We start from the raw sequence: 70,770 nt of genomic DNA on the forward strand, positions 1-70,770 counted from the left end.
ACACAAGTAAAGCCCATTAGGCCGGCAGTTTACTCAGACTTCGGGTGCTAATGGTGCTGATTCAGCCCAGACATTGGGTGGAAGACTGACTCCATGTGTGTTTTGCAGCTCAGGGCAAAGACGAAGAAAACAACTAAGAAAAGTCTTTTCTTGAGGTTAGAACAGGGCCCAGAAGTATGTGAACAGTTTGGTACACTGGGCTAGCATGAGTGACTGATGACACCCAAATAGACACCTTCTTCCCTTCCACAGAGTACAGTGGCTTCTGTCTACCAGGAGGCTGTGAATCCCCAGAAGAGACACCTGGCTGAATATCTGTGGGAGGCATTCAAGCACCAGATTCCTGATGAGTAGTGCTACCCTCTTTCAGGTATCTTCTTGCTCTGGGCAGACTAGGCTTGCCTCTGTGCAAGAACCACAGTTCTGATGATGTTAGCTATCTGATTCTGCTCGGGCTGCCATAACAAAGTACCTCATCCTGGGTGTCTTAAACAACAGAATTTTATTTCCCTGCAACTCTGAAAGCTGGAAGTCCAAGATCAAGGTGTTGACAGGTTTGGTTTCTTCTGAGGCCTTTTTTTCTCCTTGGCTTTAGACAGTTGTCTTCTCCCTGTGTCCTCACCTGGTCTTCCCTCTGTTCCTGTCTATGTCCTCATCTCCTCTTCTTATAAGGACACCAGTCATGTTGGATGAGGACCTTATTTTAATTACCTCTTTAAAGGCCCTGTCTCCAAATACAGGCACATTCCTAGGTCCTGGGAGTTAGGACTCCAACATACGAATTTGGGATGTTGAGGTACACAGAAGGGCGGATGCCACTTAAGGTTGTGACTTACTTGGCAAGATTGGAAGAAGAGAAGAGTGTACAAAGAGGGTTTTTGAAGAGAAAAGGAGGATTACAGTTATTTAGTTAGCATCTATTATGTGCGGGCCATGTCCTAGATGCTCTCACTTAAACCTCCTTGAACCTCACTCAAATAGCCACCTTATAAGGAAAGTTCCGTTCACCTTTTTGTGTACTGTGGTCTCCCTTTCCTCGTCTTTTTTTTTTTTTAAGTATTTTATTTATTTATTTGACAGAGAGAGTGCACAAGTGGGGGCCACAGCCGAGGGAGTAGGAGAAGCAGCCCCCCGCCCCCCTGAGCAGGGAGCCCGATGTGGGGCTCGATTCTAGGACCTCGGGATCATGACCTGAGCCGAAGGCAGACGCTTAACTGACTGAGCCCAGGCATCCCTCCTCTTTGATTTTGAAATCTTATTCTGGTGGTAATGGTTGAGTCTGTTAGAGAACTTAACTTCTAAATGTTCAAACTCATTTTGAAGTTTGGCTCTTCTCTTGAGTTGATTGAACCATGGTAAAAAAATGTATATAAGCCTGTCGGCTGAGTCCTAAATTATTTCCCTTCAATGCAGCAAAATACACTGCAGCTTCTCCAAATGATGGCCTGGTCCCGCCCGCACGTGATGGAACTACAGTTTGGCACAGTCCGTTGGACCAGGGGAAGCCTGGGGTTATGTGTGTGCCAGTGTTGGGGGTGGAGGGTAGGGGGAGGGCAGGAGAGACTTCTCTGCTGAGTTTTGTCTGATTTAATGAATAGATTAGGTATCTGCCTTATAAATTGAGACTCTGAGCATTTTGTTTTTGTCTTAAAGCTTAGTCCTATGTAATCACAAGTACGATATACTTGTAGGACCTGCTACGTGATTTGCGGGGCCCAGTGCAAGATGGAAATGAGGGGCCGCTTGCTCAGAAATGATTAACAAGTGCAAGAGGGTGATGGCAGACGTTAAGCCAAATGTGAGGTCCTTCTGAGCTCAGGGCCCTGAGGGACTGCCCTCCTCAGTCGCCCATGAAGCCAGCCCTTGGAATGAGGAGGACCTTTCAGTTGATTACCCCCCTCCTAGATTAGAAGATCACTTGTCTTCATTTGGAGAATCTGCATCATTCATTTCTAGTTATCATTAAACCTTTCTCAGCTGGGTTTCTCAGGAGACTTCACGCCGTCAGGATAATCTGGCCTTGGGCTCCACGGTTACTCCTGTTTGCTTGGCGCTGGGGAGGCAGGGGTGAGGTTTGGATTCCTGATCCCAGCTAATGCCTCTCTGTCTCCTGCTGCTGCCTGGCTCCTCCTCTCTGAGGCCCACAGCTCGTCTAGGAGCCAAAGTGTAACACCACTGGAATTCTCTCGTTCCTGCAGTGGGAAGGGGGAGGAGCCCTGGGCAAGACCCCTGAGGCTTGCAGGATGCCTGATGTGTGTTTTCTGGACAGAGGGCCCTTCTGTTTCTTCTCTAGCCAAGACGCCTTGGCTAAGGGGTTCTGAGTGATAGGTCAAGGTGACTCAGCGGTCAGGCAGTGCCGGGTACCAGCCCTTCCCTGTCCCTGTATGCGCTGTCTCTCTTATCCTGGCCTCACAAGGACCCTCCCAGGCTGTCAGCTCAGCTTGCATCTCCTTCCCTCCTCTTCTGATTCCCTTGTTTCTTGGTTTCTGATCAATGTGGGCAATGCACATTTGTACCAGCCCTTGGGTCACTCCCAGGGACTTGTCAATATTGGGGTGTTTCATTCCACCATACTCAGTCTCCTAAGAACTACACCAGAAGGCAGAACTATCTTCATTCCTAGATGAGGAGTCTACCCCCTAACCCTTTTCAGTGAACCATCAAGATACATCTTGATCCAAGGGGCAACCCCCGTTCCTTCTGAAGAGTTAGGTAATATGGGTGGTGGGTATGTACTACCAGGGATATATGGGGTGTGCACAATGGTAAACCACCACTTCAAGAGAAAATCCTCTGCTCTGTGTAACCCAGCTGCTGTCTCTGAGTCTCAGAGATGACCTTGACTCTGAGGAGCCCAAGAGGATGGAGGGGGCAGTGAGGACCTGAGATCAGTAGGGATTCCTGGGCCGGAAGTCAACAGACCAGAGTTCTGGTCCCATGTGGTAGGCAGAATAGTGGTCCCCCAAAGATACCAGTTCCCTAACCCTGTGAATGTTACCTTACATGGCAAAAGGGACTTTGCATATATAGTAAAGGATTGTGAGATGGGAAAAGATGCCTGGATTATCCAGGTGGGCCCAGTATAATCACAAGTGTCTTTATAAGGGGGATGTAGGAGGGTCAGAGACAGAGGAGATACGATGAAGGAAGCAGAGGTTGAAGGGTTGTGGTTGCTGGCTGGAGTCACAAGCCAAAAAAATGTAAGTGGCCTCTACAAGTTGGAAAAGGCAAGGAAATAGGTTCTCCCCTAGAGCTTCTGGAAGGAATGCAGTCTTGCCAACACCTTGATTCTAGTCCAGTGGAACTCATTTTGGACTTCTGACCTCTAGAACTGTGAGGTAATACATTTGAGTTGTTTTAAGTCACTAAGGATGTCATAACTTGTTACAGCAGAACAGGAAATGGATATATCTTACATCTGCCATTAATGAGCTACTTCATTCTTGGGAAGGTCATTCCTTGGTCTCAGATACTGTACCTTAGGGACAATGGTTTTCAAACATGTAATAGAAAATTTAAAGGAGTGGGATACTTTTAGCGATTGAAATCCTATGTGGAAGGCCAATGTAAATTAGATGTGGGTGGAGCTTCTTGGTGAAGCTGGGGACCCACTGGGTAGTGCAGGTTGGTGTGGCGCTGGGTTTGGGTGTCAGGCTGTCTAGTGCTATCAACTTTTTGTTGTGGGGAGTGTGGGCATTCTGTATACGGGACTGGCTGCCAACTTCTGACACATGCACACCAAAAAAACTCAATGGAATTGAGTAGAATTTAAACTTATTGTTGATATTAGTGAGGCTTTACACATATATTTTATTTTGGGTGTTGTACACAACTCTGAGGAATAGAGTTCATCTTCAAGGCATTTCCAATTCTTCCAAGGACCTCATTTTAAATCCCTGCCCCTCCGGGAACTTAAGCAGGGAGATGGTGGCCATCCCTCTTGTATACATAGCCATTAATGCAACAAATCTAGAAAGAAGCACACTAGTATTTCATTGTTACTGAAATGAACTTCTGCAGGAAGTGTCCTTGGGGAAGGTCCTCTTTCCCCGGCGTTTCCTTTTGACTTGCTTCTGTTGCTCTTGAAGGCTAGCCAGGGTCTCGTGCACCTCTCTGTGGCTCTTAGTTCCAGATGCCTCACGTTGGGGACATCTAGGACATCGTGCTCAAGCAGTGGAAGAGATAAGCAAGGAGAAAAGCAGAGACGTTTTCTTATCATTACTAAAATTCTCTGGGAGGGCACCAAGGGCCATATAAACACAGCCTGACTGTGAAATCAAAGCATCATTTAAACAACAAACAAATGCGAGCTCGATGGGCTAGGATTACTACTCCCTTATTAAAAATCAACTTTAGGACTTGAGAAAACAAACACAAAACTGGAGGAGGGTAACTGAATGTGAGAACTTGATTGTGCTCTACAGGAAAATTTTCTACTTGGTCACTTTTGAAGAAATACATAGAGCAAGATGAAAGGGGATATATATATATATAATATATATATATATTTTCTTAGTGTTGATATAATGCCTATTAATCAGCAGAAGAACTTGTTAAAATTGGAAATGCCTGCTCTCCTCCAAACACAGAGATTCTGCATCAGTAGGGTCTGGTGTGACACATTCCTGCTGAATCTAAATGGATGATCCAGGAGGAGATTTTGACAATCACCAACGACTGTAGCTGAGCTACCAATGTACAGACAGGAGGTGGTCCACAGATTTAAGTCCACTCTTGCAAACTCATTAACAAGGACCCCCACGCATACTTCTTATTTCCCTGCACTGCTTTTCCTCTAAAATATTTTATTAGGTGACTGCATAGTAGTTCTCGGATAAAAGCAAAAGTACCTGTTGTTGTCAGTGCTGTGCAGTGTTATGTTTTGTGATGGTAGCTCTAAACAATATTGCAGTCCAATCCAATCATTGGATTATTTTCTCTGAAGTTAGTAAGCTTCCTGTTCTCTCTGCTCATCTAAAATTCCGTGAAAAGTCAAAGGTTTACACATCCCCTCTGACTCCAGAAGATGTGATGTTTGAGAAATTGAGGAGAACAGCTGAATTTATTCACTACTCTTTTGAATATTATGGGGCATTTCCTTTCATAGGTCAGCTCAGCCTCCCAGCCCCAGCCCTTTACCTTCTTCAGACCTCAGTGCATCAGGGCAAGCCTGCCATCTCCCAGAGCAGCCAGCTGAGACTCTCTCAGCTGCCCTGGACACCGGCAGGACTGAGGCAGGCCTCTCACATCCTGGAAAAAAGTGCGGTCACTGCAGGGAAAGCAGACCAGCTCACCCACGCTGCCTGCATCCCTCCACACTCTCCTGTCTGGTGTCTCTTTTTTCCTCTGCCCCCATCCTCACTCTGGTTCCTTGCATGATTAGTCTTAATAGGGGAGGAAAAATAATTTCCCCCTACCTTCTGTGTTTGTGGCTGAGAACTCTGTAATAAAAGAAAGATTAACAAGAGATAAACAGGTTTATTAACATGTAGACCTCAGGTATACATGGGAGACATGGGGGGAAAGATTAGTATCTCTCTGAGGTGACTTAGAACTCAGGCCCAGATACCATCTGAATGGGGAAAGGGGAGGGGGCCTCTTAGGGATGAGGAAGTGATTATTGGGAAGGATGAGGGGTCTAGAAGAACAGATGGGAGTGTAACAGTTTGTGACTAAGTCTGGGTGTGGCTTTGACTTCTAGTGCCCCTGCAGTGATGAGAGCCACTCTTCCCTATGGGTGGAACTCCCAGGGAGGGGCTCTAGGACATTGACTTCCTGTTGGGGGAGCAGGTAAGGGGAGCTCAGAGAAAGCCTCTCAAGTGCCTATGGCTTAAAATAATCAATAGAGCAAAACGGCAGACTTGGGGTGGGATGTCCTGAACTCCTGTTCATATTTTGGGTGGTGTACTCTGCTACCCTTCAGTCTCCCTCTCCAAGCCTTGTGCTGGTCCCTGCAGGGGGAGCACTGTGCACTTCTATTCCCACCAAGGCCCTGCAGTATCTGCAAAGACAGCCTGGCAATACACTGTCCCCACACACTGTCCCCTCCTGCCTCCACATCCACCCCACTTCCCACTCACACCGGGATCTTATGATCGCCTGCACCTTCTCCACCCGAGAAATTCAAACCAACCACACCCTGCTCTGTGGTCCTGTGGTTTCATCATGCTGGCTCTCAGGCCTGATGTGGTTGGTCTTTGACCTCACAGAAGATGCCAGTGTCCAGAATGTTCCGATTTCTTGAAACACGTTAGCTCCTACCTGGACTTTCTGCTTTTCATGCTCAGCCCGAACCCCTGATTGATCATTGCAGTGACTGCCTTGGCAGAGCCTCAGTGGCCTTGCGCCTGTCCTGCGGAGCACCGCCCCCCGCAAAGCCCAGCCCTGAGCTCAGCGGCAGCCCGCTTTCACTCCTAGTGGCTGAGAGTGCTGGAGAAAGATTTGTGAATTCTGTCCATACACTCTAACACTTAATTACACACCCAGTCGTGCAAGGCATGGGAATATACAGACATAATACAAATCCTTGCCACAAACAGATGCAATTATTACTGGAGGAAGTTTTTGAATTTTCGTCAAGGGGAATCCTTAGCTCCCTGTTTCTTTATTCTCTTTCTTGTGTGGTTAAGAATTCTTTCTCATTGGCCTCGATTCCTTTTGCAATCCTCTGGCCGACTGCGAAGAGCTCTCCCTGCAAAGAGAGAAGCTGCTGATAAAAAGCCTTCTTCCCCTTCCAGGGAGCTCATTCATTCCTTCTTTCTTTTGCTCATTCATTTGTTCATTCCACAAATAATCGTTGGGTGCCTACTTCGTGCCAGGCGTGTCCTCATGAGGAAGGATACAGACATGAACGAGACAGGCAAGGTCCCTGCCCTCGTGCAGCTTATATTAGAGTGTGAGAAAATGCGCAAGGAAGAGAGGGAGGGGAAAGGAAAGAAAGAAAATCTGAGTTGCAGGTGCTGAGAATCAGAGTAAGATGGTAGACGGCTGGGGGAGGGCGGTCTCACGTTAAACATCAGAGTGTCGAGAAACCGCTAAGCCGACAGCAGTAGGAGGGGCACTTAGGCACGAGGGGCTGTGTGCTCAGGGAATGTGAACTTCAGGTCGGACCGAACCAAATACAGTTAGCACAGCCATTGTGTGCACCCACTAAATACACTTTCAAAAAAACCTGAATTCTCTTAAAATGGATTATTCCGAATCAGAGTCCCCTGTGGAGCAATACAGCCTTGCAGCAAACGCCCAGACCACTGAGACGTGTTAACGGCCGAGTAATATAGTCACTTGTGGAGAATTTCTTGCCTAGGCAGGAGTCCTTCTACCTCTTCTTGTTCTCAGAGTAGGAAAGAAGAAGAAAGAAGCAAACCAAACCAATCAGACCCAAACCGAGAGGCCAAACCCAACCCCACAGCATCTCGCCCCGGCTGAAACAGAAATAACTCCCATTACTCACCCACCCCAGCAATGGGAGAAGAGATTGCCGTCAGGTATCCTGCCATTATATTCTGTGTTCATTGGAGCGAAAGGGCAGAGAAGAGGTGAGGTTTTGAAAAGAATGCCCAGAGAACTACACCTTTCCTCCTTGATTGTTGAGAACAGCCTTGCAATTAAATACTAAAAATATACCGGCTGTAAATTGTTTGACCAGCCCACCTGCTATGCCCTCAGTTGTCACCCCCAAATGGAAGCCTCTCTGCCCTCGTGTGACTATATGGGGGGTGGTTTCCAGGGTCTTTTGGGAGGGGCTGGAGGTTAAATACGTTCATAAGGGTGAAACTCTCTGATCTAGGGGAACGGGTGCCCTCCCAGGAAGAGGAAGAGAACCAGGGATCTCTGTGTCCTGACAGGGGCGTGGTGTTCCGTGACCGAAGTCGGGGCCCTGCTCCCATCACTTACCGGCTGGGAGACTTGGGGACCATCGCGTGGTACCCTCATCTGGATACTGAGATGGATGAAGGCGTCACAAGAAGGGGGGAAGTCTTTTTGGTTGGGGTACTTTGCGTCTCAGGGTGGAGTGTCCTGGAAGAGTAATGTACTGTCTGCAATCTTCACAGCACACTGAGGTCGGCCAACTCTATTATTATTTAAACAACAACAACACGTAATCTATTTATGAACTTCTTCCTCTCCACTGCCTGGCCTGATCTAACATCTAACTAAGTTTACCACATAACCTGCTAAATAAGTTACATTTATTCTCAGGACCAAGAAGCAAATACGATTTTTCCATTCACAGTAACCTAGCGAGTCAGGCCGCGAGATTTCTGTCCAGAGGTGGGCCACCATCGCCCTCTGCTGGAGAAGTTTGTAACTGCTGCTTTGCAAGGAGAACAAGAAATAATTGATACCAGTCATTCTAATTGAGCGAGCGTCTGGGGCCACTGAGCTTTTATTGAGCTTGTGATTGCCCAAAAGAGTGGGGCTTATATTGGTTTATGGGATCAATTCCTTTCTTATGTAGTACCCCCAAAATTTAGATGTTATTTGATAATGATTAAATATTCCTCATCCCTCCGTATAAGCACAGAGTTAATTCATCAAACAGTATCAGAGCTTAATGGTACAAACAACAGAAGCAGATCCTAGGGTGCTCCTTTTAAGCTTTTGATTACTTAAAAATTATAGAAAATTTGGGACGCCTGGGTGGCTCAGTCGGTTAAGCGTCTGCCTTTGGCTCAGGTCATGATCCCAGGGTCCTGGGATCGAGTCCCGCATCGGGCTCCCTGCTCCACGGGGAGCCTGCTTCTCCCTCTGCCTCTGTCTCTCTCTCTGTCTCTCATGAATAAATAAATAAAATCTTTAAAAAAAAATTATAGAAAATTTGGTAAAAGTATACAAAATGTAGAAAAGTAAAAGGAAGAAGAAAAATGTTGGCAGTCCCACTTCCAGGAAAAAAAAATTACATTTTGGAATATTTTCTTCCAGTTCTTTTTCTAGGAACATAATGACCTTTTAAAAACTTGTTTTTACTGTTTGTAGACCGGGTGGAACTCATCCCATCAGTTGAGGGCTTGAATGGACCAAAAAGCTGGAGGAAGGCAAGATTCCCACACTCCCTGCCTGACTGCCTGACCTGGGACATCAGTCTTCTCCTGCCCTTAGAGCTCCTGGGTCTTGGGCTTTCAGACGTGGTTCTCTGCCTTTGAACTACACCACTAGCTCTAGCTCTGTGGGTCTTCGGTTTGCCCACTGCGGATGGTGGGATTGCTCAGACTCCATAACTGCATGAGCCAATTCCTCATAATTAATCTCTTTCTAGAGTTCTCTGTCCAACTGGCCTATCGGTTCTGGTTCTCAAAGAACCCTAATACAGCTGCATATCATTTTATTTTTTAATAAAATTTTATCTATTTGAGAGAGAGAGAGAGAATGAGCTAGAGTGCAAGAGTAGGGGGAGGGAGAAGCAGACTCTCCACTGAGCAAGGAGCCTGACGTGGGGTTTGATCCAGGACCCTGAGATCATGACCCGTGCAGAAGGCAGACGCTTAACCAACTGAGCCACCCAGGTGCCCCTGCATATCACTTAAAAAAAACCTTTTTATTTGAAATAATTCTAGATTTACCGAAGAGTTTAAAGCATAGGGCAGAACTCCTGTATCTTCTTCCGGCATCTACTGTTACCATCTTAGACCACCGTGTTCACCACAACTGGGAAATTAACAATGGTATGTGCTATTACCCAAACTCACTGTTACCCTGGCTCACAGTTCTTCATAAAGCTTTTTCTTGGGCGCCTGGATGGCTCAGTCAGTTAAGCGTCTGCCTTTGGCTCAGGTCATGATTCCAGGGTCCTGGGATCGAGCCCCACGTCTGGCTCCCTGCTCAGCAGGGAGTCTGCTTTTCCCTCTCCCTCTGCCCTTCCACCTCACTCGTGCTCTCTCTCTCTCAAGATAAATAAATAAAATCTTAAAAAAAAAAAAGAAAGCCGAGTATGGGGTAGGGTATTACACTCTCTCTCAACTTTTCCTTGTGTTTGAAATTGTCCATAATTAAAAACCTTTTTAAAAAATGTGCCCTTCCAGGTTAGACTTGTGCATCTGGGGGCAGGGAAGGTGGAGGGGGCGTGTGTGGAGGTTGACATGGTTGCTGATCAACGATGGGAACATCAGACGCCTCTGCATGCTTTCCTGTACCATCGTCACGTCAAGACAGTGCATCTCAGGGGCGACATAAACTGTCCTGAAGGAAACGGGGCGCCCTCTTTCAACACCCGCGAGTTCCAGACTTTTCCAAGGCAGCCTTGTCCTTTGTGGTGAGAATTGGTCACCTCTCGGAAGCAAGTCCTAGTGGATTATTTCACCAACAAGTTCTCCATAATTTATTTTAAAAAGAAACAGAATCAAACCTGAAATATGTCCTTAAAGGAATGGATGGAGAAGCATGGTGCCAGAGAAGGAGGCATTCGTTAATGGCTGGCCATCTGCCTAAACTCTCTGCGCGCCCTGGGGCAGCTGTGGGCGCAGGCGAGTGTTTCGGTGGGATCCGCTGGGCTCTCCGCTGCCGCAAAGACGGATGGATGCTAAGTGGAACCTTTTCTCCTCCCAGTGACCAGGCATGATACTGAGAAAAATAATGGTCAGAAAGAACATCACTAGGCCCCTAATGAGAAGCTGTTGACAGAAAAATCGCTCTCACATTCATCAAAAAAGCCAATAAATGTCAAGGAAGGGACTGGAAATGTAGCAGCTGGTACATTCTTTCTCAAGGGGCCTCTGGAGGGGACTTTTGGGACAAGACACCTGCTCTGCCTTTTTCCTGAACTTTGCTAAATAAACCTCCAGTTCTGCTTAGGACATTTTTTTTTTTTTGGTCAACCTTTTTTATTTTTTTAAACATTTTTAAAGATTCTTATTTATTTATTTGAGAGCGAGCAAGAGATAGAGCATAAGCAGTGGGGAGGGGCAGAGGGAGAGGGAGAAGCAGGCTTCCCGACAAGCAGGGAGCCTGATGCGGGGCTCGGTCCCAGGACCTGGGATCATGACCTGAGCCGAAGGCAGACGCTTAAATGACTGAGCCACCCAGGCGCCCAAGCTTAGGACATTTATGGGGGCTCCCCCTGATAGCTTTGAGGGCATGTCCGCAGGGTGGCCACTCTGGCGTTTGGCCAGAGCATCCTGTTTGGGGTACGACCACTGGCTAGGTCGGGATCTTTTCAGCCCTTGAAACCTCGTCTGTGTGATGTCACAGTTTGTAAGCTAACTGAGAGCTGAGATCTCTTCGGGCTTTAGGTAGATGATCCTATTTGCTCAGCAGGGAGTCAAAATGGATTTTTCCTCTTGAATCCTCTAATACTGTATTGCCTCTGGTGTTCATGTAGTAGACCCCATTGCTTCATTGTAACCTGTCTTCTGGTGCTAAATCTTGTTTTCACTTTTTTGTTAGGGGAGGGGGTGCTCACTAAGAGAGGCTAATGTGAATATGTCCCTGGACTTGAGTTTGGTGTTCCCCCAGAGGCAGACCCCGAATCAAGGACTTGTGTGAAGGTTGTTTATTTGGAAAGTGATCCCAAGTGAAGGTGTGGGGCGGGAAGGCAGGGAGGGAGAAAAACTGATAAAGTTTGCATCAGTGAACGGGTCGGTGCTGTGAGGGTTGGGGCTCAACCCTTCTGGGCCCTTCTGAGAAAAGATAGCACCCCATCTCAGCATTGTTCCGTCTGACGACCAGGGGCTGGGACGTTCTTCCATGGTCTCCCATCCTGCTGCTGTTTGAGGGGTGTCCCTGGAGGCCTTAACTCCCCCCACTTCCAGATTGGCCTGTTGAAGGCTGAACAAGCTCCTGGACGTGCCAAAAATCACTCCCAGAGAGGCAGAGAGATGGAAGTGCTTGAGGGGGTGTCTTAGCCAGCTCAAGCTGCTATAACAAAATACCCCAGACTGGGGGCGCCTAAAAAGAGAAATTGATTTTTGTACAGTTCTGGAGGCTGGAAGTCCGAAGTCAGGGTGTTGGCAGGGTTGGTCTCTCCTGAGGTCTCTCTCCGTGGCTTGCGGACGGCTGCCTTCCTGCTGTGTCCCCGCGTGGTACGTCCTCTGCGTGTGCACAGTGCTGATGTCTCCCTCTCCTCCCATAAGGACACTAGTCCTATTGGATTAGGGTCCCATCCTTAGGACCGCCTTTAACCTTACTATCTCTTCAGAGGCCCTTTCTCCAAATGCAGTCACGCTGGGGAATAGGGCTTTAGCATGTGGATTTTGTGGGAACAGAATTCAGTCCATAACAGGGGGAAGCTAATTCCTATGGAAACTGCCCACCACAGCTGCGGGTGAAATGGGAGATGGGTCATCAACAATATTGCCACACATATATTAATGTAATCCTCCTAACCACTTGGCAGGTATGTGTTGTTATCACCCCTCTTTTTTTTTTTTAATTTTTAATTTTTTTTTTATTAAGATTTTTTATTTATTTGCGAGAGAGAGAATGAGAGACAGATAGCCTGAGAGGGAGGAGGGTCAGAGGGAGAAGCAGACTCCCTGCTGAGCAGGGAGCCCGATGCGGGACTCGATCCCAGGACTCCAGGATCATGACCTGAGCTGAAGGCAGTTAAGCTGAAGCTTAACCAACTGAGCCACCCAGGCGCCCTATCACCCCTCTTATAACCACAAAGAAACTCAGACTCCAAGAAGTTAAACAACTAGCCCCACATCACACACCTAGTGATAAGGGTAAGCCCAGAGGTAACTCAGCTCTCTGACTCTTGGCCCATGGTAACTATTTTTGTATTTGAATTTTAATGCGTTCATGATTTATCTCAGTTCCTAGAGGGTCAGAATTGTCTTACACTTAAAACAAAAACAAAAACAAAACAAAACGAACCATCCCATAGTGCTTAGCGTAGGACTTTGTAATTAAGTAGACACTTCATAAATACAGGCATTGAGGTTTTAAAAATCACCTCTTGGCTGTTTCTTCTGGAGATAGATCCGGAGGGGTAAAATCTATGCAACTAAAAGGAAGTTAAACGTGTTTTCATGGGAACATAGTAACTTTCGAGGGACAGGTCATCCTGGGGTCCCAACAGGAGGAGGGGTATGATGGTCCTTGTAGGGTAGGGGCTGGGGGAGGGGCACAACTAACCAGCCTGGCAACTGTCCATCCCTCCTTAGGGATGGGGAGGGCTTGCTGATCTAGGAACTAAGGGACCTTGAGGAAACTTCATTGGTAAAAAACTGGACAGACTGACTGCTGTCCTAAAGGATAATTATCGAATGATCAGAGTAATAACTTTGATGACAGTAACAAATGAGACGATTTTGGCTTAAGGTTCAAATAAGCATATTAACCATTTTGGTAGATTCCATCAAGTGCAAATCTATTAGATATCTTCACCCCTTGCCAACCAACCCTGTATTTGATACGTCTCTCTGGGTGAAGAATGTTTTTCACCAGAAATGTTAGCATTTGGAGACCAAAACATGCTTCAGCCATGCCTTTAGAGAAAGAAAATGGGCTTTACAGAACCCCTGGGACTGATTTCATCTTAGTGGAGCAACGTGACTCCTGAGTATCGACCTACATTTACAAAGAGATGCTTACCAACTTCCCTGGATCTACAAAGAAAACAGTGAATTAATTCATGTTCTGCTCAGCGATTTCACTTTCCACAACAGAAAATGTGAACTGAGAATTTTAAAAAGCCCGTCCGTATCATATAGGTTGTACCCTGGCAATGTTTAACTGGACCTAGCCAACCTTACTGAAGGCCCACTCTGTGCTGAGCAGGGTCTAGTCTCCAAGGATTGAAAAGCTGAGGAAGGACTGACCGATCCTGCAGGAACGCACAACTTTGTTGGGGGCAGGGAGGGCAAGACACTAGACTATGCATGAAAAGGAAATAATTGAAGGTGCTCCCTGCACAATAGAAGTATATACAACGTGAGGCAACGTAGCAGTCACCTAATAGCGAGAAAGGGAAGAGGATCGCGGGGCGCAAGGATCACAAACCCATGCCCCCAGAACTAGAGCCGCTGGGTTCCCCTGGGGCACCTGGGTGGCTCAGTCAGTTAAGTGTCCGACTCTTGATTTTGGCTCAGGTCGTGTCTCAGGGACGTGAGACCGAGCCCTGAGACGGGCTTCGTGCTCAGCAGGGAGTCTGCTTGGGATTCTCTCTCTCCCTCTGCCCCTCGCCCAGCCCCGCTTGCATGCTTGCTCGCTCTCTCAAATAAATAAATAAATGTAAAAACAAAAAACAAAAAACCCCAAACCACTTCCCCTCCACAGGACACATGATACAGAGAGGTCTTTGAAATTCTCGACCACATTTCCTTTATCAGTTTTAGAAAGTGAAATCACTAACCAAAGCCTGCCCCTTCCTAGCTGTGTGATACTGAGCAAGTCACTTAATAACTCTGTATTTTGGTTTCTCGTCTGTATAATGGCATTGGCCTACTTCATAGAGATTTTGTGAGGATTAGTGTATTAATATCTACAAAACGCTTAAAACAGTGCCTGGTGCAGAGTGATCACTACATAAATGTGAGTGGGGTTGGGCTCTAAATCACATTCCCCTCTGACTGATGCATTCTTTTTTCTTTTCCTTAATTCCTAGAAATTTCTAAAACTGGTAATTATCACCTCTTTTGGTAAGGTAAATATTGAAAATATACGACATAAAAAAAAGAAAGATTTCTTAAATGTGTAAAAAAAGATATATATATGTGCAAGTTGGTTTTAGATAACGTCTGTGCTTAAACAGTCCTGGTCAGGACAGGAAGATCCAAGGGAAGTATTGTTCTGAAATCACTAAGGATGTCAGAAGACTGCCACACCGGGCGAATAAACCTCATAAGGCTGGATGTGCCAACTCACCCCTGCCCCTGCCCCTCCCCTCCCCCCCCACCCCCCTGCTCCCTGTGGAACCGGTTCCTCCCCTACACCCAGGAGCCTGAGGGGGCCAGGCCATCTCATCCAAGAGACCCTGCCTGCCAGCTTTCATGGGCCTCTCTCTGGGACCTGAAAAAATAAACTTTGGGCTCCACAATATAAAAGAAAAACCCTTGCAAGACTGAAATTTAGTATTTTATTAACTGTAACATGTCAAGTTCAAGGATGTTGAATTTAACTCCCGAATACCCGCTGATTGCCAAGAAATCGTAATCGTTAATCAAATGTTTAAAAATAATTCAGAAAGCAAATCATGGGGCTCCTTTCCCTAAATAGAAGAAAGACATTCAGTGTGGAATACAGGTGTATTCTGATGTTTAGTGTGATATGGGGTGGGGCTTGCAGAGACACGAGCACCTGGGGCCTTTAAAGCCCCTAAAATCTGCCCGAGTGGAGGTTTCCAGAGGCTCCTGGAAGAGCTCAAGCCTCTTCACGTTCCTCTCCGAGCCAGTGGTGACTGCCCACAACTTCATCGTAAAAGCCGCAGGGCTCAACTGTTAAAATACGGACGCAGCTGAAGAGAGATGGGTCGCTTCCAGCGGAATGCAGCAGTTCACACATTTTCGTGCTCAGCAGAATTACTGGGAGACCTTTTTTTTTTAATGCATATTTTTAGGCCTTGGAAGTCTGAATTTGTGATTCAGTAGGTCTGGTGAGGAGCCCAGGAATCTGCCTGTGAAGATCCAGGTCACCCAGGGGCCACACTTTGGAAACGCTACTCTTAGTGCAGTGGGTTTTCAGAGGGAGAGGAAAGGTGGTGGCGGGGGTGGGGAAGGGGGGTGGTTTGCTGGCTGAATAATGGACGTGGACAAAATGAAGGGTAACTGCCAGTTTGGAGAGAGATGTGCCCCAGTGGAGGACATCTTCAAAAGGTGCAGGTGTGGGCCCGAGGCTCTGAGCACCTGTGATGGATTTCTCGTTCTCGAATGCGCTCAGGTGTTGCCAATGTTTACTGCTTCTGGGGGTAAAGCGCCCTTCTCTGTTTGTAGAAGAGCATTTCCTTGAGCAAAAGCTACCTGTTTCAAGTTCCGTGGCAAGTTCCCAAATCCCAGTATTGTAGAGCCCAGAACGTCACAACGAGGAGGACGAGAGTCCAATGGCGTCACGCTTATGGACAGGACAACTGCACTCATGACCTGCTCGCGGCCATGCTGCAGACCTGGGACCGGAACGCCGCGTTCTCCATGCTCAAGTCCTGCTTTTCCCGAATCTCCTTCGGTAAGCAAAACTGTGTGGCCTTGGCTGTGGCATTTCTGATTGGTTTCCTTTGAGCACATCCATAGTCTCTGTGGGGTTGGAACAGCGATCTTTTCAGCATGTTGGCGGGAACATGGCGCGGTGGTCAGGACCCTGCAGATCCGAACCCACATCCTGGCTTGACCGCGGCAAATGCCGTCACTTCTCTGAGTCTCCTACACACCAGGGGGGTAGTAAGAGCCACTTCAGGAACTCGGCTCCTTAAATCAGCCCTGGTTCCTGAATGGCAACTACCCCCAAATTCACTGGTGTGAAGTTAGTCGGGGAGCTGGTACCCCTCCATTTGCTGGTATTCTGCAGGGCTCAAGCCAGGCTTGGGGAACTCTCTCTCATAGGGCGTGGGGACCTGGTTCCCTGACTTCCTGGCGCCTGCCGGGCTGAGCTCAGCAGAGCTCCCTGAGAAGTAAATGGTACAGATGGAAAGACGAGAATATACCAGGCTTTCCAAAAGCAATCATCATGTGTGGTTATCAGAAAAATTTCATTCCATGTCCCAGCGGAGGGAAGCACAGATACAAATTAATCCCAAATTTATATTTGCCTGGGGATGAATCCTATGACATCAGAGGATGGGTAGCAGATTTTCCTTCTGGATTATTTGCTCCACAGGCGAGGATCAAGATTTACAGCTAGTCCCTGAGTGTGCATCCCCAGCTCACGGGCTGGAAAGCCAGCCCAGGGCCCCGAGGACTTCATGGTTTCAGGGGATAGTGCATGCTCATACAGAAACTGGAAAGTTGCCTTTTGATTTTCCTTTGCCAAATGTGTGTGTGAGAGGGCTTTGTCACTTTCTCCAAAACCCAAGGGCCTTTGTGACATCCTCTCCTCACTATCAAGGCCACCTGGGCAGGAAGGTACAGCAGGGGTCCCACGGTCAGCACTGTTTCTGAGCGGATGATGACAGCCCCCATTCCCATCTAGCCCCCTCGTCCTCCCCAATCTAGTCTAGGTCTGCAGCCAGCTCATTATTGGCTTTGTAGTAAAAACTCCGACCGTGCTCTGCCGGCAATCAAATCCGATGTCCCCTGTGCACTGGCAGAGTTCTGCAGCAAGGAGTATGGGGTCCGTTCCTTCATTCTGGAAAGCTGCATGGAGCAGGGGATTCATGTCTTCGGAGCTGGCCTCACGCCAGCCCTGGCTCTCGCCATGAGGCTGCGTGGCCAGGGGAAGGCGCACCCATGGCTTTTTCAGGCAGGGTTTGGAACTCTCACTCTACCCAGGGGCAGCTGTTGGACCTAGCACAGAGTGGGTCTCAACGACTCACCTGTAGGATGCAGATTACCCTAGCACCTGCTCCACGGGGTCTGCGGAGGATGAAACGAGAATATACAGAGGGTACCTGCCACGTCCCAGGTGTCCAGCAAACGGCAGCCCTGATGACCTCTGGGCACGAGGAGCATCTTAGTAACAAGTTCCTCCTTTCCAAGAAAACACTTTTTTTTTTTAACCTTTCTAAACTCAGGCAAAGCAAAAAATTGTCAATCTCAATAGAAACCTGTGGAAACACTGGGGACATCCATTGCAATGCGTGCGAGCCCCAGGGTAGAGCCCCATGCTTCTCCATCTCAGCCTTGGTACTGACCACATTTATGGCCACATTCTACTCCAAGGGAAGAAAAACTGACTTAAAAGAAAATAATAAGCCCTATGTGAAAGCTTGAGGACAAGAGATTTGGGACATGTCGGGCCAGGTTGGATCCGGAGCCAGAGAGGAACAGGTTCAGGTCCTGATGCATGTGCTCGCTCAGCTGGGGAGCTCAGATGCCTGGTGCTGGTTTGTACCGCCCCCCTGAGGCTGAGCAGAACAGGTGGTGTGTAGTGGGTAGAACATGTGTCCTGTGTCCCTCCCACCTCTCTCCCTGATGTTTTCATTCTCGGGTTTAGCCCAGGGTCCTGGTGTCGGGATCTTGGATGGCCAGGACATTCATTACAGAACCATCAGGCACCTGGTGTGCACCCCTGAGTACGGGCTTACAGAGAAAAGAGGTCATTGGTTTTCTTTTCTTTTCTTGGACAGCTTGCAGCCTGGCTGGGGAAAGATAAAATTACTAGTCCCTCTCAATATTTAATCTTTCTAAATCATAGAAGATTAGTCCAAAAGCCATTTCTGTTGAGAAGCAGAATCGAGGAGATTTTCAGTGTGGAGAAACACCTCGTGGAGATTCGAAATGTGTGGCCGCTCGTGGGCAGCCAGAACTACCTCCACCTCAGGGCACATTTCTGGAGGCAGAGCTTGGTTGGCATCCTCCTGTATCCTCACCTTCTCCCATGTCAGGCGGTCCCCCACTTATGGTCCTTGAAGGAGCATCTCAAGGACCAGGCTCCCCCCGCCCCCGCACTCCCCAGCCAGCGCCACAGGCTGGCTGGCCTTCCACTTGGACTCCCCACCTGCCTTCCCCAGGGGGTCATGGCCTTTCCTACAGACCACGCACACTGAAGCCATGGCTACTGCCACACGGAAGGCTGCCTTCGCAGAGTCATGAGGCAGCAGTGGTGTTGGGGCGTCAGAAGGGGGGTGGGGGCCCCCTCTTCCTGCACGCCTCTGGTGAGACCACTCACTGCGACCAGATGGGTTTTCGCTTCTGGATGAAGGCCTTGATTCCCTCCTGCCCGTCCTTCAGGGCCACGTTGTCCACCATGGTCTGGGAGGTGAGGTGGTAGGCCGTTCGAAGGTCCTGGGGCAGCTGCCTGTAGAAGGTGGCCTTGCCCAGAGCCACCACGGGACGGCTCAAGGAGGCAATCTTGCCTGCGATCCTCATGGTCTCCTCCTCCAGTCGCTCCGCTGGCACGACTTTGCTGAGCAGCCCGTGCCGCAAGGCCTCCTGGGCGGATATGGGCTCCCCGGTGAAAAGCATTTGTAAGGCAACCTGCGGGAGGAAACCTGGGTCACTAAGGCCCGCTCCCCATGACCCCCTGCTAGCCAAGCCCCACCCTCTCCCCTCCAGTCCGCTGACTTCCCGACAATCTCAGCCCAGTCACCTGCTTCCTCAAATAACCTGTCATCCGTCAGGCCCGACGTCTGCGACACCCAGACTCCTGCCAGGCACAGGGTTGGAGCTCTCCGAGAGCAAGGAGCATGCAAGTGCCCGGGGAAGGGTCCCTTGCTCCTTCCCCAGGGCTGATCTCCCGGCACCCCCCGCCCCCAAGGCCAGGAGCTCCCCTCTGCCTCTTACGAGGGCCGGGCACGGGGCGTGGCCACATCTGATGGGAGGGAACCGACGCCGAACCCCCCCCCCCCCCCCCCCCCCCGCAAACCCGAGGAGGAAGGATTGAAAGGAAATGCCCTCCAGGGACCAGTCGCAGCATCAGGGCACGATGTAACTTACACAAGGGGCCGCCTCCGTGCGTGGACCCCTCTCCCCCCACACTTCTCAGGCCTGCGGAAGAGGGGTACGGGCTCCCTGCTCTCCGCGGTTGGCTCCGTTCCATAGCCTGCCGCGTCCTGCGCCTCGCTTCCCTAATTCTACAAAGCCTGGCCTCTTGAGATTCAAAGCCACGATTTCAAAGAGGGCTTCCTGCTGCACACGGAGCACACAGGTGGGGAGGCGCCTTTCTGCCCCCCCACCCCACCCCTGCCCTGCCGCCCCGCTGTTCCTTGAGCTGAGCACACCGGGCATGCTGTCACCTTGGGGTGCTTGTACTTGGTGTTCCCTCGGCCTGCGATGCTCCATCCTCAGGCGTCCTCACGACTGGTGCCCTCGTCCCCATCAGGTCTCGGCTTCGGCGTCCTCCTGTCCACACGGTCCTCCCTGACCACGCTAGTCAATCTGCAGATCACACCCCGGCGCTCGGCCCCTTCCCGGCTGTATCTGCATCCTTTGCGCTTCTGCCATTTAACACACTCTATAATGACGTGCTGATTTTCTGTATTGTATTATCTCCTTTGCTAGCAGGTAAACACCACCAGGTCAGGGATTTTTTTTTTTTTTTTTCAAACTGTTCTGTTGATTTCTGGGCCGCCAGCAGCAGAAGGGCACCTTGCAGCTTACTAGTTATTTATCGATGAGCGATTTGTGGGATGGATGGATGAAAGCAGGTGGTACAGCAGAGGGGAGGCTTCCGTTCTTTGGGGGCTTGGTCAGAGTGGTGGCTCAGCTTCCACCTGGCTCGTTTGCTTGGGCCGCCTGGTTGTGGAACCTGGTGCCATGGTGTGTGGGGAAGCCAAGACACAGGAGAGGCCGTGTGAAGTGTTCCAGTGACCGGCGCAGGTGGGGTCCCTGCCGAGAGGCTGCCCAGCAGCCGGACACGGGGGTCAGCAAGCGCTCAGATGACGCTCACCCCCCCCCCATCTTCAGTTCCTCCCAGCTGAGGCCACACACTGCAGAGCAGAGAGGACCTTCCTCAGGGAGCCCCGTCCAGATTGCAGATTCATGAGCTCAACAAATTACTGTTGCTGCTTTCAGCCACTGAGTTATGGGTGGTTCACTCTGCAGTAATAGATAACGGGACTAGCTTGAGATACAAATTTGGGGGGCATTAGCATTTAGATCACGCTACTGACTAGGTTTCTCAACCTTGGTGCCGTTGTCTATTTTGGGCCAGGTGATATCTTGCTGTGTGGGACGGTCGTGTCTTTGCAGAGTCTTTATCAGCATCCCTGGTCTCTATCTGCCAGGTGCCAGGAGTTACATGTCCCAGCGCAATAGCTGTGACCATCACAGAGCTCTCCAGCCACTGTCAGACGTCCCCTGGAACCAGTATTGCTCCCAGTGTAGAACCACCGATTTAGATGGTTTTTAAAATCATGACACTAGATTGTCACAGCTAGGGAGGGAGCTTTGGTAAAGAAGGAGGGGTCAGAAGGCTGGGCTCAAGGACTCCTGCCCTGGTGGGGACAAGTGGAATACACACTGGACTGGCAGTTGGGGCAAGTGATGCTGGCCAGCTTCTCCTCTGCAAAGTTAGGGGATGGACGAAGTCCCAGCTTTGTCCAGTTCGGGGGAATGTAGTGACTGCATGTTGGAGGGAGCAGGTACGGGATGCCCGTGGGTCGCTCCAGAGGCCATGTGTTAGCTGACCAGGAAAGTATCATCACGCCAAAGCAGGTTGGAAGCCCCTGGTTGAACGTGGAGCTAAAAGCCAGGTCCTGCTGATTTAAGGGCTTATGCTAAGACCCCGCTGAAGACACCCCCAGTGAGTCACATGAAGGGGCCGGGACAATGTGTACTCTGTCACTGCCTGAGAAGCATGTGTCAGCGGGGACGTGGGTCAGAAGCCAGGGGAAAGCAGGGCCACTGCACCTTCCAGCCTTTCTTTTCCTCTGTTCATGCAGGCAGCTCTCAAGAAATTCATGGGGACCACAGAGCACACAGTGGCCAGCCCTGAAAATAACACTGAAAATCAAATCCAGCGAAGACAAGTCATCAATCCCTTTAAAACAATGGCCAAGACCTCAAATAGCCTTCCAAGAGTAGTTAGTTACAGGGGGCGCCGGGGTGGCTCAGTCAGTTGAGCATCCAGCTCCTGGTTTCGGCTCAGGTCATGATCTCAGGGTTGTGAGATCAAGCCCCACGTCGGGCTCCATGGTGGGCGTGGAGCCTGCTTGGGATTCTCTCCCTTACTTTCCCTCTCTCTCTGCTCCTCTCCTCACATGCTCTCTCTCAGATAAATAAAAATCTTTCTAAAAAGAGTAGCTATGAATGGTAGCAGAGTCGGAAGGAGGAAATCATTAAAATCAAAGTAGTATGTGCTCCTTTGGCTGGCTCAGCGGAGAAGTCCATACTTGCTGGCTGGGCTCATGATCTGTCCATGGGACAATCCCCTTGTCAACGCCTTCCTCCAATAGATGCTTTCTTCAGCGTCTCTGTTTTTCCTATGTCTCTCTTTCTCTTCCTGAGTCTCCTCGGTTCCGTTCTCCTTCCCCTGCTTCCATGACCCACCTACAGAGCACCTGTCTGGCTCAGAGACTGCAGCCACCCAGGGTCCAAGTGCTCCAAGTTTTCAGGGTGAGTCCTTTGGGGTCCAAGCTTCTGCAGGCCCAGGCACAGGCCAGAGTGCGGGCGGGGGCCTTGTCCCGCCTGCGGAGTGTGACTCCTCCAAAGGACCCCGGAGCACGTTGCTTCTCGTCTCCCCCTTCCCCAGCTGGAACGCATGCGTACAAATGAGTCTCTCAGAGATGCGGTAAAGAACAGCTAACGAAGGACCGCAGGCCTCCTGGTCACATCGAGTGCAACAGAAATGCTAGGGAAAACGGTCCATCTGAGCAAGACATGAACCGGGGGAAAGAACTGTGATGGTTCTGCTTGCTCACGTGGCCTGGCACGAGTCTGTGTTTGAGGCTGGGGGCCAGGTTCCGTGAGCAGGAACTCCAAGCAGAGCATAACTTTCTCTTGGACATTCATTCACCCAACAAAGATTGACATAGGAGAGCTACAAGTATGAAGAGCAGTGCTACACACTGAACTGTGTCTCCCCAAAATGCATGTGTGGAAGTCCTAAGGCCCAGTGCAACTGTTTTTGGAGATGAGGCCTTTAGGGTAGTAATTAAGGTTAACTGAGGTCATTGGGTAGAGCCCTGATTCAATAGGATTGGTGGCATTCTGAGCAGAGTTAGAGGTCTCTGTCTCCGTCTGTGTCTCTCTCTGGCCGCCATATGAGGACAGAGTAGGACATAGTAGGAAGGTGGCCAGCTCTAAGCTGGGAAGAGAGCTCTTACCAGGCCTCACATCTGCTGGCATGGTGAGCTGAGACTCGCAGCCTCTGGAACTACGAGGAAGTAAATTTCTGTTGTTTCTGCCACCCAGTCCCTGGTATGTATTATGGCAGCCCAAGGTGACTAATACACACACAGGAAGACTATGGGTTTTTGAATGTCTTAATTCCGAAGCAACTCCAAAAACTCATTTAAAAAAAAGAAAGAAAGAAAGAAAAGAAAGCATCCAAGTCCCTGAACTGAACCAGTCTGGGAGAATGTGGAGTCCTCACCCCTGGAGAGGTATGAATAGGGGCATCCCCTGTGTGTCAGGCCAGGGGGGCTCTGCCCACAGGAACATACATGACCTCTTAAACTCCCTTCCAGACAAACGGTCCCTAATGTTATTTCAGGATCTCTAATATCCACAAAAAGGAAGTGACCTTGAGGTATAGCATGAGGGATTGTCATTGGACAGAAGATATTTTCCCTTTCAGTCAGTGAGTCAGTCAGTCAAGCGGAGAAAGACAGAGACAGACAGATGGTCAGAACGCGGCAGACGGTCAGAAATCAGTCAGACAGCTATCTGAAGGGTCCCCACCAAGTTCTGGGCTCTGTGCTCAGCATGCACCATCCCGGCCTCTCCTACTACCTGCTATCTAGTGGGTATGAGAACTGCTAATTTCAGAAATCACCTCACAGGGAAATATTTTCAAAGACACAAGACACTCATCCTTCTGGAATACTCTAAATGCAGCCTTGCCTGCAGGTAGGTGAAGGGACCCTATCATCTGGACCAGTCCCTTCGACTCCTGGATCACTTCTTTCGGGCACAAACTTCCTTTATTCACAGATTCACTTACAGTAAAAAATCCGAATTGTTCAATGGTAGTAGGTTCACTTATGTCCCCATCCTCTTTCCCACTTCATGGAAAGTGACAGACACTCCTGTGGAGAGCGATCATGAGGAGGGCCCAGTGCACCAGGTCTCGTCGGGCTTTAGAACCAGATCTGGGTGGCCTCGGCTTGGTCATGGGGCTTCGAGTCAGGCACATGGGCTCCGCTTCTCAATTTCTGCTCAAATCCAGGCAGCACCACAAACATGTCACCTCCCAGGAGGCGTCCCAGGAAAGCCAGTTTTCAAAAGCAAAGAAAAGAACAGGTGAAGAACCAGGACGAGGGAGAGGTGGTTGGCTGACGAATGACGGATGTGTCTGACTCGATGGGAATGGGGAGAAAGGGGCCCCCGTGGCTCTTACTGATGGAGGTGCAGCCCGGAGACGGGCCAGGCGGGGCACGCTCTCCCGCGTGCTTCCACTGCTGGGCTTCTCTTTCATTCCAGAAGACCGGGAAGGTCTTTGGGGGATTCATGCCACGCCTGAAGGAAGTCTTGATGGGAGTAAGGTCAAGAGCCCCGCCTGGCTCAGCCCCTTCTTTGGGCCTCGGTTTCCTTACCTGCCTACTGGGGTCCTAGTGTTAGCACATAATGACTTTGGGGATTTTACCCAGGCGGGCTAGATAACAGCGTGGTATTCTCTAAGGAAAAGAAAGCCTGCTTATTTTCTAGCTAATCAGCACAATCTTTGCTTATGATTGAAGCTTCTATGTCAAGTGTCCCCCGGAACTTCAGATGAGAGAGAAGGCACCTTCTCTCATCCTTCTCCTTCATCACTTCAAGCTGCCTTTTATGACGGCACTTCTTGGGTCCCCCTACCAACCTGGGGTTTTAATGCTTCCTCTTTCTGGGGCACTTGAGGCCAAGGCAAACCCCGGAAGCAGCAGGATTTGGGTCTAGAGTTGGTCCCCCGAGTTCCAACCGCAGATGGGCCACTTACTAACCACAAGACCTTATGGATGCAACTTAAGCCCTCTGAGTCTGTTTCCTCATCTGAAAATGGGAATAAGCCTTCCATCCTCCTGCGGGATTGTGGAGATGAGAGACAGTAAGTGCAAAGCTGACGCTACCCTGCTGGGCACTCAGTCGGCATCTAATAAATGCCCTGATGATTATCAACATGCCTATTCCAACTGTACATTTGTATGAATCTCTGATTGGCTTTTAGGCACCGCAGCCCTGAAAGGCGGTGAGTCTTTAAAGCAGAGAGGTCTTTGGGGCCCCTCGAGTCACATCTATGGTAAGAACTGGCTGGCCATGCAGTTAGGGCTCAGGGAGGAAGGAAGCCGACGGGAGGGCCGCGGGGCCAGATTACTTGCTGGGAGACATTGGGTAAGGCCCTGAATCGCCCCCAGGCCCTCTTGTAAATTGGGGGGTTGAACTACATGTTCTCGACGGCGCCGTGGCCATTGCAAATCTCAAAGTGCAGATTCTGACGTGGCCGGTCTGGGGGGGCTGTGACCCTGCATTTCTCAGGCGCTCTGGCGGTCTCCATAGCAGGCCCAGGAGCAAGACTTTCTAACACTAACACTCTTTCCAGCTTGGAAGTTGTACTCTGTTCTAACTAGGCTCTGAGGAAATCGGAGTCCACAGATACACAGCGTTACCACGGCAGAGAGGAGGAAGCCAGCGTTCCCACCACAGAGAAATGAGGCGCCGGGGAGGCGGGGCTTTGGCTCTTTCACACGCTCTCCGCTCTCCCGCGATGCCAACTGCCTGCGGCACTGGCGCCACGTTGCTGGGCGAGGCCCGCCCCGGCTGGGGAGGACAGCACCGCACCAGGCAGGCTGTTTATAGGGCGCAGTGAAGATGCACTATTTAACTCACGCCAGAGGAGAGAAACGCTTTACAAATGTGGAAAATTATTCAGGCGCAGGCTCAGTCTGGCTTGAACGCAAGGGCTGCTCCCGGCGCACGGACGGCGGCCCTGCTGAGCCGGTTCCCATGGTGACCAGCAGAGGGCGCCGGTGGCCCACACCTGTGGCTCCAGCCGCGGCGGAAAGGGCGGAGCTCCCAGGCCAGGTGAGCCGCAAAAGCACCTGCTTGCTTCCCTGTGGCTATGCGCCGAGGGGACAGGGGCCCACCACCCACCGAAGCCCAAGGGCCTGTGCATGGATGTGCTCATAGGGGCGCAACCAAGCAATGACCGCAGGGAGGGGTGTTTCTGGTTAGGTTTAGATTTTTATGAATCCCTACTTGCCTCCTCCAGGGGGTTGCACAGGTGAGACCTGCAGATCCAGCAACCCGGCAAAGGCCCTACGTTCTGACAGACTTTCCTTCCCACTGAATTCCCTTTATTGGTATTGTGATTTCAGATCATGAGTGCTGACCCCAAACTGTGTATCCGCTTCACGCCTCTGGGTAGTCATGAACCCAGAGGGCAACTCTGAACCACTTTCAGACTGCTCGCTGGGAAGAAACCCAGGGGATCAGATCACAAAGAGTTCAGATCAGGGAGCTGAGTGGGACAATACCGGAAACTCTGCCCTCATCTTCTCGGCAGGCCTGGCCCTTGCCAAAACTGCCCGAGGGAGATAGAAGCCGCTTTGGGTCTTGCCACGTCCTGTCCCTTCATCCGTCATGCTGGGCAGTTATGCAAGGCGGTTCTGAGCGCTGGGCTTCCTGAAAACTTAAGGCCTGTATGTGTCACATTTGTTTTTTTCTCTTCTCAAAAACTAATTTAAAACTTGACAAAATGTGATAACAATGTTTACATTTCTAGGACTCCCTTATAAGCCTCGATTTGAAAAGTTTGTGTTAAGAAAGAAATGGATTCTTATCCTGACAGCAGGGCTGTTACAAAGGTTTAAATGCCCTACTGTGGACCCTTCCAGAACATCAGGTGTTCAAGATGAACAGCGACAGATGGGGTAACCAGTCCAACTGCCTTTGACTATGCAAGATTTGATTTGCAACTTGATTTGCACAATTGTAAGTTAGTTTGTTAACGAGCTCTGACAATATATTTGAGATGTACTTCAATTTAATATACTTGGCACAGAGTAGGGACTTAAGAAGTATTTACTGAATTACCATATATGCATTTAAGGTGAACGTGTCTCCTGACAGGATGAAACCCCCTTAGGTGTGCAAACCTTTTAGCAAGCTGTTGTGTTTGACAGCTCACACTTTGCCCACTTTCAGCCGGCGTTCCTGCGTGTGTGTGCTCGCAGGATCTGTCTTCTGACCTTTGTCACGAATACACGGTTCTGTGAAAACTAGTGAGGAGGCACCATACAAGAAAGGAATGCATCCCGAAACTTCTTGGTCCTACAGCCTGATTTCCCTTGGGTCTTATCTCTTTGGTGCCTCAGGCATATGGGCAACTGCTAGTTTTTGTAGTTGGTGGTAAAATGGATAATATATTCTAGAAAGCAGTTTAGGTTCCCCAACGTTACACGACTTTGCCAAACTTTCCCTTTTTGAAAACACATTTCCAGTTGAGAATGAGGATGTATTTTTTTCTGGAGCGAGGAAACCCCTGGTTTACATGTAAGAGATGATTAGTAAATATTATTTTATGATGTGATAAGAAGGAAGAGAGTTTTGTGAAGAAAATGGACTTCCCTTTGGTCAGCCAACGACAAAACACCTTTTGTAATGTGGCTCCTTCTGGGGCAGAGCCAATCTACCAAGCACGGACTGTTCTTGCTCCTGACACGTCACCACTGTGAACCTGACACACTCAGGGAATCAGCTCTTTTCAGTCCCTTCTGGAACAAGACAGGTTGTGGGCAAACAATAAGCCAGTGACTCTAGCGTCCTAGCTCCAGATACTGACCTACCTCCCCAGGTGGCCCAACAAAACTGGGCTTCAAAGGCGGGGCCAGTAAGATGACAAGAACGTGTGCCTTTATGCAAACCAACAAATGGAGTAAGGAACCTAAGGAGCTGCCCCGAGGGGCAGGCAGCTGGCTGTGCAGGAGAAGGGACGCCGCGGCACACGGCGCCAACCACACTCCGGGCGAGTGCTGGAACCGACCACCCCGTGCCCTGAAGGATCATGTCTGCAGGGCCCAGCGAGTTCAGTTACCTTTCTCGGCACCGCTCTCCCCAAGGCCACCCCGGGCGTGGAGCAGAAGAGCCCGAGGTTCACCCCCGGAGTGGCGAAAGAGGACGTGTCGCTGGCCACGGCGATGTCGCAGCTGGCGACCAGCTGGCAGCCGGCCGCGGTGGCCAAGCCGTTCACCATGGCGATGACGGGGACTGGGTGGTTCTGGATCAGCATCATGACCTGGAGGAGCAAACACACCACTTCGTTTCCACCCGGGAGCGAAATGCAATGTTCACATGTATCAGTGTATGTGACGTCACCCTTTGCAGAGCATTTTCCGTATGCATTAGCTCAGAGTCTCGGGGGGAAAGGGGGAAAGGAGGCATGAAGAGAACCAAGCGAGCACTAAATACCGACCGTGTGGTCTTCCTGAGACCCAGGGGAGGAGCGGACCCTCCATGACAACCGGGCCGTGAAGGCTCAGAGGGGAAGGCACTCGCCCAGGCGGCGGGATGCAGGGGCTGACGGCACAGCCCTGGTCTTCCCACGCCTGGCAGGACGTCGCTGTGAGGTCACGGTCCCCTCTGACTGGTCCCCAGCAGCCCCCCTGAAGCACAGAGCTGATTTTGATCTCTGGGGAACGCGGTGGCAAGTCCGAAACTGGTATTTGATACTTTCTTGAAAAATTAAGGCGGAAAAGGAACTGGAAGGCAATTTCCGTAGTAATTACTTCTCAAATTACCGCAGGGAACATTCTCTCAATTCTATTACAATGGTGCAGGGACGCCCTGCTGTCATCAAAATAAACAAAACTCCCCAAACAGGGCCCCTGCACAGAGGAGCCAGAAAACTTGCTCATGTGATGCTTCCCCTCTCCCCACCGCATAAATCACCAGAGCTTTTAACTTATTTTTGCAGCTTACCAAATAACTTGGTTTATTTCTCCATTTTTTTTCATGCCACTCTAAACAGATTGCGTTGCTATGGTAACTTGGATGTATAAATAGTTGCACCTTGAACCCTGGCAGGGAAGGAGGGCAGGTGGGAAGGAGCCACTACATCTGGGCTTGTTTCCCACAGTGGCAACTCCAAAAAAATGACCTTTCATTGATGGGAAGATTTTGCCCAAGGAACTCAGCCTTTTGCATTCACAAACGTGTTATATTTGTTCAGCTTTATTATAAAATAATCCTTATATATTTAGGGATATGATATCATATTCTATAGTAGTGGTTTGGACTTTTTTTAGGGGGTCACCTTTTGAGAATCTGACAAATGCTAATGACCCTCTCCTCGGAAGAAGGCACACATATATATCTGCACCCCAAACTGTTCATGGATTTAGGGGGCTTGAGAACTCTAGGTGAGGATGAGGATGGTCAGTGATAGAGCTCATTCTCAGTGAACTGCAATAGCAAGGAGAAGAACGCTTAAGAACTTCTAATGTCTTGCTGCAAAGAAAGATTTTTTTTTTTTGCTGAGTGTCGTCTGTCACCTAATGAACTGGTTACTTATGAAAAGTCACTTGGCCGTGATTAGCGTTGAAGGTCTGTGTCTCCTGTGTGCCCTCTAGGAAGCACTAGGATTCTATACAACCTGGTGGGAAAATACTTAGAGTAGATTCCAACAATATTAAAAATATTCCTACCTTTCATCTAGGGAACACTTCTAAGGAAAAATCCTAAAATAGGTAAAAAGCTGTTTGGCCAAAGATGTTCAAAAAATTATTTTGTATTAGTGAAAAATTAATAAGTAACATAAATATATAAAAATAGAAGGGGCACCTGGGTGGCTCAGTTGGTTAAGCATCTGCCTTTGGCTCAGGTCATGATTCCAGGGTCCTGGGATTGAGCCCCGAGTTGGGCTCCCTGCTCAGCAGGGAGTCTGCTTCTCCCTCTGCCTCCTGCTAGGGCTCTCTCTCTCTTTCAAATAAATAATTAAAAATAAATAAATAAATAAGAAAATGGCTATGTAAACTAATTGTCCCTTTAATGGAATGCTGTGTTCTCATTATGAGATTTTCCACCAGACACAGCAGCATGGTGGTGGTCTGGGTCTTGCATAGTAGGCTGGAGCCAGACTCCTGGGGTTTGATGCCCAGTCTGCCACTTACCCACTGGCTATCGCTTGGTCTTCACACCCGGGTATAATAATGGGCATAAGAATAGTACAAACCTTCTAGAACATGAGAATTATATATATATCTAAAGTATTCAAAACCTTATGTGGCACATGGTAAGCATTCAATGTTATAATCACATTTTACAATTATACAGTATAATTGCTCTTATGTATGATTATTCAGACAAATAGCTTCACATGAGAAAAGGTTTGAAAGAAATATATTAAATATTAGCATTCTATCTGGGTGGTATGATCGTGGTCCAGTATCAGCAGTTTATTTTCCTTCCTTCTATTTTTCTGGATTTTCAAAATTTTCCACGATGTTAATTATTTGTATAATTAAAACATATTTTAAGTAACTTTTTTTTTTAAGTAGGCTCCACGCCCAATATGGGGCTTGAACCCATGACCCTGAGATCAAGAGTCACATGCTCTACTGACTGAGCCAGCCAGGCACCCCCCAAAATATTTTATTTTAAAATTTTTTTTATTTTTTAAAGATTTATTTATTTGAGAGCGAGCGAGAGCACGCACGCATGTGCACACGCATGGGGGGGAGAGGGGCAGAAGAGAGAGAGAATCTCCAGCACTGAGTGAGGAGCCCTACTGGGATCACGACCCCAGCAGAAATCAAGAGTTAGACACCCAACCGACTGAGCCACCCAGGTGCCCCCCAGAGTGTATTTTAAATAAAGTTAGAGAGCAATTCAGGAAAGACAAAGACAAGCTAGATAATAAATCAGCTGGGGCAATCAATACCTTGGTAGTCACTAAATGATTATCCCTCCTAGTTTACCTTCCTGAACTAAATATTTTTCCTGGTCTCTGCCTGCTCCAAAATGTGACATAAACCTAAGTATAGCTTAGCCTCACTCAGTAGCGTTACTGAGGGCTCCGTCAGAGGCCTTGCGCTGTTGCCATTTCACTGGTGGGGGTGAGGGGAAAGAGAAGAATCTCTTCCTGGATGAGGGATTCCACCCTCGAACTTCAACAGGACAAAAGAAGACACACGAGGGGGGGCGCCGGGGTGGCTCAGTCGGTTGAGCGTCTGCCTTCGGCTCGGGTCATGATCCTGGGGTCCTGGGATCGAGCCCCGCATCAGGCTCCCTGCTCAGTGGGGAATCTGCTTCTCCTTCTGCCCCTCCTCCCTGCTCATGCTCGCTCTCTCTCTCTTTCAAATAAATAAATAAATAAAAATTAAAAAAAAAAAAAAAAGAGACACGAGGGGTAGGTCTCCAGGGAAATCTGTCACATCAGCTCCACAGAGGGTTACTTTTGCTCTCCCACGGCCACGTGTTTCTTCTCCTTCTCAATTTACCCTATTCGTGCTTTGTAAATAATTAATGATCAGGAGGCACTTGTGGTCTGCAAGGAATCTGCTACAGTTTAAATGCTGAGCCAAGCCAGGAAGCTCCGTCTTCCTCTCTAAATTCAACTTTTCTCATGCATGAACGGAACAGTGAAATATCTAGCTCGTTCTGTCCCAATCTGTCTGTTGATTACATTTTGAAATTGAAATCTTGCACAAGTTCATGATGCCCATATTTATCCAGGACAATGTGATTTTCTTAGAAAAAGTATTCAAGAAATCAATGCACTTTCACTCCTATTTCCCTGTGTTAGGACAAGGTCCTGTTCCTGCACTGTGTCTTTTTCAGTGAGCCTGAAAAAGGCTCACTGGGGGTTGCCAGCTTCCACGAAACCCGGCCTTTCTCCTCTGAAGCAGCTCCAGGCTCCCCTGTGGCCCTCTTGCTGACCCGTTTAGACCTCAGGTCCTGAAGACACAGCAGAGTGGTAAAAGCAGGCCCTTTAGGGAGGATGTGGTTCTCCCTTTAGGGCTCTAGTGGTTCTCTCTGATGCTTTTCTGTTTTAGCCAAATACACTGGATATTAGCAGAGAAATAACTTCTAGAGCGCTGTGCCTTGGCAAACCCAAGAGCAGAATGTTACATAAACACCATTAATGTGAAACAGAAGACCGAAGCCTTAGCTCCAGGTTGCTTCTGCCTTTCCCTGAAGCGTCAAGTCAGTTGGTTTTCTGGCTGGTCCTGCCATGAAATGAGAACACTCTAACTGGCTCTCCTTGCTGCATTCTGGAAGGGCGAGGAAAAGAAATGGTGGTCGAGACGGCATCTTAATCACCTTCCTGTCAGCCTCCCTGCTGCTCACCTCTGTCTCGTCTATCTAGAATTATCATGAAATATTTGTTGAGTCATTAACGACCAAATAAATGAGCAAGTCAATGAACGAAGGAAAAATTAGGTGAAGTAATCTTCGGATCAGGTTATGAAACTGTTTTAGGTCTTTTTTTTTTTTTAAGATTTATTAATTTGAGAGAGTTTTTAAATATTTATTTATAAAATAAATAGAGCACGAATGGGAGAGGGAGGGGGAGAGAAAATATCTCAAGCAGGCTCCATGCTCGGCGTGGAGCCCAACACGGGGCTTGATCTCATGACCCTGAGATCATGACCTGAGCCGAGACCAAGAGTCAGTTGCTAAATGGACTGCGCCACCCAGGCGCTCCTGAAACTGTTTTATGTCTTGCTTCTCACCTACATATCCAGTTTCAGTTTGGCAGGAACCTTGTTTTTTCCTTCTTTTTCCTTCAGAGCCTTGCAAGTATTGTGCATACAGTACTGCTCAATGAGTAGTTATGAAATGAGCAATGCATTACCTAAAGTTGTATTCTACATTCAGGTTTTTATTATCCAGGGGTTGACTTAATATATTTATAATCATCTCAAACCTTTGTTCCTCTTCCTCTCTGCGGGCAATTTCTCTCCTTCGTATGGTTAAAGAGATAGACAGGAGAAGTAAACGTGAAGAGGTTAATTTTCCCACTTGGAGGTGGTGATTACAAAGGTTGGTTGGAAGAAGGGTTTGAAAATAATCTTTAAGGGGCGCCTGGGTGGCTCAGTTGTTAAGCGTCTGCCTTCAGCTCAGGTCACAATACCAGGGTCCTGGGATAGAGCCCCGCATCGGGCTCCTTGCTTGGTGGGGAGCCTGCTTCTCCCTCTCCCACTCCCCCTGCTTGTGTTCCCTCTCACTGTCTCTCTCTCTCTCTGTCAAATAAATAAAATCTTAAAAAAAAAAAGGAAACAATCTTTAAAATCATTATTATTCCATTCACAAATATTCTCTCTCCCATTAACAGAGATGTTTTAGTTTAAAATTAAAAAAAAAATTATACTAATCTTAGGTTCTTCCCCTCTAAAGATGTACACCCCCTCCCTTCACCTCTTCCTTAAGACACATCTACCAAGACACACCCCCATGATCCTGGAGGCAGCAACTATCAGCACTAGCCTATAGTTTACTTTCTTTGGCTTGTAACAAGATCAATCACAAACCATGGTCACTTCTTAAAAATCGAAACCAAATAGTGGCCTGAAGGATGCACCAGTGACCAGTCTGCAGTGACTAGGTCTCATAGATAAAGCCTTATCTGTAAAGTGGAAGCCTAATTCAGTATTTCATGTAACTATCATTTTCGGGTGTTCGATGTCGACCCTCATCCTGGCTTACCTCAGAACAGGTCTGAAATACTTCGGCATGATAATCTGGGCTTCGCTCATCTGTCAGTTCCTTTAAATCATGCCCAGAAGAAAATACGGGCCCCTCAGCTGCAAATGTTTCCAGTGGAGAAAAGAAAAGAATAGAAAGAGATGTGAACAGCCAAGCTTAAATGTTCACTTACTTACCTACAGGATAACTAGCAATCGCGTTGAGGCCATGGACACTTAGAGAAAGTTAATGGCTCGATTTTGATAAGAATAATTCCATTTCGCTTGAAAAGTGACAGCCAGTATTTTGTGGTGACAACGTAAGGTGAGGCATCGGTTCTCAAAGGTCTGCGGTGGAACCAGCGAAAACATGTTATGCCAACAAGGAGAAAGCTCAGTAACCACGGCAAATGTATTCTCTCCAGAATTATCCCTCCAGTTTCACACTTTTGTTTCTGGACTTGGTCTGGCCCGAGTGTATTGACTCATTTGGGCCCATCAAGCCCACCCTGCCTCCCGCAGTGTCCCTGTCCTCTGGACCACAGATAACGGCCACCCACACAGGTTGGAATCAGGAAGGTCGGAGTGTGAAGAGAGCCCCTTTATTTTTACGAGGGATCTGAGGATGTGGTTTTACTGTTACTGTTGCCGTTAGCAACGATGACGCAATGTAATTCCATCAATCAACTGGTAACACTTTCTCCTATTTCCCTTTCCCTATGGCTGCTGGGACAGACAATACTGTTCCCTGCACACAGGTGAGAAAACTGTACCGTTCAGAGTTGGCTGCCTCACTGCATCTGGGTTACACCCCCACGGTGGCTGGACAGTTTTTGCTCTATCTCTTTTCCCTTCGCCATGTAAAAAGTTGAAAATTTGGGGGCGCCTGGGTGGCTCAGTTGGTTAAGCGTCTGACTCTTGATTTCAGCTCAGGTCATGATCTCAGGGTCACGAGATCAAGCCCTGTGTCAGGCTCCATGATGGGTGTGGAGTCTGCTTGAGATTCTGTCTGCCCCTCTCTCCCCAGCCCCCGCACTCGCGCATGCTCTCTCTCTCACACACACAAAAATAAATTTAAAATTTTTTTTTAAAAGTTGAAAATTCATATCCAACCACAGACAAAAAGGTAACATTCTGAGTACCTGCCTCCAGAAACACCAATTCTTAATTTTTAAAAAATAGTGCATTATAGGGCAGCATCTGTTTTATTTTTCTGCAGTTGCTTTAAAATGCTGGCACTGCTATTATTTATACCCCTGTCATCAGCACCAGATGATTTGGTAAAAAGTCTTACTGGAAAAAGAGCACGGGAAGAAATGAGCAAAATCTAGCATGCTTTCTGGCACCATTGAAGACCACAGATCTCGGTGGAAAGCTTAGTTAAGAGCAGAAAAGACAAACCAATCAATTGCCCAGCAGCCTGTCCTAGCCAACTAGGTAGTCTACCAAAAGCATTAGTGATTATAAACCCATCTTATCAGATCCACGAAGAAATCAGTTCTCTGATTTTGATGGGAAGACCAGCATGGCCAAGGGTGGCAATGTTTCGTATCTGACACATCTGACAAAAAGGAAAAGACATATTTTCACCACGCAGTAATCCTTCCTATCATTTCCCCAGTTAACTACACAGGAGTTTTTTCATAATGTTCTTGTAAAGGAGCTTCAAAAACAATTCTCCCGTAAGCGAAGGAATGCCCCAGTTGACCAAAGAATTTTGAGAAACCGCTTCCAGGTCCTGCAAGAACACGGAGGATGGGTATCAGATAAATACCTGAAATGATGATGACTTTCAGATCTTTGCTTTCCGCTTCGTGAAGAATGTCACTTTGCAGAGATTTCAGCATGGCTAATGACAGCGCATTCCTCTTCTTCGGATCACTCAGGACAATGTTCCTGGGAAGAACGTTTTATAATTACTGGGTCGTGCACGAAATCAAAACAAGTGAGGACCCCCGCAATTCCTTTCTCTCCCCGGGGGCTATTTTTTAAAACACCAGAAAAGAGAGCCATGGGTGCTTAGAGGCAACTGAGAGGGTCTGCCAACTATCTGGAATTATAGCTAAGGCAAAACGAGGAGACTACCTGAAAAGTGGGCTGGGTTTCCTCCCTCGTTCCCTGGGTTTGTTTCTCTTTGTCTCCATGATTGCTGTCAGAAACAGGACTGCCACCTCCACCCAAAGGGCAGGTTACAGCAGTTCCAAAAATCACCACTGCCCGTTCCGGGAGGCGCTGAGGCTTATAAGTCCACAGCGGGAGCTAGAGAAAGCTGTCACACCGTGGCTACCTTCAGCTCCGTTCTCTCTGCTGTTCAAGAGAGTAAGGTTAGGGAAGGAGCCGAGAATGAAAAGACGCCCCCCGAGTCTTCCCCATGCACCCCACCGAGGAGGCAGCGCAGTTGCAGTGGCCGATGTGCATGGATGACAGCATCTTTCTGGGTTTTTATAGCGGCATCCTGAAATTCTGCCAAATAACTCATGTTGAGGACGGCCAATGTGGGAAGAACAGAAGGACAGGGGCGAAGAGCAAGAGGGCTCTTCTGGACACGTCCTCCAACAAGGAGCTGGCATGCCAAGGTCTCGCTGTTTTAAGGTATCCCACGTGCTAATTAAAAGAACCGGTATTGTCATCTGTCTGCCTGTACACAGAAGGGTCTGATTTGTGCGGTGAAACGGAATGGGCAGGGAGCCAGACTCCAGGCTATTGTTCTATATGTTGCATCTGTTTCCCCTTGGCCCCCTGCTACATGTTTTCTGCCTTTCTCTTTCTTTGGCTCTGCTATTCCTCCTGCTATTCCTCCTCCTCCTGTGTCAGCCTGGCTCCTCCTTAAATAGCCCTCTGGGCCACTGGCTTCTGGAAAACCACTTCGGTGACTGACTTTATTTCAGTGCTCCACGAATACCCATTTTCTTTGGAACACCGTTCCGGCTTTGCTGTCATCTTCAGATGACTGTGACAGTCATCGTTTTGTTTCTCGTCAACACCTTTCCTCCTGAGTGCCAAGAATGACTTGCAGCTGATAGGCCGATAGGCGATGAAACCCGCATTTTGGGGTGTGGTAAGAGAAGTGCCGACGGAACCTTCCAGTAAGATAGAGTGTGCTTTTCTGTAGCAAACCTAGGAGCTGCCATCCCATCAGTGACATATGCTTAAATTAAATTCTAAGGCCTTGGGCAAAAGACGCCGGTGCCCGGATGGCCTTGCTGCACGTTGGCGTCTGTTTGTATGTGGCCCATTAACCCTTTGGCTGCTGCATTCCACACCCTGTCCAAGTGCTCTGAATTGCTGAGTTCACTTCTCAACCCATCACAGCCAGGCTTCTCTTCCTGCCACTCTACTCAGTCTGCCCTCGCCGAGAATCTCCTCATTGCCAGAACCAAATCCAATGGCCATTTGGATCATGCTCTCCTTCTGTCTCCTGTTTTTTGGTGCTTCTCTAGCTTGTCCTCCTCTACTTCTTCAAAGGGCTCCTTGCCTTCTGCTCGCCCCTAAATGATCCTGATTTCTTCCCTCTTCAACTGGCCATCAGAGCTGGCTGGTAATACCTCCTAAAAATCTTAGCAGTCTGAATTCTCCTGAATTTCTTCTGAAATCTTGGGTCAAAATGTGTGATGCCTTGCACCTATAGCTTCACCACCACCACCGCTGGAAAGAGGTTATCACCAAGAATGAGGTCACCGCCAGAGCATGTGATAAAAAGTGTAATATTTCTGTCTGCAGGGCAGGAGATGGGCCCTGGGGAGGCCCCGATGAGCTGTCCGGAGCCCATCACATCATTGTAAACCCCCAGAAGGTCCGTGAGATGAGGCACCTGTCATGTTCACACACAGGGGAGACACTCGGCAGACACCTGCTGACTGAATTAATGACCCCAAATAGCATTTTGATTTCTCACATCCAACTCCACTAATTCCTGCAAATTCTCATCTCACCTAGTGTTTTGCCACCTCTTTTAAACCTCAGTGGTGAGGACACTGAGCTATACAGCGGAGTGGAAACAGCTTTGGAGGCAGATGGACCTTTTCCTGCCTCCTGGCTCTCTTTCCTCCCAGCTGTGTGGCCTTGAGGAGGCTGCCACCTCTCTGAACTTGTTTACTCACTGTAGGATAGGGATGACATAACCTAGCTCGCAGACCGCCAGAAGGATTAGGGGTGGCGACTGTACGGTGCCTAGCACGGTACCCCAATTTCCGGCCGCCTTTCACTCCATGACAGTATCTATCACTGCTGAGAGGAACAGCTTTGAAAAGGGATGCTTGAAGTGTGACTGAGTTGTTCAAGCTCACCAACTTGGTGCCTAACATACTACTGCTTTAGTGATGGATTTGGAGGTTCCTGCTTACTGATTCTGAGCACTTACATTAGCTTGATGCTTCCCATCGCCTCTCTTTCTGACTCATGTTTAGCTCTGGAGAACTCAACCAGACCTTCTTTGGTCACCTGGCTGCCATGCCAGATGTCAGGGTTCTGACCAGGTGGAACCAGATTTGCAGAAGCAGAACCACTCTTGAAAATGAGCAAGGAGGACCCCTGCCTGGGTGCTGCACTTTCGAGTACCCCGCTCTGGGCACCCTGCTCCAGCTATGCCCTGTCAGGGGAGCCAGGGGTCCACCTGAAGAGTATGACGTGTCCACCTGGAAATCACCACCCTCTTCCAAACCCTGCCATGGTTACTGCGACTCTGACATTCTCTGGCTTTGCGGGGGGGCATCCTCAAGCCCATGGGGTGGCCAAGAGCAATTATTTCTAGGAGGGGAGGGGAGAGAGAGTATGGAGGCATGCTGGATGGGCTGTCTGCAGACCTGTGTGCCAAGCTCCTGGCAGAGCAGCAGGAAGGATGGGTGGAAAGGTGACAGGGGGTGAGCATAGGGTGGGAAGAAAAGAAAAAAGTTGCAGGCCAGCAGCAGGGCCTTCACTGCTTTTGGGGAACTCCTAGGAGCCTCAGGATTATAAATTCATACATGGTCTTCCAGGTCTTATGAAGATACACTTGTCAGGGTAGGCGAAGAAAACATATTCAGCTGTTAGTTTGATGTGTAACTTTCAAATACTTAGCACGCTGGGTAGGCCTCTCTTTGTACCCTTGCCCTGGCCAGGCAAACAACAGGGTGAGGCCTGCGTGGGGCTAGGAGTCCTTCAACCTTTACTACTCCAATTCCAGTTTGTGCACCGGTTTGTTTGTTTTGTTTTGTTTTGTTTTTTTAAGGGTTTTAGGCTTGTTGAGCCAAAGGGCAGAACTCAGTACAGTGTGCCCTTCGTCCTACATATTGACCTGCTCCCCCCCCCCCCCACCCGTACTTCTGGGGTAAGGCCAAGGAGCAGCTCGGCTAAGCCTAACCGGGCCTTGGAACCAGGTCAAGGTTGTGAGAAGCACAGAACCCTCTTTCTCAAAGGCCACATCAGCGGTGGGGCCACCTGCCGAGCTCTCCGCACCCGCCCGAGCCTAAAGTCCGATGAAGACTCGGCTCGGTTGCCCTGGGGGTTTAGGGGCAGTGCGGGGCCTTCTGAGGCTGTCCCATTTGAAATTCTCCTGTGTGTCCTGCAGGATCCGAAATGTTACAGTGCCCAGGCAAGGGACTTCAGGAAACACCGTGTCCGCGGGTTGCCTTCGCGGCCTCCGGCCGGATTCGCACAAATTGGGGTTCCCAGCGGATGGAGCTGACCCCTGGCCGAGTCCTCGTCGGCCTCCGCGTGGGGTGACTGTCCATCTCTCTGCCCGGGTCCCTGCCGCCCACCCCGACCTGGGAGCTGCCCCGCTAGGCCCGCGGGCCGCCGGTCCGGGAGGGCCAGGGCGCTCTCACGGCCCCGCCGCTGACCTGATGCCGTCCCGCTGCCGCGCGCTGGTGAGTCGCGGCCCGAGCTCCGGCCGCCCGGCCCCGGCCGCACCCCTGCTGCAGAAGCCGGCGGAGAGCGGAGCCCAGGGCCTTCGCTGGAGCCAGCCGGGCCCCTTTGTCCCGAAGGCCCGCAAGCCGGTGGCGGCCATGGCAGCCAGAAATTCACCCCACAGGGCCGGGCGCCCCGAGGGCCGCTGCTGCGAGCTGGGCCGCAGCGCCTCAACAGCTCCGGGTCGCGGGCAAAACTGGAGAAGCCGGGGCCAGAACTCCCACGCCACGGTCTAGGTCTGTCTCTTCTGGCAGGCCGGCCCCGCCCCTCCGCGCCATGGCCCCGCCCCTCCGCCCCGCCCCCTCCGGGCCCCGCCCCTCCGCGCCATGGCCCCGCCCCTCCGCCCCGCCCCTCCTCCGGGCCCCGCCCCTCCGCGCCGCGCCACCACCTGCGCCACGCCCACCCGCCCGGTCCCCGCCGCGCCCGCCCGGTCCCCGCCGCGCCCGCCCCGCCTCGCCCCCGCCCCCGCCTCGCCCCCGCCCCCTCCGCCCCGCCTCGCCCCCGTGAGGCTGAGGGGTGGAGTCTGGGGTGTGATGCGCAGACACTAAACCGGCCGGCGGGATTGTTTGCCTTAGTAAGGCCAGATAAAGAGTTCAGGGGAGGCGAGGGAAGGGTTGGCTTGTTCCCTTCTGCACCAACACCGAGAGTGTGGTGGTTTGCCTAGATTAGGAAAATGAGTGTCAACAGGTGGCGACTGGTATGAGCTATGGTCGCCACCCTGTTACTTCACCCCAGCCCTTGCAAACCCGCTCAGGCCTTGCAAGGTGATCACAGGTCACAACGTGAGGTGTATTCCACACAGGCGTTGCCTTTTGAAGGACTTTGTGTCCTCTCCTCGAAAACCCTACATTTATCTCTTGGGTTTTTCAAATGCACCCGGGAGGGAAAGGGAGATCCTTCTCAGGATCTAAATGGCTGGCACTGGAGGAGACAGAGAATTTCCTGTGGCTGAAATCTTAAGTATAATGAGAATATCCTCATTGTCCTGTGTTAGCTCAATTCTCAAAGTCTGCGGGTTTTAAAAAATTTCCTTAAATATTTTATTTTTATTGACTACATGCTCATTTTCAGTAGTAGATACCCTCTGCAGGAGTTGCTCTGGTCTCAGGACACAACTTTATATCTTCCACTGTTGTTCTGTTCCAAGTATTTTAGTCAACATCATCTTTTCAAAATATGTCTGATTGGGATGCCTGGGGGGCTCAGTTGGGGAAGCATCTGTCTTCAGCTTGGGTCCTAATCCCAGGGTCCTGGGATGGAGTCCCACATCCGACTCCCTGCTCCGTGGGGAGCCTGCTTCTCTCTCTCCCTCTGCCCCTGCTTGTGCTCTTTCTCTCTCTGACAATAAAATCTTTATAAAAACAAAACAAAAAACCCCCGGAATATGTCTGATCATGCCACTTCTCTGCATCCTGCTGCAACATCTGCCCCTGCTCCTTCAGCCTGTCTTATGCTATTGTCCATGCTCTAGGCGCACAACAGATCAAAGTCTGGAAATTTGCAGAACACATGGAAGGAATGGTCTCAGCCCTCAAGGATCTTACAGTCTCTAGGGGAGACACCATGCCAAGGACCCTCCACGCCCTTCACACTGAGAAGCTTTGCAAGGATCACAGTTACACAAAGGAACATTCAAATGGGGTCGTTGGGGTCGCACGATGGCTTCAAATAGTCACACACTTGGGTTTAATTCTCAGCCTCATCATTGGACAGAACACTTATGTACAGAACAGTATTCTGAAATACCAACTGAGACCTCCTCCACCACCACCACCACCACCACCACTCCATTTCCTTGGTCCTTGCTCCATGAAGGCAGCTGGGGTATTCCTCATTCATTGTCGCAAAGGAAGAGGGGGTCTGGCAGAACCTCTGGCAGAGACAAACACGGGGCAAGTTTTGGCTTGCGAATTGTGAGCACTTGGGGGTTGGAAAGAACACCACACAGGCAGGATAGATTTGGGAAGGTGGCACGGGTGAGTAAGAATGAAGCCTCCAGCCTGAGGCCAGATTTAAGGCCCCTGGGTTTAGGGGCAAGGATAAGGCAAGTGGGGCTTGTGGGAAAAGCCAGAAGAGGCAACTGTTACGGGATTTGGGGAAAGCGTTGCGCCAAAGCCTCCTGGAGAACAAGTGGGAACGGTGAGAAGCCCCAGCTAGGGCAGAGGCACGCTTGCTCTTTTTCCTTGGTAGAGCCCCACGGGAGTCATGAGACTCCAGGTGGCATGGAATGTCTGAGCACCTCACACAGAATTTCCCATGGCCCAGTGTGATGCCGTGACAACATGGGGGTTCCTGTTTCTGAGGGGCTCAGAAACAGCTGACAAAGGTCTGGATACCAGGAGACCCTGAGTGGGGAATGGAGGATGGTTCAGGAAGTGTGGATCGCCAAGTTGAAGACAAGGTGGGAATGAGGACATCTCAGATGGACGCCATCACCTGTACCCTTCAGGTAGGCTCAAATATGCCCAGGTTAACGAAAATAACAAAAACAAGTCTCAGTGGCTCAAACAACAAGACTCATTTCTCACTTACACTACAGGTTGATTGGAGATAGGGAAAGCTCTGTGCTGGGTCGGCACTGTCCTCGGCCCCAGGACCTGCTGGAGCAGCATTTATCTAGAAAGTTGCTAGTCTCTGTGGCAGAGGGGGAAAAAAGGATAGGGAAAGTGTGAACTGGTATTTAAAGCTTCCTTCTGGAAATGACACTTGCTCTTATGTTCCATTTGCCAAAGCACATCACACAGCCATGCTTAGCTTCTAGGGAAGTACAATCCTCCCATGAGTTTGGAAGCATGGAACCAGAAGCTTTTCCAGCAATGACTGCCTAATAAATACCATGATCTCCCAAGCACAGAGCCTTGGTTCAGTGTGATAAACTAACTTACGCTTGTTATTCAGGGATTGGTGATAGAATTCTAAACTGGAGCTTAGGCAGAATGGGGATTTGAAGTAGAAATTAAGCTGACATACAAAATGAAGTTAGAATTCTAGAACACTGAGTTTGTGCACTGGGATTTGTATCTATCCCCTTAGTCATGCTAAGTCCTGCAGAGCAGGCAGAACATGCTACCTGACGCGGCAGGTCATGCAGGATCAAAAAGCAAGATCAGAATGATCGCCACCATGAGCCAAAGCCCACCCCCGGAAGACCTCTCCCACCTTCTTACCAAGATTAGTTTTGCTGGCAGGATGGGAGGTTTGGTTGGGAGATGAGGAGACTGTTGTATCCCAACACAGGGGTTGGAGTAGAGGAGAAATCTGGAGTTTAAGGTTTTTGAGAAAAAGAAGGAACTAGGAGAGCCCTCAGAACCTGCAAGTCACAGATGAAGATGGAAGTTTCCAGAGACAGCATCCAGTCCTTCTGAATTTTGTTTAATAATAATAATAGTGGCTCTTCAAGAGGCCCCCCACTTGGAGCCAGTGCTTGCCCTTGTTGCCCACGTCTGCCATCTGAGGGTCACTGGGGAGGCAGCTCTCACGATCCGGGTTCAGAGAGGTCTAGCCAGTGACGCTTGCACTCAGCATAGTAGTTACAAAGTTGGGGCTGGACACTGGAGGTCACCTGAAGGACGGGGCTGCGGTGGAGGTTTCTGCGCTCATCTAAAATTCCTACGCCGGCTCTCCCCTCCCTTGCCTGCCTCCTTCCTCCCCTCATTTCTTTCAGAGCCTGTCGCTCTGGTTTGAGGGTAGCAAAGCAACCCGGGACAGTTGGAGATGCACGGCCATCGCCCTGTCCACCCTATACCATTGCTGAACCACACCCGTCCGGCCTTACGCCGTGCAGGAGTCTTTTCCTTCCGGCTGTTTCTCCAGGCCTCCTCTGCCTCTCATTAATTTCGGCAGGGGCTGCCTGTCTTTCTTCTCTCTTGTTCAGTGCCCTTCTAATCTATTTTCCACACGGGCCTTCTCCTTGACACAATTTGATTTCCAGGTTGCTAGCAGGCTTCTCCCCAGCTTTGATTAATGCGCGCCTTCTCGGCGCCCCATGCCCTTGCCGTACAGATGTGTCTTTGCTACCTTTGCACATTTCCTTTAAAGACCCACAGATGCTTGGCAGAAACTTTGCGGAAATAGTGCAGAATAAAAGACAGTCCTCGGGAGCCTGGTGTCTCAGGCTTGATGTGGGAAGGAAGGAGGATCTAGAACTCCTCCGGGTGCAGAGAAAGAAAAGTTAAGGGCAGATTTTCCACTGCTCATGGAGTGGTTTTTGAACTTCTTTTCATGGATTTCAGGCCCTTCTAAGGCAGGCAATGTAATGACACAGTTCAGAAGTACAATGAGAAAGTGGGGCTGAGTTTCAGTGGAGGTCCTTCGGGCACCGGGCTTATTCCCCAGGTCTATCTGCCTTCCCCAGCCCCCGATTCTCCCCATATCTGTCCCTCCCCCAAAAGCCATTAGGGGGGTCCGTCCCCCCAAGCCAGAAATATTTCAGACTTTCCTTGTTTCACAGCTTCAGATGCTTTTCAATGCCTCGATTTTATTACTTTATATTTTATTTAAAATCCACCGGTCATTATCCTAATGCCTTTTGCAAACCTGAAACTTCTTTGTGGAAAAAGCCATAACCTCCAGTTGGGTGATAATTAACTTAGAAACTAAATGCAGCAGGGAGGAGTGCATGGATGAAATTAAGTTCCTTTTATCCCCACTTGGCACAAATTCTTGAGTTTGCTCCCAGGCCTTAAACCAAAGGAGCTCGGTAACTCCCGATGAGGGATAGAGAAGGGAGGTGCAGACTGCTGGAGAGGCGTGTGTCTCACTGTGTCCATAGGGGCTGGAGGTAATGGTTTGAATGAGCTCGCTCAGTGAAAGGATCCTCATGGCACATTGATAGCCCCTTGCTGGAGGACGCGAGGGCATTTGGGAGAGGAGTGGTCAACATCGGATCCACTAAATGATGCTAGAGAAAGGTACCTATGTGGAGGCTGGAGGCTGCAGAGCGGGGGCAGCTCATCCCCATTCATGGCCCCCCTGCTGAGGAAGGGCCAAGAGGCCGCAGAGCAAAGCCAGCCTCCAGAGCGCAAGTCCCAGAGACACTGCAGGGCGGGGAGCCCAGGGATTCCTGTCTGTTGAGCCTCCTGCCTTTCACCACACCTCACAAAAATTCTAATCCTGCCACACGGAGAGAATATTATATTTCAGTATTTTGAGAGGAAAGGAAAAGTGGTGGACATCCTGGCATCGGACAGGTGAACCTCCAGCCAAAGGGCACATGGCACTGTGTGGAGTGATCTATTGCTTGAATATTCCAGATAGCCCCAGCAGGGAGTTAAGGTGGTGGTGGAGGGGAGTGGGGAGGAGGGGGCGTTTGCTTGTCTGGAAGAAGAGGAATGATTTCCCACCTGGTTGCTGGAACGGAGGGAGGGGGCAGGTTTCGTTTTTTGGTAGTTCCTCCATCACTAGTTCGATAGCTTTGAGCAATTCACCACGGAGCCTGCTTCCTCATCTGTAAAATGGGGAAACAATATTTTCATCCCTTCAAAAAATAGTTGTTGAGCATATTGTGTGCTAGGTATTGATCTAGGCACCAGGGAGACAGCAGCGAACACATCTAAGTCCTTACTCCCAGAGGGCTTGAATTCTAGTGCAGGGGACAGAACATAAACAGATTCGTGGGTAGCATGGTGAATGCCACGAGGAAGGATACAACAGGGCAAGGGCAGAGGGAGGGGGTGCTATTTTATTATAAGAGGGTTGGGGGGAGTCAGGCGACATTTGAGAAGATGATGCTGGGTGGAGACCAGAAGGGAGTGAGGGAGTGAGTCATGCAAGTGTCAGACCGGGGGACACGCATCGAGGTTGGGGGGCACAGGGCTTGTGGGGCAGTAGAGGCAGAAGCAGAGGGGGCAGGGCCGGGTCATACTGGCCTTCGATTTAGGTGGCAGTGAACCCTTGGCTTTTTCATGCTGAGCAAGGTGGGGAGGCACGGGCTCGAAGGAAATGGCACCAATCCGCACGAGAGGGGATGACCTTGCACAGGGTACCAGTGGTGGGGAAATGCCACGTCTTCCTTTTATTTCTGCACAGTCTCAAAGCTTTCATGTCTCCTTGAATGCCTTTTTTACCTTGTTTTCCCCCTAGGCTGGGGGGTTCCCCACCCTGGGAGTTTGGGCAAGGTTTTTCCAAACTACACGCTGAACCAGCCTCCCCTCACATGTTTCACTCCCATCCCCCATGAAGACAATTACAGTGGCCTCCCGGCCTCCCTGTCTGTAGCCTTTCCCCTCGAAATCCGTACTGGGTCAAGGTCAGCCTTCTGTGAGCCTTCTCTCTGCACTGGCTACTGCAGAAGTCTTACCACTGGCGTCCCAGAGCTGCCCATACCCCCTGCTGGTGCGTTCTTCACACTGCACCAGAGTGATGTTCATACCTGCACATGTGATCAAGTTCTCCTTGGCTTTCCAAGGCACCTAAAACCCAGGCTCGGAACACCTGGGTGGCTCAGTCGTTAAGCATCTGCCTTCAGTTCAGGTCGTGGTCCCAGGGTCCTGGGATCAAGCCCCACATCGGGCTCCCTGCTCTGCGGGAAGCCTGCTTCTCCTTCTCCCACTCCCCCTGCTTGTGTTCCCTCTCTCGCTGTGTCTCTCTCTGTCAAATAAATAAATAAAATCTTAAAAAACAAAACCAAACCCAGGGTCATTGCCATGACTAATAAGGTCAGCACAGGCTAATGCCCATTTCCCTCCACTACCTTCTGCCACCCTCCTCCTTTGCTGTGACCCTCCACTCACACCAGCCTTTTCCCAGTCTCCTGAGCTCAACAAACTCCTTACTTCTTCAGGGCCTTTACGCGAGTATGGAAGGTTCATTTCCTGAAGCCTCCCCTGGCTGAAACCCCATGTCCTTCAGATCTCAGTTCTAATGTCATCGTCCCAAAGAGAGCGCTTCTGACACCTGGTCTCAGTTAAGTCCCCAGCTCCTCATTATTCTCTCATGAGGTCCTGTTCTTCTTCTTTCTCTGCCTTATCATGATCTTGAATAAGGTATTTCTTGCATGAATACTTCTTTATCCCCTCTCTGCTATAAGGTCTGTGAGAGCAGAGCCCATGTGTGCTTTTATTACCTCTGTGTACCGGACGCCTTGTGCCTGGCACAGATAGGCACACTAATATTTGCTGAATGAGACCTTGGGCAAATCAAAGAATAGATAAGCATCTCTCCTCTGTTCAAAAACCTTCTCTGGCTCCCACTCCATCATCCAGAGAAGCCCAAGTTTGCTTGATCTTAATTCACGTCATTATCCTTTACAAATCCACACTCCAGTAGCTTAAAACTCCTGACTGTTCTTTCCACAGGTTTCTGCCTTGAGGGCTTTATTTTACCACTACCTACAATATTTCACAGGTGAATTAATGACTGTCCCTAAATCATACCCAGTCTTTAGCGGTATCAAATGTCATATCTGCCATGAAGCCTTTCAGACACCCCCAGCTGGAATGAATTTTTCCTTCTTCTGGGCTTCCATAGCACTTTCTCTGTGGCTGTTAAAGAAATTTGTCACGTTCTGCCTCTCCTTTCTCGAGTTTCTTTCTGCGTGTCTGATTTTCTACTACACCGTGAGTTTCTCAAGGGCAAGGTCCATGTTCTAATCACCTTTGTATCTGCCACCATGATGCTTCCGCTGGAGCAGGTGCTCATTTGTAAGCAAAGACCAAAAAATTGTCATGGAGTATCGATTCAAGGTGATGATGATTTTTCTAAGATAGTTTTTCTAAGGTAGATTTTTCTGTAGGTAGTTCCCTCTAGAAACACGTGGGGGTGCCCTAACCCAGCAAAACTATGTGGGCTGCTCTAGATGGATTCATTTCTAAATTATTTTAAAGATGATGGGGCTTCTTTTGAATTTTGTCTCACTGGTCGTATTGGTCAGCTGTAGATGACAGGAAGGAAAGGTAAAGGACAGTTTAGTGGGCAAAGTAAGAGTTAGTAAATCAAATCCAAAGATCACATGTGGTCAGAGAGACAAGGCAAGGTGCACCTGCTTTCTCTGAACGAAGGGTCCTATGATCACAGACTCTGGATATAACATTGGTGTCGTGGTCCTCCAAATGAAGGGTTTGGGGTTGTGCTATGGACTGAATTGTGTCCCCTCAAAATTGATATGTTGAAGCTGCAATCCCCCAGTGTGGTGTTATTTGGAGAGAGGACTTTGGGAGATACTAGGTTTAGATGAGGTCGTGGGGGTGGGCCCCAAGGTGGAATCAGTGTCCTGACAAGAAGAAGAGAGACCAGAACTTGGTCTGTGCTGAGTGCAGTGCAGTGGGAAGGTGGCTGTCAGCAAATCAGAGAGAGGGCCCTCCTCACCAAGAACCCAGTCCTGCTGCCTCCCTGATCTCCAGCTTCCAGCTTCCAGATCACATGAAATAAATCTCTGTGGTTGAAGCCAGCCAGACTGAGGTGTGTGGTTATGGCAATCCAAGCAGATTACCACAGGCCATGTGCAGAAAGGGGCCGCCTTCCATACTCTTTGCCTTTCTCCTGAGAGATTGACATTTAGATAAGAAAATGCTGAAACATTTGTCAGAAACAGACAAGGGGCTTTCAATCCCTTATGAGCCTCTGATTTTTTTTTTTTTTAATTTTGTTTTCTTATTGCATATGTGGTCCTTTGAAACTTCTCTTACATGTAATAAAAAGCTGTTCTCCTCTTTTATAACAGTATGTCAGTGGCAGATCTCTTTTGTTAGTTTGGACCAGAATTTTACTTCTATTTTTGAATGTAACCTTTTCCTTTTTTTTTTTTTAAAGTAGGCTCCGTACCCAGCATGGAGCCCAGTGCAAGGCTCAAACTCACGACCAAGATCAAGATGAGCTCAATAGTTGGACACCTAACCAACTGAGTCACCCAAGCACTCCTCTTTTCCATTCTTAATGTCAGGACATTATGTTGGAAATGGGTGGTGTGAACTTGTCACCTGGGCTGAACTGAATTTCCACCCCCACCCCACTGTTGGTCTAAATGCACAAAGCATTAGTTATGCAGTTGACCCTTGAACACTGTGAATTTGAATTGTGTGGGCCCACTTAAGTGTAGATTTTTTACAGCACAGTATTGTAATGTACATTCTCTTCCTTATGATTTTCTCACTATCATTTTCTTTTCTCTAGCTTGCTTTATTATGAGAATGCAGGATGTAATACACATAGCATACAAAATATGTTCATCAATCATTCATGCTATTGGTAGTGAAGTTTTTGGGGGAGTCAAAAGTTATATGTGGATTTTTGACTGCATGGTGGGTCAGTGCCCCCAACACTCATACTGTTGGAGGGTCGACTGTAATTAATCCAAGGATGGCAGTACAACCTGGGGCACTTTGTCACGCCTGGGTTTACAGGGGTCAAACCATTGTTTTCCTGATCTCTCATCACTATCCTCTACCGTAAGACCTTTACATTTTTGCCTTCACATGTTTATTTATTTGGATAAACTGAATTTGAATAAGCTGAATACATTGGCAGAATTCAGAGGTATGTAGTGAACAAAAGTATCAGGTGCGGTTTAAGTGGTTTATAAACTGAAACAGAAACCCCTCCTTTCCTGTCCTTCATCTCCCCCTCCCCCACCCAGGTGCTTGAAGCTATTGTGTGTGTTTTCATCATGTGTGGGGATGTATGTGTGGAATCGTATGTGTATATAAATTAAAGACAGGATTGAGTTTCACATCTGGGTCAACATGACGTAGCCATGAAAACATGTGTCTTCTCCCTCACCTCCTACTTGGATATGGCAGGAATCTCGGGGAAGGCTTTGAACTTTCACAATCCATGGAATTCACGAGGCAGAACCAAACCAATTATAACTACATATTGAGAAGTAGAGAAGTCCCAGTTTATGTCTAAGGTACACATATTTTCTAAATGTGTATATTCTATAACATAAAACATAAACTTGGAATAATACAGTGTGATGTTTCACCACTTACTTCTTTCTTTAATAATTTATATATACCTCCATGACACAGTATTCTCCTACAAATGGCTTAAATAACATCATGCTACTTTATCATACAGCTTTACCATAATTTATTTAACCAATCTATCTTGACCTACATTTAAATTGTTCCTAATTTTTTTAGAGATTTTATTTTTAAGTAATCTCTATACCCAACATGGGGCTCGAACTCATGACCCCAAGATCAAGAGTCACACAGTCTACCATCTGAGCCAGCCAGGGCTCCCTGTTCCTAATTTTTAATATTATTAGTAATACCACAGTGAACAACCTTTTGCATATTCTCTGTGCACATCTCTGCTATTTCTCTAGGTTGAATTCCTAGAAGCATATTTGTTGGATCAAAGGATATGAACTTATTTGAAGGCCTCTGGTATTTGTTGCCAAATTGTCCTTCAGAAACATTGTTCCTCTTCTCTCTGATTTTTTTTTTTTTTAAGATTTATTTATTGGGGCGCCTGGGTAGCTCAGTTGGTTAAGTGTCTGCCTTCTGCTCAGGTCATGATCTCAGGGTCCTGGGATCGACCTCCACATCAGTCTTCCTGCTTAGCGGGGAGCCTGCTTCTCCCTCTCCTCTGCCCCTCTTCCCCCACTCATACGCTCTCTCTCTCTCAAATAAATAAATAAATAGTAAATAAATAAATAAAATCAAAGCCAACTGTGCCACCCAGGCACGCCCTTCTCAGGTGTTTTTAAAGGAAAGAATGTGACCTTGTGTTAGGCTTAGAAATCACCTATTGATGTAGTTGAATTGGCTCCACAAAGATTAAAATACCCACTGGATGCCTTTACACTGACATGTACATACAGCTTTGTAGAATGAGTAGTTTTCCAGGTATTTCAAAGACTTCCTCTGCATCTGTAACAACTAAGAAAATTGTGGCTTCGTGGGCACACATGATGGGATGGGCAGAGGGTGAACAGGGAAGTCAAGAATCACTACAACTTTACTGCATTGTTTAACCATTCCAGAGAATTCACAGACTGATTAGCAAAAATTCCAGAGAGAGACCCAAATGTTGTAACTTTGAGGTTAGATTATCACTGATTTAAGAAAAAGTGTTTTGCGGGGTTGGTTGGTTGGTTAAGTGTCCAAGTCTCGATTTTGGCTGAGGTCATGATCGCAGGGTCATGGGACTGGGCGTGGAGCCCGCTTCAGATTCTTTCTCTCCTCCATCTGCCCCTCCCCCTGCTTGTGCTGTCTCTCTCACTCTCAAAAAAGAAAAAAGAGAAAAAAAGAAACAGAGTTTTGAAAAATGCCTATTTCAGTAACTGGCAGTCTCAGTAATCTGTGCCCCTATGGAAACACAAAAGATATGGTCTTCTTGCCCAAGGGACAGAAGTAGCACAGCGTCATCTCCCCTCTCCCCAACTCATCGGAAAAGGGTCTCTTCTTTTTTGCATTGTCTTTTATGTATGAAGAAACTGCCTCTGACCTCCTTCAGTCAGATATGCCCTCTTGATTTTTGTGGTTCGTGCAGAAATGTTGCTCATATCCATCTTTTGCATTCTGTCTCTCTTCCCCCTGCCTCTCTGCTATGACACCAGCCATCACCACTTCCCATTACACCATTTTCAGTGGTGTCCGCCATGCTCAGCGTCACATAAAGGAACATGAACTGGGCCTGGAATCAAGACATTCAGGTTCTAGGAATCTAACCTCTATTGACTTGTCTACTCATCTGTCAAATGGGCGAGGTAAGTTAATTGAGGTTGTTCGAGAAAAACCAGAACTGGCTAGTAGTTAAAGCAGTAAGAACACAGTTTATTTGGGACTATTGCGATAGGGGAAGAGAGACCTTACTATAGGGCCAGGCTCAATCTGAATACAGTGTGGGCAAGAAGGGGTTTATAGCCAAGGAGCAGGGGGCGGGTCAGTGGGTGAAGAATTACTAGGAAGAAACATCAGGTGTGGTGAACTGATCTAACAGGAATCTTGCTGAAGGCAGGCCTGGGGTGATCAAACATCACGTGGGGCATGCTGGAAGATGAAGGACCTGATCTGATACTGAGGGGAAAAAGGGATGAAGGATGGGGATTCTAGCTAAACCAAATTGGCAGCATTCTTGCAAAAACTGAACCATGCAGAGACAAACATGGGAGCCCGGAAGTTGAAGCCAGGTGGGAAAGTTAGGTTGCAGAGAGAATTGTTGTCAAGATGTTTCCACATTGTGTTATGAGAAGCCCTGGGGGTTCTGAGGAGGGACCTTAGGTATACGGATTGCCTGGGGGGCGGTGTTCAGAGGCCCCAATCTCACCTTCAGCCTAACAGTTCCACTCTTATTTGTCTGATATATTGGTTTCGACCCCAAATTTGTTGGTTTGTTTTAAAGCACCAGAACCCTGTCTTCAACCTTTGAAGACCATTTAAACCAGAAGATGTGTGAAGACACATCTAGACACACCATTTTAGGATTTTGAGTTAGCCTCCAGCAAGCTAAGGGCTTAATTTTCCTCCTGACAGATGTCCCAGGGAACTCTGCATGAGGGAGAGAGGCTTTTTATGAATTACAGAAACTTGCTAATGCTCAGTCTGCCTTTGGTGAGAAGCGTTCCTTTCAAGGACAGACCCTTCCTTTAGGTGTATTTCTGCAGCCAAGGCTGAAATTTGGAATTTGAGCGCGTCTCTCCCACTTGATAAGTATTCATCCCCACTCCTGACTTTGCATTTTAGGGCATTCATCCTCTGTGGGAGGCCCTGATTATTCATCCATTTCCACAACACATGCCGTAGTATGATTAGTGTCTTTCTGCAGAAGAGAAAACTGGGACACACAAAGGATAAGCAACTGACCTCAAATAGCTCGCACTGTGTATCCGAGGGAGTGAATAAGGACCAGAACTTCCTAAAAACAGTTCCCTTCTTGCTAAATGCTACCCTGCTGTGAGGAGACTCATTTCTCTTTTCTGATCTCTTGATGGCACCCAGAGCGCTTCTCTCTTGTTATCTTTTTCTGGGAAGCCAGCCAGCACAGATCCGCAGCAGTGCCCAACCAGGCAGCCTCTGGGCTTGGAAAGGTGGAGCCACGGTCAAAAAACACACCTTTTCGGGATGGGGGAGGGTGAGGACGCCTTCCCAGGGAGCCGGTCAGCGAGGGCCGCCCTTACTGACCCCCTCCCCCGAGCCTATAGTCTTTCATTCAAAAGGGACCTCACAGAATAACCCAGAGACAACCAAGCAGTCACCTGAGTCTCAGATAACATTTAAGATTTATTTGTTTATTTTAGGGAGAGAGAGAGCATAAGCGAGCAGGGGGAGGGTCAGATGAGGAGGGAGAGGGAGAGAATCTCAAGCAGACTGTGCACTAAGCGCAGAGCCTGATGTGGGGCTTGATCTCATAACCCTGAGATCATGACCTGAGCTGAAACCAAGAGTCGGAAGCTTAACCCACTGAGCCACCCAGGCGCCTCAGAGAACGCTTAAACTCACGGTCCTAGTTCATGACTTAAAGCCCAGGCTCACTTCATCTACAAGAACTGTGATTTTGGGGCGCCTGGGTGGCTCAGTCGGTTAAGCGACTGCTTTCGGCTCAGGTCATGATCCCAGGGTCCTGGGATCGAGCCCCACATCGGGCTCCCTGCTCCGCGGGAAGCCTGCTTCTGCCTCTCCCACTCCCCCTGCTTGTGTTCCCTCTCTCGCTGTGTCTCTCTGTCAAATAAATAATAAAAATAAAATTAAAAAAAAAAAAAAGAACTGATTTTTTTTTGAAAGGGGAAGGATTTTAGAGTTCCAAAAGTCTAACGCTGAGTGCTAGGAGGCAAAGCGCAAAGCACAACAAAGATTATACCACAAGGCAGAGCTCCCCAAGCCCCGCCATTTGGTGGCACTCAGAGAAAGTGGCAATACTGTGTTTGTGGTGTAAACCTGCAATACCACTGCCACCAACCCAGGGTGACTGTCCACCTCAGGCCCCCCCCGGCCACCTAAGGGGTGAAGAGATCGATGTCTTACCCCGCTCATTCTGGTTGCTGCCCAACACCAGGCAGCTCTGCCAAATGAACTAGCTTGGAGGGATCCCAGGGACGCCAGAGCGCCATTTCCCATAAAAAAGAGACAAAAATAATGTCTAGACTGCAGAGAATAGAGTGGGATGCTGGTGCACATACCCTGAACAGGGCTTTCCCTGGTGGAGTCTGGAGTGGATTGGAAGTGCTTATTTATTTATTTATTTATTTATTTATTTATTTATTTATTTATTTAATTTATTTTTTTAAAAGATTTTATTTATTTATTTGAGAGAGAGAGAATGAGAGACAGCACGAGAGGGAAGAGGGCAGAGGGGGAAGCAGACCCCCCCGCTGAGCGGGGAGCCCGATGCGGGACTCGATCCCGGGACTCCAGGACCATGACCTGAGCCGAAGGCAGTCGCTTAACCAACTGAGCCACCCAGGCGCCCGGAAGTGCTTTTTTAAAAAATTCAAAATAATACCATGATGAAACACCACGGCACACCCACTGGGATGGCTACTATCAAAAACCCAGAAAATAACAAGCGCTGGAGAGGACCGGATATATTGGAAACCCTGTGCCCTGTCCGTGGGACTGTAAACATAGGAGCGGCACATACAGAAAACAACATGGCAGCTCTTCGGCAGATCACACACAGAATTGAGCGGGTCATCCAGCAGGTGCTCTTCTGGGTGTGCATCCAAAAGAATCGCAAGCAGGGACCTGAAGAGGTATTTGTGCATCCCTGTCCACAGCAGCATGATGTACACCAGCCAAAAGGTGGTAATAAACCAAGTGTCCATTGACAAATGAATGGGTAAACGAAACACGGTCTATGCATACAGTGGAATATTGTTCAGCCTTAAAAAGGAAGCAAACTCTTGACACTTGTTACAACATGGGTGAATTTTGAGGACACTGTGTTCAGTGGAATAAGCCAGTCACAAGAAGACAAATACCACATGATTCCATTTATATGAGGTCATCAACAGTAGTTACATTTATAGATCCAGAAAGTAGAATGGCAGGTGCCTGGGGGTGGGGTGGTGGTGGTGGTGGGGAGAGAAGAACGGAGAATTATTGTTTCATGGCAAGAGAGTTTCATTTTTGCAAGATGAAAGGAGTTCTGCTGGTGGATGGTGGTGATGGTTTCACGACCCCGTGAATGTACTTCATGCCACCGAGCTGTACATTTAAAAAATGGTCAAGATGGTATTTTTTATGCTATGTGTATTTCATGACAATTAAAAAAACTCAGCACATAGGATAAAGCAAAATTTAGGGTAGGTTTGGAAGGTTCTCAGGCAGAAATGACTTCTGCCTTGGTTTTCTAGAAAAGCCCAAGGAGGCAGCAAGCCTTGGGGAGAAGTCACCTCGGCCGGAGAAGAGACATCATTGTAAGGCCTGCAGGAGAGAAGGAGGCCCCCTCTTTCCCCCTCCCATCGTTCTCGGCCAAAGGACCTCCCCTCTTGGAGAGACGCAGGGGAAGGAAAAGCCCATCCGACTGACTCAGAATGGGAAGTCAATGAATGGACATGGGTTGCCTGGAAGTGACTCAATTAATGTCTGCTACCGAGACAGAAATGATGTTACAGGAAAATAGAGCAAACACACGCCTGCACATTGAAGCTTGTGGCCTATGGCTCACACTGCAGAAGAAAACAGCAGAACACAGGCCAGAACAAAATAGGACGGCTGCCCGGTCGCCCCCGGGCGCTTGGCCATCCAGCCGGAGCTGCCATGGTGCTGTCACTTCCCCTTTCTCAGTGGTCCGTCCCAGACTCACTTCCTCAGCGGAGGGGACTGGTAGAAGGCAGCCCAATGCAAAGTAGGATCAGTGTCCCCCACGTGTAAAGAACCCTTTTCCATTTTATGGGGTTCAAGCGTTGCAGACATGTCTGCGATCGGTCCTGATAGGAGGTTTTAGATTTTGGGAACTAGACTGTGTGTGTGTGTGTGTGTGTGTGTTTGGACATACTGTTCTCTCTTTTTTTTTTTTTTTAAGATTTTATTTATTTATTTGAGACAGAATGAGAGAGACAGAGAGCACATGAGAGGGGGGAGGGGCAGAGGGAGAAGCAGGCTCCCCGCCGAGCAGGGAGCCCGATGCGGGACTCGATCCTGGGACTCCCGGATCATGACCTGAGCCGAAGGCAGTCGCTTAACCAACTGAGCCACCCAGGTGCCCCATACTGTTCTCTTTTTATATTCCTTCTGAGACACACTCTCCTTTTCCCTGTTGTAGCTGGTACGCCCCAAACATCACCAACTGGTAAGGTCTCCCACATATGTTCATACCTCCCCTGTGATATGGCTGCATTTTTGTCTTGCTTTCCTAGAACAGCTTCCTTTCTAGGGGCTCCTCCTGAGCTTTCCAAGGATCCCAGGGTGTTCCAGAAACACATGCTGGCTGTTGCTCACCCTGCCCCTGGGCCTTGGCCAGGACTCTGAGGTGAGTCCTGGCCACTGCCCCTCGCGTCTCCCTCCCCTTTCTGTGGGAGTACCTCCCGTCGTTTCTGGAACTTCTGCCCAAAGTGGGCACAGACCCTTCCCTTGCTCCCCTCCCCCAACGTGACAGCTCAGGTCAGGTTGTGAATTCAGCAAGACTTTCTTTTTAGGGGAGTATAACGCAGAGAGTAACACCAGAACAAGGAACAAGGCACAGAACGCGACAACAGCAACAGAAGCCCCCACGCTCGAATCAAAAGAATAAGCAAGAATTCCTGCAAAGTGTCCTCTAAACCCAGGCAGGGAAAAGGAGTATATCTCTCAAAAAAAAGTGCCACATCTTCAGGGTGTTGAAGGCATCCCCTGAAGTGTACACATATTTCTCAAAAAAAAAAATCACTTTCTTGAGGCATGATTGACATAGAAAAAGCTGTATTTGTACATACAGATGTAAGCCTTTTCGATGTTGAGACCTTGCTGAGCTTGGAGCTGAGTGTACACCCGTGACCGATCACCATAGTCAGTGCATGAACATGTCTCCAAAAGTTCTCTCTCTCTCTTTTTTTTTTTTGATGATAAAAACACTTAACATAAGATCTACCCTTGTAGCAAAATTTTAAGTATGCAATAGGTCTTGCCAGCTTCAGGGCTCTGCTGAAGAGCAGGTCTCCAGGACCCAGCCACCCCGCAAGTACTGAAGCTCCCGGCTGTTCTGGCCTCATCCCCCACCCCCTCCCCCCTCCACTTCTGCTTTGGAGCCCGACTATTTCAGATTCCTCCTGTAAGTGGCATCGTGCAGGATTTGTCCCTCCATGTCTGGCTGATTTCACTGAGCGTGTTATTCAGCCTTAGAAGAAGGAAATCCTGCCATGGGCCACGTCGAGACCGACCCCGTGTACACACTTTCTACCACCGAACTGAAAAGTCAGCTTCTCGGTGGACAACATCCCATTGAGGTGATTTCACTGCATGGCCGAGAACAAGGAGACACATATTAGCACTGCTCACTCTGGGGGGGGCTGGGGTGGCTTTCCCAAAACAGGAAAACCTGCCTGGTAGGTGAATTCCAGGGTCTGGTGCAGGCTGCTCAGTGGAAGCTGAGCTCCACCCCTCCGCGGCCCCCCCACCCCCCTCCGCTGGTTCCCCCCATCCCTCCCTCCCTGCCCAACCCCAGAGGCGCTTTCCTTGTTTTTGTGGGGTGGGCCACGGGCCACTTTTGAGAGAAGCCCAGCCCCATCCTGGATCCTGCTGTTTGTTCTTGGTCGGCGGCCTCCTCCCCCCAGTCCCCTGCTGGGCCCCCGGGTCAGGTCCTCTGGGCTGGCCACCCTGACGGGTCTGAACCTTGACCCCCCACCCCTCCACCTGGCTCCTCCTGGCCTGTTCGCCACTCCGATGGGACCTACAGACTGTGTCCCCTGCAGGGATACCCACCTTGGTCTCAGCGGGTGGGTCCTCTCGGGGCTTTTAGCTGGATGACATCCGTTAGTATTACCCCCCCCCCCCCCCAGTCATTGTTGGTGCCAAGCACGCCCTTTCTAAACCAGTTGGAGAAAAAAAGCTACTCTCAGTCTATTCTCCCTCCTCTGTCCCTGCGTTCCTGCCTCCTTTCTCCCTGAGATTGGACGCGCCGTGTCAGGCCGAGGACTCGATTCATCTTTGTGTCCAAACAGAGAGAGGGCACTTCTGTCATGAGGTTGGTTGGGTCGAGGTCCCGAAGGCTCTTTGCGCTTTGGCTCCTCGGGGGTCTGGCTCTCGGTCCGCCCCGCTCCGCCTGGGGCTTGGTGGGGGGGCCCCGTGGGCAGGCCGGACCCAAGGGCCGTCCCCCAGGCTCCTGGCGGGCGGTGCGTGGGGCACAGTCATTCCCTGCTTGCTCGCCAGTGCCAGCTGGGCGCTCGTGCTCTCGCTGCCCGCCACGCCAGCTCTGTTGGGAAAGTTCTCTCTGTGGGGCCAGTGCGGCTTCCCCTCCACCTGTCCTCAGAGGTGCTTCTTGGTCCCGGGCCTGTCTGGGCGCCAAGGAATCACCCCTGTGGTTTGGGATGAATTTTAAGGCAAATTTGCGCGGGAGGAGACGGAGGGATGGAGCCCGGGTCTCTACTTGGGTTGGCCTTTGGGCTAACATTCCTCCTGGGGGCCTGGAGCTCCCAGTGGAACAGGGCGGTGGTGTGGGCGGGGGGGGGGTTTGGGGGGGCGGCCAAGAGGGCTTCGCAGACTTCCCAGGCTGTCGGGTAATGTCAGAGGAAAATGGCGCTACATACCAGTCAGACGCTGGGACGCAGGCCACGCATTGTAGCTACACTTCTGTCTCTTCACTTCTCAAGCCCCTCCTCCCAAGCTGCCCCCCTTCAGCCCCCACGCGACTGTTTTGCAACCAAGATCTTAAAGTCTTTCAAAGATGGTCATAAATTGTTTCTCCATCACCTCCCATGGTAGATGTGCAGTGCATTCTGTGACTCTCAGAAAAGTTCCAGATGAGGGAGGAGCGCCTGGCTGGCTCCGTAGGGCATGCAACTTTTGGTCTCGGGGTTGTGAGTTCAAGCCCCACCATGGATGTAGAGGTTACTGGAAAAAAAAAAAAAAGAATTAAAAAAAAAGTTCCAGCTGAGGGTACAGAAGGTCTGGAAGGGTGAGGGGCAGGTGTGGGTGCCTGAACCTTAGTCCCACACAACCTTGGAGGGATGCCAAGTGTGCAAGAAAGCGAAGGGCTGCCAGCAGGGGTGGGGGGAGCAGAGGAGAGCCTAGTGAGCTGGTTATTCTGCTTGGGCTGTGCTGGTGTCCGGGTTCCCATTAGCTGCTGGCTATGAGAAGACAGTGCATTCTGGATTCTAGTTGTATGTGCAGAGATCTCCTGAAGATGCTCCTGAGGGTCTCTCCAGCCACGGTGCAAACAGGTGTGAGGTTACACGGGCAGCCCCTCCCACCCAGCACCTGCCTTTCTTTCTTGGGGTCTCAGAATCCCCCCAACTTACCACCCCTTGCCCCTGCAGAAAAGGAGGGGGGAGTTGATGGCAGAACTCCAAGAGTCTCCATTAGGAGTTGGCTATGCTTCCAAGATTGACTTCACAGTGAACATCTCTTCCATTTCTGAAAATCCTCTATTCGTTCACCAGAGTAAGGTGCTGCTTTTACTTTCCCCGTTGTGAATAATAAGCATGATTATAAAGATCATTCACTCAGTGAAGATTTATTGAGCACCTACTATATACTAGTCAGTGTTCTATGACTGGGAATATGCCTGTCATAAGACCTTGCATATATGTAGTGCTTTACTGTTTGTAAAGAGCTTTTTGGTTCAATCACCTGATCTTTCTGTTTTCTTTGTGCACTTTTTTTATTGTGCTAAAAGACACATAAAATGTACCATCTTAGCTATTCTTTTTTTTTTTTTTTTAAGATTTATTTATTTATTTTAGAGAGAGAGAACATGAGAAGGGAAAAGGGCTGAGGGAGAGGGAGAGACTCTCCAGCAGACTCCCTGGTGAGCACAGAGCCTGAAGCGTGGCTCAGTCTCCCGACCCTGAGATCAGGACCTGAGCCAAAACCAGGAGTCGGACGCTGAACCTACTGAGCCACCCAGGTGCCCCATCTTAGCTATTTGTAAGTGAACAGTTTGGAGGTGTTTGGTATCCTCACATTGTTGTGAAACCCACCCCCAGATCTTTTTCATCTTGCAAAACTGAAATTCATTCCCTGTAAACAGTGAGTCCCCTTTCCCCTTCCCCCAGCCCTTGGCAACCCCCGTTCCACTTCAGTCTCTATGAACCTAGTATCAGTGGAATCACGCAGTATTTGTCCTTTGGTGACTTGCCTTTTAGTTCACTTGGCATAATGTCCTCCGGTTCCGTCCACATTGTAGCATGTGACCCTATTCTTTTGTAAACTTCTACAACAACACTTTACGTTGGGGTTCTATGTGAGAAATTTGAGGCTCAGAAGGATTACGCAATTGCTTGGGGCCACACAGCTAGTGGGTTGAATTGTGACCCCAAAAAGATATATCCAAGTTCTAACTCCTGGTACCTGTAAATGTGACCTTATTTGGAAACAGGGTCCTTGCAGATGTGATCCAGCCATGGGTCTTGAGATGAGATCATTCTCTCTGTCTTTTGGGTAAGCCCTAAGTCTACCCACTGATGTCCCCGTAAGAGAAAGGACAGGGACTCTTGAGATACAGAGAAGCACGGGGAAGGAGGCCATGTGAACTGAGAGGCAAGGCGCCAAAGCCGCACGATGCCGTGAGCCACCTGACGCTAGAACAGGCAAGGAAGACTCCTCCCCGAGAGCCTTTGGAGGAACACGTGGGCAGCTTGATTTCAGGCTTCTGGCCTCCAGAACTGGGAGGAATACATTTCTTTTTTTTTTTTTTTTAGATTTTATTTATTTTTTAGAGAGTGAGCGAGAGAGAAACAGCATGAGAGGGGAGAGGGTCAGAGGGAGAAGCAGGCTCCCCGCTGAGCCGGGAGCCCGATGTGGGACTCGATCCCAGGACCCTGGGATCATGACCTGAGCCGAAGGCAGACGCTTAACCATCTGAGCCACCCAGGCGCCCAGGAATACATTTCTGTTGCTTTGAGCCACCCAGTGTGTGGGGATTTGCTGTGCCAGCCTTAGCAGAGGAATACGGCCAGGAAGCTGAAAGAGGCAAGATCCAGACACTGGGACATCTAGCCCTGTGTTCTTCCCATGAGAATGGGTCAGGAGAGAAGTCCTCAGTGAGGGTAGGTGGCTTTCTGTGTGATTGAGTTTGTCCAGGAGAGAAAAGGGCTATTTGGTGAGAATGCCCTGCTCAGCCCCTTCCCTACATAGTGAGCCTCCTCCCTTCCCCCCTGCTTCCTAAACTTGCAGAGGTCCCAGAATTTAAGCTGTACAGAAGATGCACTGAAATAACCCCGCACGGCCGGCCTTCTGTCTGCCCCAGCAGATCACTCCTTTGCCTTCTCCACCTGCTGTCTGCGCAGGTTGCTGACCGGTAGGAACGGTTGATGGGCTCTCTTGTCCTTGGCTTCCAGGTGAGCGAGGGCAAGGAGGGTGAGGTCAGGGGGCTGGTTCACTGCAGCGAGGCTGGCCCCTCAGCCAGAGGTCCCTGGCCCTCTGTCTCCTCCTGGAGTGGGGGCTGCAGCCCCTCCCGTCTCCCTTCTGGTCACCGCTGTGGCTCTTCTCCCGGGTCTTCACCCAAACCTTCACTCCTAGTCCTCTAGTGAACAAACCCACCTTGAAGCACCTTCTGGGCCACATGAGAGCTGTTTCCTCCTGGAGCCCTTTAGTAACACAAACCACTAGAACGTGAGCTTCATGGGGGCACCTATTTTTGTACTGTATCCCAGGTGCTTAGCCTAGTTCCTGGTAAATATTTGGACTGGAAGTGTTTGTTGCCTGAACGGAATATGGAGTACTCAGGGGGGCTGTAGGCTTATCTGCATTATCAATTCCTAGCGTTTATTTCCCCCTTTATAGAGAGAACACTGTCAGGCAACCTCAGATTTAAAATATTATGAAAAGAATATGATGTAAGTATTATGACTAATAAACCTTATGGTTACTTTTTAGGCTTCCCTCCCCATCCCATTTGGTTAGGGTAGCAGGACCCACAAGAAACCTGATAGGTCCACGGTCGTTTGGGTGGAGATTATTGAACTTGTCCCCCTATTACAACAATCTGACTCCGAACCTCTGCCTCTCTGGCTTCCACACTTCTTTTCTCTGGAAGCTTTTCCCGGTAGATGGAGTGGTTGACGTCAGCCATGTTTGTCTCCTCTCTGTCCTTCCCTTCTGCTGCCTCCCGTGTCCCTCCTGTCTCTGCTCGGCAGCAAGGCTTCTCTTTCCAAAGGTCACTGACAACATCTTTAAGGAGCCAAAGTCTTTCTCCATGTCCCTCCCCCTGAGCTTTGGGTCACCCTTGACCTACTGACCACTCCTGCTTGGATGGCTCTCCTTCGTGAGCTTCCTCCTGTATCTGTTGTGGTCCTTTGGTTTCCTTCATTGTCTGCTCCTTCTCCAGCAGCTGCTGCTGGACATGAAGTCATTGTCTCCTGGACCAAGATGCAGGCCACCGAGGGCCGAGAGCAGCTGGGGTTACCTTGCATGCCCATGGCCCTCTAGCCGGCTCTGACCTCAGAGGAGATGCCCAGGAGATGGCCGCTCGATCTGGCTCTGCTCCTTTCCCCTGATCTCTGCCCTTGTTCCTCCTGGTTTCATGTTGCTGTGGGCTGAACCCAACACTGATGCCTGCTCCCTCTGCTTTGTTCCAGATCCAGTTCCCTTGCAAGAGGGACTGGTAACCCTGATCTTTCCCTTAACAGGCACTTGGATTCCTCATGCAATAGCTATCACTTGGTATGTTAGGGTTCTCCAGAGAAACAGAACGAATAGGATCTATCTATCTATCTATCTATCTATCTATCTATCTATCTATCTATCTATTATCTATCTATCCATCCATCTATCCATTCATCCATATATCTATAAGAGACTTATTATGAAGAATTGGCTCATACAATTATGGAGGCTGAGAAAGTCCCATGATCTGCTCTCTGCCAGCAGGAGGCCTGGGAAAGCCAGTGGTGTAATTCCTGTCCAAGTGTGAAGACTCAGAGAACCGGGAGCACTGATGTCCAAGAGGAGAAGAAGACCCATACTCCAGCTCAGACCATCAGGCAGAGTGTGAATGTGCCTTTCTTCCGACTTTTTGTTCTATTCTGACTCTCAACGGACTAGATGAGGCCCATCCATGTTGGTGAAGACAACATCTTCTTTACGTAGTCTACAAATCCAAATGTTAACCTCTTCCAGAAACACCCTCACAGACACCTAGAGATACCTGAGCATCCCTTGGCCCCATCAAGCTAATATATAAACTTAATCATCACACTTGGAATATCAGCCTTTCTCCTCCATGGTGATTGGGGGTCAGGCCCTGCCCTGGCCTAGAACTCACAGTTGAGGCTAATTTCACTGGCTTCTGAAGAAAATTTCAACTTCTGTGGAAGAGCTCTAGCTGAAGAGGCACTTAAGATCTCTTTCTTCACTACTGTCAGAACCAAATGATGGCACTTCCAACTTTGAAGAGTCCTAGATTCTGAAGATCTATATGACCTGAGAATGAAATTTGGGCATGATGGCCATACATTTATTTTTCTCTGATGGTGGTGGGGACTGTGGTTCAAACTTGCTTCTATCTCTAATAAAGAAGCTGTGCTTGGTTCTCTCTGGGACAGGGGTGCAGGGAGCATCAGAACCTTTTTATTTGGTGGTGGTGGGGGGTGTCCATGTGTAGCACATATAGTATTTCCCCAAGTGTGACGTGATACGGGTAAGTTAGTTCCTCAGATTCCTGTTTCTCAAGAGAAGCATTCCATGGTCCAACAGGGCTGGGAAATGCTGAATGAAAGCAAGGTTATACAGGCTGCTTTCTTGCAGGACTTTTCAGAGTCCTTAACCTGCTAATTCGGCCATCTCATCAGCACCTATCTGTAGACTGCGCACTGTGTGCATTTATCCTGTGAGGTGCAGAGAAAGTAGGGATGAGGAAGACGTGTCCCTGTGAAGTTTACATGGCAGGAGCTGACAGGCACAAAATCACCAACTACCCACTAAGAATGCAATTATACTAATAATTACCAAAGAGGAAGAGCAGGGGATGAGGGTGCCTTTATCATTAGGACACGATTGAGTCTGGGGAATTGGGAATGGCTCGTCTGGGGAAATGCTGCTCAAGTTAAGATCTGAAGAAGAAAAAGAATGTGTCCTGAGTAGAAGGGGTTTGGCTGTGGAGCAGTTTATGCAGGAGGCCAGTTTATGGAAAGGTCCCAAGTGGGAAAGGGCTGGGCGTCTCTGCAGGGTTTTGAAAACAAATCTGATCAGGGAACTCCTCCTCCGCACTGCTTCCCACCCTCCATTGTGTTGTGGGACTAGAATTTGGCTTTGCTGGTGTAGAAAGACCCCTGGCCAGGATCTGGGAGACTCAGGCTGTGGTTGTCACACTGCCATTAATTGTCCGAGAGACACGCCCCTAACTTCTTTGACCTCGTATTTCTTACCAATAAAGTTAGGGGCAGACATCATGGTTCTTAAGATATCGATGTGCTCTCTTCTTTCTTTCTTTTTTTTGGGGGGGGAGGGGCAGAGGGAGACAGAGAAAACATATATTTTTAAAGATTGATTTATTTATTTTTAGAGAGAGAGCAGGGAGGAGGAGCAGAGGGAGAGAATCTCAAGCAGACTCCCCGCTAAGCTCAGAGCCTGAGGCGAGGCTCGAACTCACGACCCTGAGATCATGACCTGAGCGAAAAGCAGGAGTCAGCCGTTTAATGACTGAGCCACCCGGGCGCTCCTCTCTTCTTTCAAGGGCGAGATTTCCAGGGAGGCATGAAGCCTGAAGAACTCTGTTGGGGACCAGGGACTCTGATGGATACTGGGGAGGCCAGAGGGCCACTAGCCTGCCCCCCAGTGCGGAGACCCTGGAGCGGAACGGTGGCCAGGATCCTGGAGAACTCCGTGGGTGCTCCCTCCCACCCAGGAGACTTTCAGGGGAGTATTTATTTCATAGAGTAGCAAGCTTGCTCAGGAGGCCAACAGAGGCCTATTGTTGAAACTCCTGCAGGTCAAGGAAAGAAGGTCCCCTACAGCTTCAGCCTAGAAGGTAAGAATAAATAACAAGCAAAAACTATTCTTTCTCAGGATCCCTATTTCTCGCTTTTTCAACTCTTAATCTTACTCTCTCCTGTCCACTTTTTTTTGGCTCCGGATCCTTTGGTTCCATCTCTCCCTGCCTGCCCCAGAAAACGGACACTGGTTTTTCTGCTGCTCTCGGGTTACTTCACTCCAAGAACTTTGTGTGAGAAGCTCCTCTTTGCTTGGAGGAAATGCACTCCCTGTCTCCCCGCTGTGGCTCAGAACATTGTGCGCGCCCCGGCTCCCACCCCGCGGTGAACGTATGATGATGTGAAGATCCCTCTTTCGGGGGAGCAATTTTGTTCGTTTGCTGGGACTGCCGAACAAAGTACCACAAACCCAGCGGCTTAAACGGCAGACATTTATTGTCTCATGGTTCTGGAGGCGGCGAGTCCGAGGTCAAGGCGTGGGCACGGTCGGTTCCCTCTGAACCTGAACCTCTCGGATCTGTCTCCCTTTGGCTTGTAGATGGCTCTCTTCTCTCTGGGTCTTCGTGCGGTCTTCCCTCTGGGCACATCTTTGTGTCCAAATCTCCCCTTCTTAGAAGGACACAAGTCATATTGCATAAGAGCCCACCCTAATGACCTCATTTGAACTTGATTGTGTCTTTAAAGACCCTATCTCCGAAGAAGGAACCATTCTGAGGTCCTGGGAGTTAGGACCCCAACACAGGAATTTTGGAGAGATGCAGTTCAACCTATAACAGCCAGTAAGTATTAAGCTTCGGTGTACCTACAGCTTACCTGGGGGTTTGTTAAAAACGGAGGTACTGGGCGCCTGGGTGGCTCAGTTGGTTAAGCGACTGCCTTCGGCTCAGGTCGCGATCCTGGAGTTCCGGGATCGAGTCCCACATCGGGCTCCCTGCTCGGCAGGGAGTCTGCTTCTCCCTCTGACCCTCCTCCCTCTCATGCTCTCTGTCTCTCATTCTCTCTCTCTCAAATAAATAAATAAAATCTTAAAAAAAAAAAAAAGGAAAGAAAGAAACAGAGGTACCAGGGGCGCCTGGGTGGCGCAGTTGGTTGGGTGTCCAGCTCTTGGTTTTGGCTCGGGTCTGATTTCAGGGTCGTGGGATCGAGCCCTGTGTGGAGCCCTGTGTCAGGCTCCAGGCTCAGCGGGGAGTCTGCTTGAGTTTCTCTCTCCCTCTTCCTCTGCCCCTCCCCTCTGCGCTCTCTCTCTCTTCTCACTGAAATAAATAAATAAATCTTTTTAAAAAATGGAAGTACCAGTGACACTCCACAGATTCTAATTCGATAGATCTGGGGTGGAGCCCTGGACTCTGTGTTTTTTCAAGCACCCTGGCAGAAGTGTGGTGTGTCCCCCGGAAGCTCCTCCCCAGACTTCCTACCGTGGATTTAGCGCTTGGCTTACTGAAGCCCTGTGACAGTGTATTCTAGCACCAACCATCTTGCGCTTCAAAGAAAAGATGTTCATTTGTGTGTAGCTTTTCCTCGGTCCCCACTGCAGAGCCAGGCCCTGCTCAGAAGTTACCACATACCCTTTAATTTTCCGTCAGGACCCTGTTCCATCTGGAGGCCGCCAGGCCCACCTCGGATGAAGTGATGGGCTCAGGCTCTGGGGTTTGGGGCTCAGCTCACTGCCCACTGGCTGGTTGACCTTGGACAGGTGACCAGGACAGGAGGCTGAGGTTATGCAGCCCTGCCCGTAGAAGCTTCCCCATCCACCTCGGAAGCTACCATGTGAGGACTGGACGAGATGATGTAAGGCGCACGACCCAGCGCCTGGCGCGTGGAGAGCAGGGTAGGAATGAGTTATACTGTTCCCCTGCCCTGATGTCAGAGGGCAAAACCAGATTGCATTCCTTTCTGCAACTGAAACGTGCAGAAGGGCAACAAGGGGAAATGGTTGCAAAGGCCTCAGAGGCTGCTTTGAAAATGAGGAAAGAGACTCACCCCTGAAGGCAGCATCCTCTGTTGCTAAGTGAGGTCCACAGGCTCACTCTGCAAACCTGGGCTGCATGTCCTCTGCCCTGGTGACTTCTCCCCTCATGGGAGCCTGCCCACTCTACCTGCAAAGTTGAGAAATAAGTGTCCTGCTGAAGGCGTGTGTCTCCCTCCCTCGGGATTAGTGTAATGGTGACAGCACAGGGCCTGGAGCTGCGCAGCCACCTTCTGGCTGTGCCACCTTTTGCAAGTCACTTAACTTCTCTGTGCCTTGGTTTCTTCATTTGTAAAACAAGAAAGTAATAGTGCTGTGATGGTTAATTTTATGTGTCAACCTGACTGGGGCCGAGGGATGCCCAGATGGCTGATAAAACATTACTTCTGGGTGTGTCTGGGAGGGTGTTTCTAGAAGAGAGTAACAACTGAGTCAGTAGATTCAGTAAAGATGGCCCCCACCAATGTGGGTGGGCCTCATCCAGTCCGTGGAGGGTCTGAACACGACAAACAGGCACAGGAAGTGCAAATTTACTCTTTGTTGAGTTAACACATCCATCTTTTCCTGTCCTCAGATGTTGGTGCTCCTGGTCCTTGGGCCTTTGGACTCGGACCAGGACTTTCATCATCGGCCCCCTGGTGCTCAGGCCTTTAGGTATGACGCACCGGCCTTCCTGGACCCCCAGCCTGCAGACACTAGCCGGGGGACTTCTCAGCCTCCATAATCATGTGAGCTAATTCCTCATAATAAATCTCTTTCCATGTATCTATATACAGTTGACTCTTTTTTTTAAAAATTTTTATTGTTATGTTAATCACCATACGTTACATCTTTAGTTTTTGATGTAGTGTTCCATGATTCATTGTTTGTGCATAACACCCAGTGCTGCATGTGGAATGTGCCCTCTTTAATACCCATCACCAGGCTAACCCACCCTCCCACCCCCCTCCCCTCTAGAACCCTCAGTTTGTTTTTCAGAGTCCATCATCTCTCATGGTTCGTCTCTCCCTCCGATTTCTCCCCTTCATTCTTCCCCTCCTGCTATCTTCCTTTTTTTTTTTTCTTAACATATATTGCATTATTTGTTTCAGAGGTACAGATCTGTGATTCAACAGTCTCACACAATTCACAGCGCTCACCATAGCACATACCCTCCCCAGTGTCTATCACTCAGTCACCCCATCCCTCCCACCCACCCCCCACTCCAGCAACCCTCAGTTTGTTTCCTGAGATTAAGAATTGCTCATATCAGTGAGGTCATATGATACATGTCTTTCTCTGTTTGACTTATTTCGCTCAGCATAACACCCTCCAGTTCCATCCACATCATTGCAAATGGCAAGATCTCATTCCTTTTGATGGCTGCATAATATTCCGTTGTATATATATACCACATCTTCTTTATCCATTCATCTGTCGATGGACATCTTGGCTCTTTACACAGCTTGGCTATTGTGGACATTGCTGCTATAAACATCAGGGTGCATGTACCCCTTCGGATCCCTACATTTGTATCTTTGGGGTAAATACCCAGTAGTGCAATTGCTGGATCATATGGTAGCTCTATTTTCAACTTTTTGAGGAACCTCCACACTGTTTTGAGAGTTGCTGCACCAGCTTGCATTCCCACCAACAGTGTAGGAGGGTTCCCCTTTCTCCGCATCCCCGCCAACATCTGTCGTTTCCTGACTTGTTAATTTTAGCCATTCTGACTGGTGTGAGGTGGTATCTCATTGAGGTTTTTGGATTTGGATTTGGATTTCCCTGATGCCGAGCGATATTGAGCACTTTTTCATGTGTCTGTTGGCCATTTGGATGTCTTCTTTGGAAAAATGTCTGTTTATGTCTTCTGCCCATTTCTTGATTGGATTATTTGTTCTTTGGGTGTTGAGTTTGATCAGTTCTTTATAGATTTTGGATACTAGCCCTTTATCTGATATGTCATTTGCAAATATCTTCTCCCATTCTTATACAGTTGACTCTTGAACAACATGGGGGTTAGGGCCTCTGACCCTCCCACCCCCCCACCTGTGTAGTCAAAAATCCAAGTTTAACTGTTGACTTCCCAAAACTTTACTAATGGCCTACTGTTGACCAAAAGGCTTACAGAAAACATAATTTATCATTAATACATATTTTATGTTATCTATATTATGTACTGAATTCTTAGAATAACGTAAGCTAGAGAAAATAAAATGTTATTAAGAAAATCATAAGGAAGAGGGGGAAGAGGGCACCTGGGTGGCTTAGTCGGTTAAGCATCTGCCTTTGGCTCAGGTCATGATCTCAGGGTCCTAGGATTGAGCCCCACATTGGGCTCCCTGCTCAGTGGGGAGTCTGCTTCTCCCTCTGCCACTCTCCCTGCTGTGCTCGCTCTCTGTCAAATAAATAAATAAAATCTTAAAAAAAAATAAAAAGGAAATCCTAAGGAAGAAAAAATACATGTGCAGTACTGTGCTATAAAAAAATTCACATGTAAGTAGACTTGTACAGTTCAATCCCTTGTTGTTTAAAAGCCACTGTAAATCTCTTGGTTTTGTTTCTTTGGGGAACCTCAACTAGTACAATTACCTTCTTCATGGTATAATAACAAATACATTTTTGGTCCCCCTCATCATTTCTGACACAGAGCTTCTAAAACCCCTGCAATTTCCCAAGAGTTGAGAGCGACAAAGGTGTCTTTTGTTATGTTAATGGACTTTCTGGACCACACCTAAGATTGGGGGCAGTTGCCAGGAGAACCGACCATGTGACTAGACGGCAGGAATGTCTAATCCCTACCCGCTGTCCTCCAAGGAGAAGAGAAGGACTGGAGGTGAAATCAATCATCAATGGCCAATCATTTAATCAACTGTGCCTACGTTGTAAAGCCTCCATGAAAAACCCAAAAGATGGGGTTCAGAGAGCTTCCAGGTCGGTGAACATGCAGGGATTCGGGGAGAGATCATGACCTGAGCCAGAACCTAGAGTCAGATGCTCAACCAGCTGAACCACCCAGGCGCCCAGAGAAGGGAATAGTTTATACTGGAAACTGTAAGAGGGGAGAACCACTGCATGGACCAAGTAGGGCTTTATTCTTTCAGTGACCAAGAGGACGGAAAAGAAAAGGACTGTCTCACCTTGGGTGGTGCAAGCTCTTGGCACTGAGAAGAAGGGGCAGTTACCCCAGAAATGAAAGGGGAATAAACGTGGTGGTGGGGGGCCTGAAAGGGCTTGCTTCTGGGCTAGACATTGCATGAGTCACAGGGGCTGGATGGGAGCAGGGTGGTCCTTGGCCTTGTCTATGGCGTCCCCCTGCCTGCAGCCCCCTGAGACCCGGGCACCCCGTGCCTGCCGGACCCCATAGCTGGCCGAGGCTGGTGCCCCGGGGGGCACTTTGGAGCACTAGCCTGTGTCTGCAGTCAACAGGAAAGGAGGGGCCCCTGGGTGGCTCAGTTGTTAAGCAGCTGCCTTCGGCTCAGGTCATGATCCCAGGGTCCTGGGATCGAGCCCCGCACTGAGCCCCACATCAGGCTCCCTGCTCTGTGGGGGGCCTGCTTCTCCCTCTCCCACTCCCCCTACTTGTGTTCCCTCTCTCGCTGTCTCTCTCTGTCAAATAAATAAATAATATCTTTAAAAAAAAAAACAGGAAAGGAGACAGAGCCCCCGATGCAGGGCCTCAGTCCTGGCAAGAGGACATCTGCCTTTGTCTCCTGGTGGTCACGGCAGCAGAAAAAGCTGTTCTCAGGAAGCAGCACCTGATGTCTCCGTTCCCTCCTGACTAAGCCCCACAGCCTGGCCCCTCACAGCCGTGGGCCTGCCCACGCCTCACGCCGCCCTAGCTGAAGACGCGGGCTCAGGTGCTGCCCCTCGGCCTGTCCTTGTCAGCTCAGGCGGCCCTAACGTGCTGCCGGGCTGCAACAAGGAACATTGATTGCCCACAGTTCAGGGGGCTGGGCGTCTGAGATCAAGGTGTGGGCAGGTTCCATTTCTCCTGAGGCCGATCTCCTCGGCCTGCAGATGTCCGGTGTCCTCACATTCTTCTCTGTATGCATGCATCCTGTTGTTTGGGTGTTCAGATTTCCTCTTCTTATAAGCACACCCATCAGACTGCATTAGGGCTCACCCTAATGGCCTCAATTTTAACTTAGTCACCCTTTAAAGGCCCTGTCTACAAATATAGTCACATTCTGAGGCACTGGGGTGGGGGGAGGGATTCAGCACATGAGTCTGGGGGCACACCGTTCAGCCACAGCTGCCCCTCACCCTTTGATCCTGTCCCTCCCCTCCTGTGGCTTCTGGCCACTTTGGGTAATGGCTTCTTGCAGCTTAGATTTGCAGATGAAATGCTGCATGCCCCGCTTGGCTCTGTGTGCTCGCTGGGGCAGGGAGACCTGTCTGCAAGCACGGAGTTTTAGGATGTAAGCGATGGTACAAAACAGAAGTCAACCAAGTTAATTTGAGGATCTCACTGGCTTTATATAACAACTCGGGTATCTCCGAACACCGATCTCGCGGGCAGAGGGGAGCTCTAAAGAACTGTACAAAATGGAAGTTTTTTATAGGGAGGAAGGTGGGGCAAGGATATTATTAGCAAAAGAAAAGGATTGTTGGAGGCCAGGTTGCTTGCCCTTGGTGGGAGGAGCTGGGGTCTTATCAAGCAGATCATCTCATCTCATCTTCCTTTGCAGGAGGAGAAGGCCCACG

The 70,770-nt window shown here is 49.2% G+C and overlaps 1 protein-coding gene and 1 long non-coding RNA gene across 2 annotated transcripts; both read right to left on the minus strand.

Moving 5' to 3' along the window:
- Nucleotides 1–7,103: 7,103 nt before the first annotated feature.
- On the minus strand, nucleotides 7,104–14,816 carry LOC135364504 (uncharacterized). The gene is made up of 2 exons (XR_010411714.1): nucleotides 10,346–14,816; nucleotides 7,104–8,019 (listed from the first exon to the last, which is right to left on the minus strand). It is a non-coding gene; the product is annotated as an uncharacterized LOC135364504 (long non-coding RNA).
- Nucleotides 14,817–15,002: 186 nt separating this feature from the next.
- On the minus strand, nucleotides 15,003–39,428 carry ECHDC3 (enoyl-CoA hydratase domain containing 3). The gene is made up of 5 exons (XM_045874434.3): nucleotides 39,103–39,428; nucleotides 35,061–35,182; nucleotides 33,309–33,406; nucleotides 27,697–27,897; nucleotides 15,003–19,004 (listed from the first exon to the last, which is right to left on the minus strand). The coding sequence occupies exons 1-5, from the start codon at nucleotides 39,267–39,269 to the stop codon at nucleotides 18,693–18,695; spliced, it is 900 nt and encodes a 299-aa protein (XP_045730390.1). The 5' UTR covers nucleotides 39,270–39,428; the 3' UTR covers nucleotides 15,003–18,692.
- Nucleotides 39,429–70,770: the final 31,342 nt, after the last annotated feature.

The sequence above is a fragment of the Mirounga angustirostris genome, unplaced genomic scaffold, assembly GCF_029215605.1.
Source record: "Mirounga angustirostris isolate CCGP_5_RB_7025 unplaced genomic scaffold, mMirAng1.0.hap1 SCAF_5, whole genome shotgun sequence".
NCBI lineage: Eukaryota > Metazoa > Chordata > Mammalia > Carnivora > Phocidae > Mirounga > Mirounga angustirostris.

Bases quoted from the DNA above. Each gene is read 5' to 3' on its own strand.
- ECHDC3 (XM_045874434.3), bottom strand. From the start codon at position 39,269: ATGGCCGCCACCGGCTTGCGGGCCTTCGGGACAAAGGGGCCCGGCTGG. The intron at 35,183-39,102 runs GTCAGCGGCGGG...CGTTCTTCCCAG, and splicing joins CGGCAGCGGGACGGCATCAG to GAACATTGTCCTGAGTGATC. The intron at 33,407-35,060 runs GTATTTATCTGA...AAACATTTGCAG, and splicing joins GAAAGTCATCATCATTTCAG to CTGAGGGGCCCGTATTTTCT.